We start from the raw sequence: 72,089 nt of genomic DNA, 5'->3' as shown, positions 1-72,089 counted from the left end.
ACTACTCTCTCTCTACTACTCTCTACTACTCACTCTCTACTACTCACTCTACTACTCACTTCCTACTACTCTCTACTACTCACTCTCTACTACTCTCTCTCTACTACTCTCTACTACTCACTATACTACTCACTCTCTACTATTCTCTCTCTCTGCTATTCACTCTCTACTACTCTCTACTACTCACTCTCTACTACTCACTCTCTACTACTCTCTACTACTCACTCTTTACTACTCTCTACTACTCACTCTTGCCTGCTCTCTACTATTCACTCTACTACTTACTCTCTACTACTCTCTACCACTCACTCTCTACTACTCACTCTCTAGTACTCACTCTACTATTCACTCTACTACTCTCTACTACTCACTCTCTGCTACTCTCTCTACTGCTCTCTACTACTCTCTACTACTCACTCTCTACTCTCTATTACTCACTCTCTACTCTCTACCTCTCTACCTCTCTCTACTTCTCTCTCTACTAGTCTCTACCTCTCTACCTCTATCTCTCTACCTCCACCTCTCTACCTCCACACCTCTACCTCTCTACCTCTCTCTACACGCACACATATACACATATGTATATGCATATATATGTATACGCATATATTTATATATATGTATGTATGTATATATATATATATATATATATATATATATATAAATACAGATATAAACATATATAATCTGCATATCTATATAAATACAAATATAAATGCATGCATACATATACATATATGCATACATATGCATGTTATTTACATGAAAGTTTTAAAAACACTAATAAAAGCAAAGCTAAAAAGCCACCTCATTACAAACAGAATGGCTTTAACTTAAACGAGGGCGAGATCTATTGCATTTTCAATGCTTGTTTACTTTGGTTCCATCAAGAAGGCATTCAGATGTGTCACACATTTGCCATAAATTCTGAATGTTAGCACTCTAGTTTATCATTAGATCACTGTAGTAAAGCTACTGCTCACCAGGGAAGTCTGCTGCTGGTATTCAAAGTGCATGTTTCAGTCTGCATGTCAGAATTTTTTTAATGAAATAGAAGAGGATTTGAGAAGTCACTCAAAATGTGCCCTAATTTTTCGTTTTGAAGCACTAATCATACTTTCTATGGCAAAATGAACCCCTTCATTTTGTTCCTTTTTAAATTAAATATTTTCAGACTTACCACTTCATTCCAATCAAGATGGCTTCTGGTGTGCCATACTTTTGTCATAAATAAGACTGTTAGCGCTCTAGTTGTTCTTTAGAACACTCTGGGACATTCTGTCATTGGGCTATACTTGGGCTACATCTGGGTGATATTTGGGCTACATTTGGACTCTTTTGTCTCTGGTGGCCATCTTGGGAGACTGCATGTCAGAATCTTTTATGAAATTGAAGACGATTTGAGAAGTCACTCAAAATGTGCCCTAATTTTTCTTTCTGCAGCACTAATCATACTTTCTATGGCAAAATATACCCCCTCATTTTGTTCTTTTTTAAATTAAATGTTTTAAGAGTTACCACTTTATTCCAATCAAGATGGCTTCAGGTGTGCCATACCTTTGTAATAAGTAGGACTGTTAGCACTCTAGTTGTTCCGAACACTCTGGGACATTCTGTCATTGGGCTATACTTGGGCTACATCTGGGTGATATTTGTGCTACATTTGGGCTCTTTTGTCTCTGGTGGCCATCTTGGGAGACTGCATGTCAGAATGTTTTAATGAAATAGAAGAGGATTTGAGAAGTCACTCAAAATGTGCCCTATTTTTTCTTTCTGCAGCACTAATCATACTTTCTATGGCAAAATATACCCCCTCATTTTGTTCCTTTTTAAATTAAATGTTTTAAGAGTTACCACTTTATTCCAATCAAGATGGATTCAGGTGTGCCTTACCTTTGTAATAAGTTGGACTGTTAGCACTCTAGTTGTTCTTAAGAACACTCTAGGAGGCTGCAGTAGAACACAAAGGAATCAACTGACAGTCTCTGTCCTTGTTGGATGTACATGTTTTACTGAGAATGTCAGACTTCATTCTCACATGACTGAGAAAGATAATGTGAATTTACAGAAAATATGCTTTCAGTTAGCTTATAGATCCCCTTCCAAACCACTGTGGGAAAAGCATGAGATAATAGTTTTCTTTCAAACATGATTCATGATATCACAGCAGAAGGCTTTTTCACATGGTAAAATCACCTTAGAAAACACCACAATTCCTAAAATGAGTATGGTACCATCAACAAATGATTGATAATGTAACTAAAGTCCTAAAACCCTCTATTAACTACAATGTTTTTTAATGAGGTGCTATCATGTATATTGGTCCCAAGATGGCTGCCAACACTTCTTGGAAGAAGTGCTGACAGCCAATCAGATTTCACGATGAGATGTGTGGTTAGGCTCCGCCCAGATATATATGTGTTTTTGAAGTTCATTTTCATAAAAACCACTTGAGCAATTTTCACCAAATATAGCAAAGGCACTTCTGCGTACCAGTCCCTACAATTTGGCCAAGTTTGGTGTAATTCCGTTCAGCGGTTCGGGCTGTAGACTTGTCATAACGTCCTATGGAAATTAACATGGGGAAAACCCCCCTTTTTTCTCAGCCCCCACTTCACGAATCCCCCCGAAACTTTTGGGGAAGGAGCGCAGCGGAGCTGGCCCAAATTTTGGAGAATTACACGCAAATTCCTCAACCTGCGCCAAAGTTATTCCCAATAGAATGTTGCGGATTTCCTATGGTAGCCAATCCTAACTATATATACCTACTGTCTATCGCCAGTAGGTAATATATATATATATATATACATATATATATATATATATATATTACCTACTGGCGGTCGCCAGTAGGTATATATAGTTAGGATTTTTTCCCTATGGGATTTTTGAAAATTCTATGTCTAATAACTTTGGCGTTTGTGGACGGAATTGGCTGAAATTTTCACGAAAATGGCACATTTTGTTTCTGAGCAGCCCCTGAAAATTGGGCGGGGGTTCGTCCAGGGGGGGTCGAGAAAAAAGGGGGGTCCCAAAACGTGTTTTTAACATTGAGTGTTCCATAGGGCGGTTGGCCTCACTTTTAGCCCGAACGGCTGAATGGATTTGCACGAAACTTGGCAAAATTGTAGGGACTGGTAGCCCGATGTGCCTTTTGTAGGTCTCAATATATGTGCTCCAGTGGATTTTGAGAAATTAACGTTTAAAAAAAGATATATATCTGTAACAGCGGACCGGGCAGCGCCCCGGTTCGCGGACCTTACGCGTACCAGAACTTCGCGTAGCGAAGCTGATTGGCTCTCCGGTGTCTGTCAACATTCTAAACAGTCCGGAGCGGCCGCCATCTTGTCTCTCGGTAGGATTGAGAGACAAGAGGAGGCCAAAACAAAGGGGGAAATAACCATAAGGGGGCATAGTAGATCCTCCCTGACCCCCTAGGTTTAAAGTGGAGGCTTTAAAAGGGCCCCGCGGGGCAAAAAAAAAATATATTTTTTTTTGTTTTTTTGCGTGGATAGCGCCCGGTCCGCGAACCGGGAAGCGTTCTGGGCAGCGTACTGCAATGAAAAATGAATGATAGACTTTTCAAATACTGTATGTTAATTGATTGTTGGTTTTGTTGATTATTTTTTTATTTTAATTTTTTCTGTAAACTACTTTCCCACCTTTTTTGATGGTGCGCTTCCCAGGGAGCGACCCGGTACGCGAACTGTTGAGCGCCCCGGTTCGCGAACCTTAAGCGTTACGGGAGTCCACCATTTTGTGTTTCGGTCGAATTAAGATACAAAATGGAGGGCAAATAATGTTCAGAATGGGTAGAAGGGGGCACGGTAGACTTATCTTGACCCCCTAGGTTTTGTGAGGGTGGCTGAGGAAGCTTATATGGGCGAAAAAAAAACATTTTTAAAAAAACTTTCGCGAGGTTAGCTCCCGGTTCGCGTACCGGGTAGCGCCCCGGTGAGCGTATTTTGTTGAAAATTAGTGAAAAAAGTTAGAGTAAAATAATAATTGTGAGTGATCAGATGTAGGGTAGCTCTGAGAGGAGCTTTTGGGTTTATGGTACATTTAGGTACTTATAAGTAGGTACCAATGCACAGTCTTAAATTCAGAGTGAAAATTCTGTTGCCCTCATCTGAGAAGTGAACTCCATCTCCTCTGTAGATATCTTGCATGTAGTAACGCAAGTTATTGTTGTACATGGAGCCCATTCCATGGTCTCTCATGTAAGCTGAAACAGATTTGTTTACATGCTTCCTCGACTTCTCAATTTGTGGACAAAATTGGTTTGACCACCTCCATTTCTGTCTTTGGCATATATTTGAATATACCAAGGCAGTCTGAGGAAAAAGTGCCATCAATTGCTCAAAGGTGTCCTTTAAAAGCCTTTCCAGACCTACCCCAGTCAAAGTGCCCAAATCATTACCTCCACAGTGCACAATTAACAGGTCAGGTTTGGGCAAATGCATAAAGGTTTTCACCAATGGTATCAATTGGTGACATTTTAATCCTCTGTGGCCAAACCATTTAATTTCCACATCTTGTAAATTGAGGTTAGGTAAATTTCTGTTCTCAGCATACCTGTGAGCCCAGTGGATATAACTATGTCCAACAATCCAGACAGAAAACATGGTGAGAGAAGGTTCTGCTGCAGTCAGATGAAGTGTGGCAATGAAATGGCAGTTGAAAAAATGAGAGTTTAAAATGAAAAAAACTGTGGAGTTTCTGTGTTAATGAAGCAGTAACAGTGATTGGTGGATTTTGATTGCTGAAAACAGAAAGTTAGGGTGCATGGATGAGTTATTTGAAAGATGTATTTTGAATGGTCAATAAATAATCATTAAATGAAAGATTGCAGTGGATACGCAGGTGCACTGAGAGTTCAGAGTTCAATTGCAACATTGTTGTGTGAACTGGCAAACACCAGAGGTCTTGCAAGAGGTGGTTGCTATGCAGAAAAGGCATGAAATGGCAGAGGGGGGAAGGGTTTTCATTTGAAAAAAAGTGAGGGAAGAGTTTTGATTGGGTGACATGAGAGATATGTGTGAAGAATTACAGCATTTCTGTGCTTTTGATAGCTGCAGACTCTGGAGTGCATACCTTTTGCTCTGCTGAAGACAAATTGGTGTGTTTCTGAGACTGTTTTCAAACTCAAAGTATTTTCTAAGGTGAGAAAATATTTCTTTAATTTAGATAGAGAATAGTGTGCTTTAAGGAGAAAATTATGAAGAAAGTTGTGTTTTTCAAATGTTGCTTTGTCTCAAGTGTTTTACAAATAGATTTTGTTTCTTTGAGAAAATGTAATTGGAGAAAATGTGAAGTATTAGTACTGACAGGGTGTTTTTCTGCATAGGAGCTGTGGAGTCTTTTCAAATTATGACTTGAGAATCGTTTTTGAGGAAGATGAATGGTTATAATATTTCTGACAAGGACATAATGGTGTATGCTTCTTTATAATGCAATTGAATGTCTCTGATGTTATTTTTCCCATTTTAATGTAAGACCTTTCTCTGTGGCGCAAATTGCTTGTAAATATGCTCCCACCTGTGCATGGTAAATTTAGATTTTGAATGTTTGTGTTACATAGCCATGTTAAAAGTGATACAAACATGCTGCAAAGGCAATCAAAAAACGCTTTTATGTGTCTTAAGGACATTTTAAGTAATTTTCCCATGTGCAGTGTTTTGAAATTATGATTTGAAAATCGTTTTTGGGGAAAAGGAATTGTTTTTAAATTTATGACAAGGACATAATGGTGTATGCTTTTTTATAAGGCAATTGACTGTCTCTGATGTTATTTTTCCCATTTTAATGTAAGACCTTTCTCTGTGGCGCAAATTGCTTGTAAATATGCTCCCACCTGTGCATGGCAAATTTAGATTTTGAATGTTTGTGTTAAATAGCCATGTTAAAAGTGACCCAACCATGCTGGAAAGGCAATCAAAAAACACTTTAATGTGTCTTAAGGACATTTTAAGTCATTTCCTCATGTGCAGTGTTTTCAAATTATGATTTGAAAATCGTTTTTGGGGAAAAGGAATGGTTTGTAAATTTATGACAAGGATATAATGGTGTATGCTTCTTTATAAGGCATTTCTGTGTGTCTGATGTCATTTTTCCCATATTATATTAAAAGACCTTTCTCCATGGGGCACATTCATTGTAAATATGGTCACACTTGTGCATGTTAATTTTGGTTTTTACTGTTTGAGTTACATAACCATGTTAAAAGTGACCCAAAAAAATTGCAAAGGCTTTCAAAAAACACTTTCATGTGTCTTAAGAACATTTTAAGTAATTTCCCTGTGGGCAGTGTTTTCAAATTATGAATTGAAAATCGTTTTTGAGGTAATGGAATGTTGTTAAAATTTATGTGCGCCATATGCCCCCAAATTTCTTTTTCAGGGGTGCAGCAGGGTGTTCTTGAGACACACATGCACCCTTGGAAAAATTCCTAATTTGCGATGAGCTAATTGCTAATCGCAAATTGCACCTTCATTCCTATGAGCCTCCTAGCCCATGGAAATGATTGGGTAATTTGCAATTAGCAATTTGCTCATTGCAAATTAGGAATGGTAAAGAATTGCTATTTATTCCTTAAAATTTGCTATTTTGGAAATGCAAAATAGTTATATGATACATATGCCGGTTGATGTCTAACAAGATAAGAAGCTTAGGGATACATTTATGATGACTGGCGCAATGAAGTGGACATTACTTACTTCATTGGTAGAGCTTTACATGTACTATGTCCTCTGTATTCTTCATCAAGCGTAACTTTAATCTGCAATCCTGAGTAGGCCTCACCTTAAACAAACCTCTGGATAGGCCACACCTTATCATCATCATGAATTAATCATTTAAAATGCTAGGGACAGATTTATGATAGGTGTATGCCTCTTTTGCGCCACTTACAAAACACTGTCCACGGGGAAATGACTTAAAATGTGCTTAAGACACATGAATGTGTTTTTTTAAAGCGTTTGCAATTTTTTTGGGTCACTTTTAACATGGCTATGTGACTCAAACAGTCAAAATCTAAATTCACCATGCACAGGTGGGAGCATATTTACAAGGAATGTGCTCCATGGGGAAAGGTCTTATAATGTAATATGGGAAAAATGACATCAGAGACAGTGAAATGCCTTATAGAGAAGCATACACCATTATGTCCTTGTCATAAATTTGCAAACCATTCCTTTTCCCCAAAAACGATTTTCAAATCATAATTTGAAAACACTGCACATGTGGAAATGACTTAAAATGTCCTTAATTCAAAATTTGCTATTCCTTATTTTGCGATTGCACTGAAGGATTTGCAAATTTTGCGATTTCTTAAATGCAATGTATCAAACAAAAAATATGTAAAAAATGACATTAAGGATTTGGAAACTACCACCAACTTCTAGTTTGTGGTAATTTGCGAATTCTTTTCAAAAAATTTTTTTTTCCAAAAAACAAAAGGTGCCATATGACGCCAATACATGTCCTTAGGGCATGTATGTGCGCCATATGCCCCCAAATTTCTTTTTCAGGGGTGCAGCAGTGTGTTCTTGAGATACCCCTGCACCCTTGAAAAAATTCCTAATTTGTGATGAGCTAATTGCTAATCACAAATTGCACCTTCATTCCTATGAGCCTCCTAGCCCATGGAAATGAATGGGTAATTTGCAATTAGCAATTTGCTCATTGCAAATTAGGAATGGTAAAGAATTGCTATTTATTCCTTAAAATTCGCTATTTAGGAAATGCAAAATAGTTTGATGGTACATATGGCGGTTCATCTGTAACAAGATAAGAAGGTTAGGGATACATTTATGATGACTGGCGCAATAAAGTGGACATTACTTACTTCATTGGTAGGCCTTTACATGTATTATCTCCTCTGTATTCTTTATCAAGCGTAACTTTAATCTGCAATCCTGAGTAGGCCTCACCATAAACAAACCTCTGGATAGGCCACACCTTATCGTCATCCTGGATTAATCATTTAAAATGGTAGAGACAGATTTACGATAGGTGTATGTCTCTTTTGCGCCACTGTGCGTCACTTTTATGATGCAGTGGCGGTGCAAAAGATTTGCTATGAGGCGAGAAAATTACAAATTGATGCATTTAGGCAGATGTGTCATGGTGTAAAAAAAACGTGCCACATGAAACCGATGCAGCAGTGATGCAAAAGATGCACCATGTTGCAAGACAGGCCTCACTTGGGGTCATAGGTATCAAGCTAATTACCATTCGCAAAGATCAAAATTCTGCAAATTTCAGCCTTTGCGAATGCTAATTAGACAAATGGTATGTATCAAACAAGTTTGATGCAAAATAAGGAATAGCAAAATTTGCTATTCCTTATTTTGCGATTGCACTGAAGGATTTGCAAATTTTGCGATTCCTTAAATGCAATGTATCAAACTAAAAATATGTAAAAAATGACATTAAGGATTTGGAAACTACCACCAACTTCTAGTTGGTGGTAATTTGCGAATTCTTTTAAAAAAGAATTTAAAAAAAAAAACCAAAAGGTGCCACATGACGCCATATGTGCGCCATATGCCCCCAAATTTCTTTTTCAGGGGTGCAGCAGGGTGTTCTTGAGACACCCATGCACCCTTGGAAAAATTCCTAATTTGTGATGAGCTAATTGCTAATCGCAAATTGCACCTTCATTCCTATGAGCCTCCTAGCCCATGGAAATGAATGGGTAATTTGCAATTAGCAATTTGCTCATTGCAAATTAGGAATGGTAAAGAATTGCTATTTATTCCTTAAAATTTGCTATTTTGGAAATGCAAAATAGTTATATGATACATATGCCGGTTGATGTCTAACAAGATAAGAAGCTTAGGGATACATTTATGATGACTGTTGCAATGAAGTGGACATTACTTACTTCATTGGTAGAGCTTTACATGTATTATGTCCTCTGTATTCTTCATCAAGCGTAACTTTAATCTGCAATCCTGAGTAGGCCTCACCTTAAACAAACCTCTGGATAGGCCACACCTTATCGTCATCATGAATTAATCATTTAAAATGCTAGGGACAGATTTATGATAGGTGTATGCCTCTTTTGCGCCACTTACAAAACACTGTCCACGGGGAAATGACTTAAAATGTGCTTAAGACACATGAATGTGTTTTTTTAAAGCGTTTGCAATTTTTTTGGGTCACTTTTAACATGGCTATGTGACTCAAACAGTCAAAATCTAAATTCACCATGCACAGGTGGGAGCATATTTACAAGGAATGTGCTCCATGGGGAAAGGTCTTATAATGTAATATGGGAAAAATGACATCAGAGACAGTGAAATGCCTTATAGAGAAGCATACACCATTATGTCCTTGTCATAAATTTGCAAACCATTCCTTTTCCCCAAAAACAATTTTCAAATCATAATTTGAAAACACTGCACATGTGGAAATGACTTAAAATGTCCTTAATTCAAAATTTGCTATTCCTTATTTTGCGATTGCACTGAAGGATTTGCAAATTTTGCGATTTCTTAAATGCAATGTATCAAACAAAAAATATGTAAAAAATGACATTAAGGATTTGGAAACTACCACCAACTTCTAGTTTGTGGTAATTTGCGAATTCTTTTCAAAAAACATTTTTTTCCAAAAAACAAAAGGTGCCATATGACGCCAATACATGTCCTTAGGGCATGTATGTGCGCCATATGCCTCCAAATTTCTTTTTCAAGGGTGCAGCAGTGTGTTCTTGAGATACCCCTGCACCCTTGAAAAAATTCCTAATTTGTGATGAGCTAATTGCTAATCGCAAATTGCACCTTCATTCCTATGAGCCTCCTAGCCCATGGAAATGAATGGGTAATTTGCAATTAGCAATTTGCTCATTGCAAATTAGGAATGGTAAAGAATTGCTATTTATTCCTTAAAATTCGCTATTTAGGAAATGCAAAATAGTTTGATGGTACATATGGCGGTTCATCTGTAACAAGATAAGAAGGTTAGGGATACATTTATGATGACTGGCGCAATAAAGTGGACATTACTTACTTCATTGGTAGGCCTTTACATGTATTATCTCCTCTGTATTCTTTATCAAGCGTAACTTTAATCTGCAATCCTGAGTAGGCCTGACCATAAACAAACCTCTGGATAGGCCACACCTTATCGTCATCCTGGATTAATCATTTAAAATGGTAGAGACAGATTTATGATAGGTGTATGTCTCTTTTGCGCCACTGTGCGTCACTTTTATGATGCAGTGGCGGTGCAAAAGATTTGCTATGAGGCGAGAAAATTACAAATTGATGCATTTAGGCAGATGTGTCATGGTGTAAAAAAAACGTGCCACATGAAACCGATGCAGCAGTGATGCAGAAGATGCACCATGTTGCAAGACAGGCCTCACTTGGGGTCATATGTATCAAGCTAATTACCATTCGCAAAGATCAAAATTCTGCAAATTTCAGCCTTTGCGAATGCTAATTAGACAAATGGTATGTATCAAACAAGTTTGATGCAAAATAAGGAATAGCAAAATTTGCTATTCCTTATTTTGCGATTGCACTGAAGGATTTGCAAATTTTGCGATTCCTTAAATGCAATGTATCAAACTAAAAATATGTAAAAAATTACATTAAGGATTTGGAAACTACCACCAACTTCTAGTTGGTGGTAATTTGCGAATTCTTTTCAAAAAGAATTTTAAAAAAAAAAACAAAAGGTGCCACATGACGCCAATACATGCCCTTAGGGCATGTATGTGCGCCATATGCCCCCAAATTTCTTTTTAAGGGGTGCAGCAGGGTGTTCTTGAGACACCCATGCACCCTTGGAAAAATTCCTAATTTGTGATGAGCTAATTGCTAATCGCAAATTGCACCTTCATTCCTATGAGCCTCCTAGCCCATGGAAATGAATGGGTAATTTGCAATTAGCAATTTGCTCATTGCAAATTAGGAATGGTAAAGAATTGCTATTTATTCCTTAAAATTCGCTATTTAGGAAATGCAAAATAGTTTGATGGTACATATGGCGGTTCATCTGTAACAAGATAAGAAGGTTAGGGATACATTTATGATGACTGGCGCATCACCAGGGATGTGCCAGTCATCTTGCGCCGCTGTTCCGCCACCCATGGTGTGCTGCATTTACAATGCGGCGCAGCATGGGGCAAAAATGGCACAGATGCGTGACGTATCTGTGCTGTAAAGGTGGCGCATTGCTGGAATTGTATCGCAAGTGCGATGCAGCTCAAGCAAGGCTCAGGGGTGCCCCATCTCCACAATGTTGCGTCAAGACCTATGCCTGCTTAAAGCAGGCGCAGGGTTTTGACGCAGCTTTCTCCTATCTGATTGTAAATACGGCACACCATGGGTGGCAGAGCAGCGGTGCACGTTAACTGGTGCATGCCTGGGGATGTACCATTTAACATAAATCTGCCCCTTTACATTTAAGTATGTGCAGGGGACACAGAGTTGGTGAGGCTTATCCAAGGTTAAGAAGAGATGAGTCCTGTTCACTGAAAAATTAGACATAGGCTTCACCTGCTCAGCATCGCTGGACATGGCTAAATAATAGCTGCAAAATGTTACTCTTGTTAAACAATTTTACTATTATAATCTCTGAGATTTGTCTCTTACTCTGCAACATCTCATTGTTGTTATCTTTCTTTAAAGATAAAGACAACATCAACATGAGCGACAATCTGCAATCAGTTGATTTTGACCTCATCATTGAACTTGTAATTGAAACATCAGTGGATGTTGATCCCTTGGATGATTTAAATCCTGAGGATGAAGAAGAGCGTGATGAGGATGCAGATTTGTCCGAATTATATGACATAGGGTGGGAAGCTGACCTGCTTGAGCCTATGGAACTATAAACATTTATTTTTAAAATTTATAATAAATAAAAAGTAAAAGTGTAAACCGTTTAATTTAAAAATAAAGACACCTTCAAAAACAGGTTATGTGTAGTGTCTTCAATAAAATATTAAAATATGCTCATAAAATTAGATCAGATTCACATATAAAATAGCACAGGTAACATGAATATAAATTCCATTTCTTTTCTGCTATTTCTGTATTGTAAATTTGCCAAGGACTAAAAAATCTTCTATTTAAAATGTCAAGTAGTGTGTTAAGTTTTTGATCACTGTTATTGATTTACTGTTTGGTAATAGTGGTTGATAACATTTTTTAATATATTTTACCACAGATTCAACTGCAGATCATTTCAACATTTCACCATGCCAACGAAAGAAAGAGAGAGAAAGGCTGCAAAATGTCAAAGACAGCAGGCCAATCAAAAGAAGCAGCAGTCCTCTAACAAAAAGATTTGTCAAGTCACGAAGAAAGCACCGGGTAAGAGTACAAAAACATTCATAAGAAATATGTGTAGTAAAAAAAATATTACTACAGAAAATGTTTCAGTCCATAAAAAGAGAAGCAATTCAAATGGAAAGGAAAGGCCAATCAAAAATGTTACTGCTAGAGCAAGAGATAACTCTGTGCATGATAGTAGAAGGAAACAACAGTTTAGGGACATTCGTAAACGAATGTTCCGCAACAGGATAATTGGCAATTTGTTAAAAAATATTAAGAAAGGTCAACAGAAAGTGGTTTTTTATAAGAGAAAAAAAAAGTTGAGAAAGTTATTGATCAGGCATTTGAAATTAAACGTAAGTTATTCATTTTGATAATCAATAGAATTAGGAAGCTAAGCAAGGCAATTTATGATTTCAAAAGAAATAGTAGATGGAAGAGAATAGTTAATCGTAGTAATTTTTGTGAAGTTTTTTCTGGAGAATGGATGCATAGTTCAAGCTCTGAGGCATTTTTTAATGAGGAGAGTTATTTCCAGGATAATGATTTGGTGCATGCAGTTGACACCAGTGGTCGTGCTTATGAAGTGAAAGATGGTTGTCCAGTTGAAAAAGAAAAACTTGTGACAACAGAGGCAGAAGAGGTGTTAGGTAATGAGGTTTTAGGAAGACGTGCTAAGGGTCCTGTGTACACCTGGAAGTGTAGTAGTATTTGTAGTGTGCGACAGGATTCCATCAATTTGCTTTGTGATTTTGTACGGTCATTTAATAAGAAAAGTTTGAAGCAGAAAATAAGGTTGTTGCAAGAATTAGATCCTTGCAGAGTGAGAGAAGTGACAGGTTTGCATGGTCATTCACTGGCTTGTCTTTCCAGGAGAGTATGCCAGAGTGTTTTTCATCATTTCAGGATGCTAGCAGTGCATCATAATAAAGTGAGGAAATTAGTTAGAATGTTGTATTATGCTAAGAGTCCAGCAATTATGCTTAAACAATTATGCGCTGCTCTTTTGCATGGTTCTGAAATAGATGTGAAGAATATATGTGAAGAAATTGAGTTTTGTTACTTTGGAAGTAAAGAGGAGAATATTGAAATTGACCAAGAAGAAGCGGGTAATGTGGAAGATAGTGTACAGGTTTCCAGTACAGATAATTTCCAGAGGGAAATTGCGACGTTTCAGGTCAAATCAAGTGAGAGGCCAAATTTCACTTGTGTGTGTTGTCGACGCACTTATTATAAGAATCAGACTAAGTTAGTGGATTTATATGCAAAAAGTGAAAGGGAAAATAATAGTGAATGGAAGGATTTCACAACATACTTGATGGTAGAAAATTGTTTTGATTTGGGATTGGATCAACGTGTGTGTACTTATTGTTGTAACAAATTAAATCAAAACCAGATGCCTGCTAGAGCAGTTCATAATAATCTGGAATTGATTGAGATTCCTTCTGAATTGAAGGATTTAAATACTTATGAATCTATTTTGATTCAAAGTATCCATCCCTTTCAGGCTATTGTAAGAATGGAGCCAAAGACAGGGAAATTGCCTCCATCAGATTTACAGAGAGGATTAAAGGGAAGAGTTGTTTATTTGCCTCTAGATTTGAAGAAAAACATTAACACAATTGGAGTAGAAAAAGTGGAAGAGGAACCTCTGGTTATCTTAGTTAATGGGGTTCCGACAAAGAATAAGAAAATATGGCAAGATTTAGTAGATGTTAGGAAAGTTAAAAAGGCAACATTGTGGGGGGGCGTGGCTTGGCGCCGTGGAAGATGGCGGCGACTCCGTGAGGCTCCGACGAGGCACCGGGAGACCTTCTCCTTCCAGCACGTAGTTCCTGTGCTGCATCCCTGTATTGCCGTCGGACTACCTTCGGTATGCGGCGGTGCTCCTGAGACTTCATTTCCGGCGTCGGAGAAGCAAGTAATCACCGTTTCTCCCGCAAGGGCGCTCCGGCGTTCACTGACGCCATTTCGCGAGCCCCGTCACGGAGCAGTCCCTGACGGAGACGTGAGTGGTTCGCCTGCCCAGCATCAGAGCGTCTGCTTAATATTCGTGGAATGCCTCTCCAGCCCCTATGTGGTACAAGCTTGCTGTTTTGCTTCACTGACACTTCATACCGGCAGTTTTCTATACTTCTCCACACAGCGCGACCGCCATTTTGTGCGCTCTGGATCTTTTCTCCTTACACAGCGGTATGTTTTCTCTGCTTCAACTCCGCCTCCAGGCTTAATTTCTACATGGCACATTCATGCCTGGTTGCCTGCTACAACGATTTTTTTGCCTTAATTAAAGCTCTTTGCAAGCAGGGGTGGTAGATTACTTACTATCCCCGCTAGCTAATGTCTTTGCTCAAGACTTATTTCAACAGTGCAATTTCTCTACCTCAGACTTAAATCTATGCTGCAGCTATTCCTTACATGCCTGCTTCTACTCTTAGCACTGCCATGATGATACACTTCTAAATGTATATTTTATGAGTTGGACATTTTCTTCCTTCCTGATGTTCTTCATGTACAATTTAATGCTTCATGTTTCTCAGTGAAGGTTTTACTTTTTCACCGCGATGCAATTACCTATGTGTTTTCATCCTCCAATGGTGCATGATCCCTGTCTGCAGTATTTTCTTCAATGATTCACCTCATTACTGCTTGCATCGCATGTATCTATCAATTTTCCCTCTTTAATTTCCTCAGGCTTCATTCCTCATAATTGGGGTGGTTGTCTAGTGCTTTTACAAAGTTGTGTCTAGTGTTTTTGAGCGCTACCACCAAGTGTTTGCCATTCTTCGTTTGGGCTCCTCTACATGGGCAAACAACAACAAATGTCTCGCTTCTCACCGAAGGCACCTGCAAAAGTGGCTTTTGTTAAGAACTCTAAAGTTTTTTCAGCTTTGTCCCAACTGGAAGACTCCCTTCCACCCTCAGACTCGGAGACACTCATGGAAGCGCCTTCTCCTACTTCTTCAGGAAAAGTCACTGCCAAACGGCTAAAAAAGCATCCTCCGTCTCCACCTAAATCATCGTCACCTGTATCCATGGAACTCTTATTGGAAGAAATCCGCTCTTTTCGTCCCTTCCTTGAGGAAATTGGGACCTTACGCCCCTTCATGGAGGAAACTAACACCAAACTCCAAGTTCTGACAGATAATTGGTCTCAAATTGAAACGAGAGTCTCTACGGTAGAGCACTCTGTCGCATCTTTTCAAGAATCTCAAACTAAAGTTGCGCACTTGTCCTCGCAAGTAGGAGCCCTTCAGAAGCAGGTGGAGGAGTTGGAAAATAGAGGCAGACGTAATAATCTTCGCATTTACGGCCTGGCGGAAAATCTTGAAGGGTCTGACCCGCTTGCCTTTTTCAAGTCTTTCCTTCCCAAACTGCTACATATGCCACAGGATACCTCTCTCAACATTCAACGGGCGCATCGTCTAGGCCGTCTGCCTACATCCCTCTCCATGTCACAAAAGCCAAGAGGGGTCATTCTTTATTTCCTGGAATACACGGACCTCCTGAAAGTTCTAGCAGCTGCCAAGGCTATTCCCAAACTGTCTTGGCTTGACTCTCCATTGTTCTTCGCCCAGGACTATGCTAAAGCAACTGCTAATCGTAGAAAAGCCTTCCTCAGCATGAGAGAGTCCCTCCGTGTCATGGGTGCCCGATATGGCCTGTATCATCCATGTCTGTTTAAGGTCACCTACAATAATATGACCACCACTTATGAGGATCCTGTGAGATTGCAGAGCTTCATTAATGCACACCGTACCTCTACCATGGATACCTCTGGCCCTTCGTCTTCCTCTCCTGGTTGACTTTTCGCATCACACGCTTGTTTTCACATTACAGCTCTCCTAATGTTATGTTGTTATTTGCCTCATGTTTTTGGCTGATTACTTGGTTATGCTGGCACAGTTCTTGTTCTCCTCCTATGTTCAGTTAATGTGTCTTTCCCCTTTTTGGAATTTTCTGATTGCTTGTTTATCCTATTCCTTTTTAATATAGTAATGCTTTTATTTAGTTTCATTCCCCTCTCTTCATTTTTTGCTATTGCTCTTTGTATTATTGTCTCAGTTTTACCCCGTCTTTGTTTCCGCAGGAACTCCCCATCGTACGATGTCGTCTCCCTGGTTCCTTGCCCGGAAGCCCTCAGTTGTGTTGCCTCTCCCACCTGGCTCCTCCCCCCCCAACCTCTTCTCATACCTCCCCTTCGTAGGTATGTCAATTTCATGTTTTCTGTACCTTCCTTGTTTTTTATTCCTCCTTACTTCCCCCTTCTTTAACAATGACTTCATGTTTTGCTTTACAATGATGATGTTTTTCTCCTCAGGTTATATTACATCTTTCCTTCCTTTTTTACCTATTCACTTCTTACCCTTATCTCCATTTTTCTGTCCTCCTCTTCTGCTTCTTACTCATTACTCGTCACTCTTTGATCTCTCTCCTCTTTCTCATCTTTATTTACACGTATATTTTTCCCATCTTCCACAGTTTCCTGTCTTCTTTTTTCGTCTCTTTTTCCTCGTTCTTTCATTTTCTTCTACCTTCTTTCCTTCTATTTCTCATTACTTCTTTGAATCGTTGATCAAAAAATGTATGGCTTTCATATATATACTATGTCTCTGAATTTGGTTTCATGGAATGTTAAGGGTATTAACTCCCCAATTAAGCGTCAGCGCATTTTATCTCATTTAGCTAAATTGAATGTTGACATTGCGTTTCTTCAAGAAACTCACCTATCGGACCTAGAATCTGACAAACTTAAGAGAGGTTGGGTGGGTGACGTCTTTTTCTCACAGGGTGATGGGAAACGTAATGGTGTTGCCATTTTATGCCGTAGGTCACTTCCTCTAACGGTTATCTCCCAAGAATCAGATACCAATGGCAGATGGATTCATGTCAGACTATCACTTAGAGGTGTTCCAATCTCTCTCCTTAATGTTTATGGTCCCACGGCCGGTGAACCCCTTTTTTGGGCGGATCTTTCTCCCCGCATCACCCAATTCATGGACGATAACTTCATCCTTGCGGGTGATTGCAATCACCCCTATGATCCTTTTCTGGACAGGAAGTCTGATGCCAATTATATTCCGACGAAATCGCACAAATTGTTCACCCAAGCTATCTCACAACATAAGCTTGTGGACTCCTGGCGTTTATGCAACCCAACTTTACAAGAATTCACTTTTTATTCCCCTCACCATCGGTCCCAATCACGGCTTGATTACATTTTTGTTTCCCACGCACTCACTCAAACCCTCCAGGCAGCAGAAATTGGCCCGATTTTACTTTCTGACCATGCCCCTGTATTGGTCAGTCTCGAAGTTTTACCCAAAACTGATGGTCCTAAACGATGGCGTTTCAACAATGCCCTTCTTTTGGATCCCAACTTCTCTGCTTCTTTTTCTGCCTTTTTTGATGAGTTTTTCCTCTTCAATGATACCCCACCCATTTCGAAACATACCCTCTGGGATACCTTTAAAGCAGCTGCTCGTGATTTTATTATTACTTATGTTGCCAAAAAACGTAAATCTGCACGCCAATTTACCAACACCCTTCTTCATGACATTAAAAGATTGGAACACGCCTACTTCACTTCTCATTCCTCAGATAGTCTGACATCTCTGGTTGCTGCCAAAATTAAATTTAATGAACGGTCCACTGAAGATGCTTCTCTGTACTTGCTTAAATCCAGTGCCAAATTTTATGGTGGTAGGAACAAGGCTGGGAAGATTCTTGCTAATTACTTAAAGATCAAACAAAATAAGGTCAATATTGAATCAATTTATGATGATAATGCCCATTTACAACATAAAGATGCTGACATTCTTGCTACTTTCTCACATTTTTATGAGTCTTTATACACTTCAGATACACCCTCTTCTCCTCAGTCTCTTACTCACTTTTTTTCCACTATTCAAGCCCCCCCTTCCTTCCCTCTTGACCTCTCCTCCTTAGAATCTGATGCCTCACAAACGGAATTATTTGCTGCTCTTCATCGTTTGAAACTGAACAAAGCCCCTGGCCCTTACGGGTTCACTGTTGAGTTTTATCTCCACTTTTCGAAGCTTCTTATTCCAAAACTTCACTCCCTTATATCCTCCTTTACTGACATGGGCACTTCTTCTGGTACTTTTTCAGACGCCCATATTTGTCTAATTCCCAAACCCGGAAAAGACGTCCAATATTGTAAAAATTACAGACCTATTTCACTAGTTAATATAGATTACAAAATCTTCGCTAAATTATTGGCAATGAGATTAGATCATTTGCTCCCTGACCTGCTTGGAGATGAACAATCGGGCTTTGTTAAAGGCCGTTACATTACAGATAATACACGGCTCCTATTCAACATCTTAACGAAATCTTCTCGTCTCCAATCTCCCCTTGCAGCCATAGCATTGGATGCTGAAAAGGCATTCGACAGGGTCGAATGGCCGTACCTTTTTCACACCCTTACTTGGTTTGGATTCGGTCCTAAATTTATCTCCCTAGTCTCATTGTTATACTCTCATCCCCGGGCTGCAGTTTTCGCTAATGGCCAAATCTCTCCTTATTTTAATCTTGGTAGAGGTGTCCGTCAAGGATGTCCCCTTTCTCCCTTCCTTTTTAACCTGGCCCTCGAACCTTTTTTATCCAAACTTCGTCAAACCCCTAATATTACTGGTTTCAGTACTACAGAGCTCTCCATAAAAATGGCTGCTTACGCGGACGACATTTTGTTATTTATTTCAAATCCTACTGTTTCCATCCCTGCTTTTTTAACAGAAGTACAACATTATTCCTCAGTCTCTGGTTATAAACTTAATAATGACAAATGCGAAATTTTACCTTTAACAAAGTTTACTTTTAAACATGATTTCACTGCCTCAAACTTCACCTGGAGTCCTTCCAATATTAAATACCTAGGTTTACATATTACCCCCTCCATTCGTGACACTGTCTCCCTTTGTTTAACCAAGTGCATCCAGAAAATATCTGATCTCACAGCTAGATGGCATCCCCTTTACTTGTCCTGGTGGGGTCGCCTTGATACCATCAAGATGATGATTACCCCTATTATTCTTTATACCTTATCCAATATTCCCGTTCCCATTCCAGCCAAACTCATCAAAAAAATACATTCAGTTTTATCTTCCTTTCTTTGGCATAAAAACAAACCCAGAATGTCTTTAGCTAGACTTAGTCGTCCCACCTCCGAAGGTGGGGTCAACTTTCCAAATTTCTCTGCTTATCATAAGGCCTTTTTGCTACGTCAATCTTCCTTCTGGTTGCAAGACCCTGATTCTCCATGCCCTTTATGGACAAAGGTGGAGCGCCTCTTTCTTTCCCCTTTCTCTTTTGCTGAATGCATCTCCTTTTCCCGCAAGCCTGCCTCGCTCCTTACCCCTATTCATAAGTTCACCCTCAAACTCCTCCTTTCTTCTCACCCTCCGGCTCCTACTTGTATTGCTGCCTTCCTCTCCTCAACTATCTGGAATAATAAATGCCTTCTGATCCGAGGTAAACCCATCCTATGGAAGTCTTGGAGATCCAAAGGACTGCTTTGGGTTTCTCAATTGTTTTCACACTCCACTTTTATACCCTTTTCCACTCTCCGTCTCACCTTTCACCTACCCCTCTCCTGTCTTTCCCAGTATCTTCTCCTTAAGGCATCAGTTATGGACGTGTATGTTACACTTCCTGCCTCTCCTCCTCCTACACCTACTCCAGACCCTATCGCACACCTTCATTCCACTTTACTCACCCTTCCAAAGGCTTCTGTTCTTTATAAACAGCTTCATGTCCACATTATTCCCAGACTTAAAAGCAAAGTTGAGGAGCAGTGGGAGACTGATTTTTCCCTCTCCTGGCCGACTCACCTTTGGGATAGGATCTGGTTAAAGATTCGTAAATCCTCCAGGGCTGCTTCCTTGGTGCAATCCCTATTCTTCATTTATAACCGTTTATTACACACTCCTTCCACCCTTCACAAACGTTTCCCTAACACGCCCGATACTTGTTGGTCATGTGCCTCCCCACACGCTACCCTGTTTCACATGTTGTTCCTTTGCAAGAATGTTCATGCCTTCTGGTTGCAAGTTTGGGCTCAAATTAATGTCATTTTTTCCACTAATATTCCCTTTTCGAATGCTCATGTTTTTCTAGGTAGCCTATCCCCTTGTTGGGATCGTAATGACCTTAATGTTCGAATTGTTGATTTATTATTAGCGGTTGCTTTTCAACAGATCACGATCAATTGGAAGTCTACATCCAGTATTACATTTAAAGCTTGGTGGTATAATGTCTGTCATAACCACAGACTCGATACTGCTTTTGTCTTTCCTCCACAGCTGGCAAATAAGCGTGCTGACTTATGGCTTCCTATTACATTGATTTTAGATAAATGTGCATTATGTTCTTTTCGCCCTCGACCTGCGCAGCAGGAGGTCCCTAAACCTCCTTGATGCCCTTCACATTCCTTTCTATTTAACCATTCTATGTTACTGCATTGCCGTATTTGCATTCTATTACATTATTTATTTACTATACCCTTCATTTTTGTGCATTCCTAATTACGATTCACTTCTATATTTTGTTATTGTAATGATTATATTGAATTGACTTGCTCTCCTTTTTTATTACTTCATCATTGTACGTTTTTATTTCCCCTCCCCCCTACTCCCTCCTTATTATTTCTCCATCATTGCTCCCTTATTAGTATTGTTCTAGATTTGTATTATTACCATGTTCTTCTTTAATAAACTTGATTTTGAACTTAAAAAAGGCAACATTGTATTTGAAAAAAAATAATAAATACTATAAGAATGTATATGTTGCAGAAGAGGAAGTAAGTGAGGAAGAGGATAGCGATTTGTGTGCTGGTCAAATTGAGAAAGTAGAACCCTCTACTAGTGAAGAAATATATGAACATTATAGTGTTCATCCTTTGTATTCCAAGGAAGTCATGGGGAATGCTATTGAGTTGTTTCAAATGAAACAAGCCAAAGGGAGTCCCATTAGTGTTTGGGAGGAAAGTTTGGAAGCTCGGTGTTTCCCACAGCTTTTTCCAACAGGTCAGGGAGGAAGATATGATGAGCGACCTCATCAAATTCCTGCTTCTGAATACCGGACTTTGCGATTGTATGCAGTAGATGCTAGGTTTCGACAATGCATTCCTTATTTGTTTCATCTCCTGTTTGAAAGCGATCTGTCTGGACTGTCATATGCAGTGAACCACATCTTGAAAAGTGGTATACACATGCAAAACATCTCGGCAAGTGACTTTATGGATAAAGTCAATGTCCAAGACAGTATTTTGGATTCTCACCTGATTAATCTCATGGCGTGTCAGCGTGGTACTAATGAGTACTGGTACCGTCGTCATGGTGATTTAAAATGTATGCTGAGGAACTTAGGTACTCCCACATGGTTCCTCACTCTGAGCTGTGCCGAGTATGGCTGGGAAGACTTACTTGAATTTCTACGAGAGGCAAATGCTAACGTAGATAACATCGAATTCAAGACACCCGGAGAACTGTGCTCTTTGGATCCAGTCAATGTATGTAGGTACTTCAATCATAGATTTGAAGCTATGATGTCTTTCATCATGAATAAGAAGAATCCACCTCTTGGAGAGGTGTTGGATTTCTTCTGGAGAAAGGAGTACCAAGCAAGAGGTGCTCCTCATATACATATGTTGCTGTGGATCAAGGATGCACCTAAATTTGGAACGGATCCAGAAGACTCAGTGATGAGTTTCATCCAACAGTATTCTACGTGTGCTGTTCCAAACGCAAAGGAGAAGAAAAGCCTAAGAGAAAAAGTTCTGCGTTTCTAAAGCCATCGATGTGGAAAGTACTGAAGTCGTAATTTCCGAAACAAGGACAAGTTCTACACCAAATGTCGTTTCGGCTTTCCACGACCGGTGATTTCTAAAGGAAGAGTAAACAGTTTGATGTCTTCGCTGCGACATAATGTGATGAAGAAATCACCTAAAAACACATACAATTTGAAGAGGAACGAAGAGTCCAAGTACATCAACAACTACAACCCGGTGATTTTGTCCATGTGGAATGCTAACATGGATATACAGTTTGTGGCTGATAACTGTATGGCTGTGGCTCGGTATGTGACATCTTACATCACCAAAAAAGAGAAGACAGAATTGAAGGATATGTGGGAGGACATTTCCCATGAAAAGAGCCTCAGCAAGAAGTTGTACAGTTTCAGTCTGAAGATGTTGTCGCATCGAGAAATTGGAGCTTACGAATGCTCTGACTTGTCTTCAGCAAGTCTCTATGCCAAGTCCAGGAGTATCGTTTGGGCGAGTCTTGGTCTTGCTGCAACGCGTAATCGAGTTCTGAAACCTGTGCGGGAAATTGAGTATTTGGCGGAAAAGGAGCCAAACAGTACCGACATTTTGAAGACCAACATGTTGGATACATCTTATCCAAATAGAAGCAGTCACCTCGACAATGTTTGTCTGTATGAGGTTCTTCAAAATTACATATTCAAGAGGAACATCAAAGAAGATACTGAGAAAGGAGTGTATGCTGTAATAGGAAGTGAGGGATGTCTGGTCAAGCAAAGAAAATGCCACTTGGTAAACCATCGAAAATTGAGTGGCGAATCTCCTGAAAAAAAGGAGTTTTTCTATTTAGCACTTTTGCAACTTTTCAAACCTTGGCGTGCAGAAGAGGAACTGCTTGGAGATTTCCTCTGTTACGAAGACTCTTTCAATGCTGCAAAGGAGACCATAGAATGTCCTGCTTTTCCCAAATATGTAGAAATGTTGAATGCGGAAATTGAGCAGGAAGCAACGATTGCAGCCGAGATTGCCAGAGACAGTTCTCAGGACAGTCAGAGTTCTGCTTCATTGAGTCAGGATCCACTAGGAGGACCTGTTATCGAAAATGAAGCTGCCACTGCTATGAATGAAGTGGAAAGAGCCATGGCACATGCTCAGGAGGATGCGGTTAACTTAGAAGAGCTGGAAAGACAACTCAACGTTGAGCAGAGGAAAATATATGACGAAGTTACCATGCAAATTGATCATGGATTAAGTCATGACAAGAAAGAGTGCTCATGTACGTCGTTGAAGCCTGTCCGACTGTACGTGAGTGGAGAAGTGGGAACTGGAAAAAGTTTCCTCATTAAAGCAATTTCATGCTATTTGCAGGAAAGGACAGAGTCATCGCTGTCTTGTGTTGTCACCGCTCCAACTGGACTGGCAGCACATAACATTAAAGGGATTACTTTACATCGTTTACTGATGCTACCAGTGGAGCATGACAACAAATTACAATATCACAAGCTATCTGGAGATGCTTGTTTTGAAGTTTCAAGAATCTTGAGGAAAATGAAACTTCTTATCATTGACGAAGTAAGCATGGTTTCCAATGTCATGCTTGCCTTTGTGCATTTGAGAATGCAAGAAGTTCTCAAAACAGAGTATGATGTGTTATTTGGTGGCAAACACATCATTGTTTTCGGAGATCTTTTGCAGCTGACACCAGTGAAAGGGCAACCTGTGTTCAAAATGCTCACGCATGAAGATACCAGGAAGTGCCTAGGCAGCATTGGCAACGTCAATATATGGTTAAACTTCAATTATGCTGAACTGCATGAAAATATGCGTCAGGCGAAGGATGAAGTTTACAAGACTATTCTACAAGATGTTAGAATTGGAAAAGTGACCGAGCATGGGAAAGAAGGTTTACATGCACGATTACTGTCAAATTTATATCCAGAACAAGATGTTGTGCCTGAGAATATTTTTCAGAAAATTACTGATAAGAAATCTGGAATATGTTTGATGCCAACTCTTGCAGAATGTGCCAAATTCAACAACAAAATGTTGCATTTAGAAAAGCAAGAGATTGTGAAACTGGAAGCTATTGACAGAGTAGAGCATATGGGATCAACAATTATTTTGTCTGAGAATCTGAAAACAAAATTGGATTCATTAGAGAAGAGTATATCTAAAACTGCAGGTTTTGAAAAGACTCTGAATGTGTGCTTGAACTGCCGTATAATTTTAAGAAGGAATTTACATGTTGAAAGAGGTCTGGTAAATGGATCAATGGGTAATGTTGTTGATTTTGTAAAATACAGAAATAGAGATGGAATTGAATTTTTAAAAATTAAATTTGATGGCATTGAGGAAGTACAGCTAATTGGTCGTTGCTCTGCTAGATTTTTGCTTGTAAAAGACTTACATGTTCGCCGTAAGCAGTTTCCTGTTTGCTTGGCATATGCGGTGACAATCCATAAATCGCAAGGTTTAAGTGTAGACTGTGCATTGGTGAATATTGGCAGTTCTGTGTTCAAGGAGGGTATGGCATATGTGGCATTGTCACGAGTTAGAACTTTATCGGGATTGTACTTGATTGAGTGTGATGTCACAAACATTTGTGCGGATCTAGATTGTGTTAAGGAATACAATAGGTTAAGAAGAGAGTATGCGCCACATTTGCCTCAGTATCCTTTGTTTGAGAAACGTGTGGTAGGCCGGAAACGAAGAAATGTGACCAATACTGGGGAGGTTGTAGCAAAAAGACGAAAAGTCGATGAACCTAAAATTACAAGCAGAAACAAAAAGGATTCTGTTGAAGATGTTGTTGGTTTTCAATTTGAAAACAGTTCTGGTGTCAACTGCTATGCTAATGTAGTGGTTAATGTTTTGTTTTCTCTAGAAAATGTAAAAGAAGAGATTGTGGTCAATTCTGATCAAAGATTTTGCAGTTTGTTAAATTCTGTGTTAGAGAAATGTAGCACTGATAGAACAAACATAGAAAGTGTGTCTGAAATTCGAAATTTGTTAGACAGATGTTCAGGCCAAACACAATTCTCTCAAAATATTCAGCAAGATTGTCAGGAGTTTTTAATGTATATGCTTGATGTATTGCATGCTGAAGGTGTAGATGTAGATCAGCTGTTTGGGCTTTCTTATCAATGGCAGCATGACTGCGAGAACTGTATGGTATCAAGTACTACTAGTGTAGACTCAGAAAGATTTATATATTTAACTTTGCCAGACAGTAAATCAGTCTCCTTTAATAAGCTAGTAAAAGGAGCTGATCACAACATGGAGTGTAGCCAATGTAAATCTGAAATGATTTCCACATTATTTATACGAACATATGGCCAGTATGTCATTTTAATGTTCCAACGATGTAGGCCTGATGGAACAAAATTGACAACTTTAATTAAAAATTTTGTAGCTTCGCAGTTGTCAATATCAGGAAGGACTTTTGTAACTGCAGCAATTATATATCATGACGGCCCTTCAATAACATCAGGACATTACACAGCTTATTTAAAGTCTAGAAATGGCTGGTCATTCTGCAATGATTCTGTTTTAATTTTCAAAAAAAAATTGCCGTATGACCTTAAAAACTCTTACCTGGTGTTTTTAAAACCAAAATTGTAGGGAAATAATCTCGGGATGTGCTCTGTGGAATTTCAAGAAGTTCTAATGGCTCCTACACAATTTGGCCTTGAGGATAAGTGTAGTTCAGAGACATAACTTCTAACCATAAGACTGGACGTCATGGAGAAATAAGTGCACTTTGAATGAGTTCAGAAAAACTATTTCTTTTTATAAGCTAATTGAAGCAGCCAATCAAAACATAGAGTAGAGGGAATGTAAGTCTGCAATGCTGTCTACTGTTTTACATTGCTTTGTGATTAAAAGTGATGTAGAGAATTAAATAATTGTAGTACTCATAGAGGTGGTGTAAGTCTGCTTCATAGTAAGCAGTATCAGTGTCATAGGAAATGTAGAACATGACTGAGCAAGAAGGGGAAGATATTACTATTCCAGGATTGTGAAAATGATCTTCAACATTTTAATTCTGAAAGTTGCAGAAATGCCAAATGACGGGATTGGCTTACAAGAAATCCAAGAGTTATAAATGGCTCTGACAAGATTTGGCCTTTTGGAAACTTGTGGTAGAGAGCAAGAAGTCATTTATTGCATGTAACATGTTTTTAAAAACCATGGAGATTTTCTTTCAGAAAGTGGCGGGCTGAAAGTAATAACAGCACAACAGAGTATAAGCTGTTCATAGGACATCCTTTGACGTCATGGAAAGTAAGTTAACTTTAAGGAGTTCTGAATTCTGATTTGTTATGTTGTATGGGTTTTTTAAACACAATCATTTTGATTGTGTTTTTTTTTCCCCGCTGTTATATGATGAATACCTTCAAGTCACTGTTTTTAGTGAAATTTGATACATTCTGAGAACAGCAAAAATAAACCATTTAACATGTATAATTAATTCTGTACTGTTTGCATTTATGATGTATATGTAGAACTGTGTAGGAGGCATGGAGAAGGTGAGGCTTCTGTAAGTGTCAAAGTTGTTGCATGCAGTGCTGCACTTCTGCGTATTCTTTCATATGCTGGACTACATCTGCACAATGAGATACCTAAGCAAAGGAAACACAAGTGATGTGATTTTGAAATGAGCAAAATAAATTGGACGTATTTCATTTACATCACCTGTGTTTCCTATCATTACGAATCACATTGTGCAGATCAAGTTTAGGTCTGTCCAGAGAAACATAGGAGGTTTGGACTTTGTTCAAGAGTGCAGTGGACATGACTCACTTCATTGGTAGACCTTCACATGTATTATGTCCTCTATTCTCTTCAACAACTCGAAATTTCATCTGCAACCCTGAGTAGGCCTCACCTCAAACAAACCTCTGGATAGGACACATCTTATTGGCATCCTGAAGCAATTATTTAAATTTTTAGTGTCTTGCGACACTTTTCTGAGACAACAGCAATGCAAAAGATGCACCATGTTTTAAGATAGGCCTCACTTCATCTGCATCAAGATACTGTTAGTTTAAAATGTATATCTTTAGGACTGTGTAGGGGGCCTGGAGAAGCAGAAGCTTCTGTAAGTGTCAAAGTTGTTGAAAAACTGTTTGTCCTTCAATTTTTTCTCTTGTCTTTTGTAATTTTTAAATACATGTTTTAATATTTTTCAAATGTTTGTTCTCTCTTTCACAGATTGAAAGTATAAAAACAAAAAGTGAGTAATTTAACGACAATTATAAAGTAAATGTTTTGTACTCTTTTCGTTACATTTCTATCACATTTAACTTCTATTAGTTCCACTGCTTCATTTCTTTAACCCTCAGTTTCCTGCCTTTGCTACTTCCCTCATTCCTTTCTCTATTACCTACTTACTCAACTCCTTCCACTCTTTTTCTCAGTCCCTCTCTTCTCATAGTTCCTCACTCTTGTTCACTCACTCCGTCTCTATTACTCTTAGTGTCTTTGACTGATCACTGTATCACTATTTGTTCATAATGCTTTCTCTGTGTAGTTGAAGCACACTAAGGGGCATATTATGAACACAGCCAATAAAATTATTGCTCTTTTTATTGGCAGAAAACTGGTGCAAAAGTGGTTTTAGCGGCAGTTTTCTGCCGCAAAAGCAGCTTTAGCGACACATTTCTGCCAATAAAAGCTGCAAAACTTTTATTGCCTATGTTGATGATATGGCTCTATGTTACTTACATTTCTTTGCTGTTTCAATTAATCTTTTTCTGTTATTTTTTGTTTTCTGTTTTCTATTTTTTCTCTCTGTTATTCCTCATGCTTTAATCTTATTTTGAACATTCACTCACATTCTCCAAGAAACTCTTCTTTGTTAATGTTATACTCTCTTTTTTTTTCTTTCACTTCGTTATCTATTTTGTTTTTCACAATTATACCCTCTTCCATCTTTTCTTCGGTAAATAGATCTATTAAACAGTATCTCTTCTTTAATCCCTATAGCTGTCTTTCTTTTAACATCACTGTCTGTTTACTTTCCTTATACTTACTCTTTTTTCTTTTTTTTTTTTTTTTGGTTAGCTCCCGGTCCGCGTACCGGGAAGCTAACCGGGAAGCGAACCAAAAGAAATAGAGCTTGCCAGAGTGCTAAACATTCTAGCAATTTTTTTTAAAAGGGAAGGTAGTTCTGAAAAGAACTTTTTTTTTTTATATTTTTGTTGTTTTATATATTTATTTTTTTTGAACATTTTTTGTTTTTTTTGTATTTTTTGAACGATTTTATATATTTTTGGGTTTTTTTGGGGGGGGGAAACAACAAAAAACAGGCATTGAAAAGGGCTCAACAGGAGCAAAAAAAAAATTACTGGGGGCGGTTAGGGCAATTATGATGTTCATAAGCCAGGTTGATAGCATTTATACTCATATTGCCACATGCTATCAACGCACCACAGTGCATACAAGTGTGTTTCATGTGGCCAAAATTCTCTTGTATGTTTGGCACAGTTTCCCGTGCCTCTGCTGGTGTCAATGAAATTGTTGATCTTGATCTGGCCACAGGAGTTGATGTTGGATTTTCCTGCAAATCCCGTATTTCCGCCCGGCTGTAATTAAGTGGATGCTTCCTGGTCATATGCCTATGCATAGTATAGTTCCCATAACTATATTTCTTATCCGTCCCTCTGGATAATTTTTCTTTACAGATGAGGCAGGTGACATACCTCGCATTCACTTTTTTTTGGCCAGGAGGGATTGAATAAAACTGCCAGATGAAACTGGCTTTCTTATGGGAAACCCGGGGCACCTCTTCCAAGAACTGTGGTTCTTCTCCCTCCTCTTCCTCCATTTCTTCCTCTTCCTCCTCTGTGTTGGTTATGACCTGGGGAGGTGGTCCTCTCTTCCCATGAGGAGGTGGAGGTGGTGGTGGGGGTGCACCAGCTGAAGCAACTACTGAAGCCATTTCTGAAGTAGTAGTAATAAAGGTCTTCCTCTCACAATGATGAAAGTCAAAGTGAGGAAAGAAGGAGGGGTTTTCATCATTTGGGAAAAACAATAGTTCTCAACCAATGAAAAGTGTTATTTTTAGGTCACCTGACCTAGCCTTACATCATTATGAAACCAAAAGTGAAATGAACCAATGAAAAGTTTTATTAACAAGTCACATGACCTCTCACGCTCATGTTACACGCAGCGGAACGCGACCCGGTTAGCTTCCGGGTCGCTGCGCTTCGCGCCTCGGTCCGCGCCCCGGGGCACTTCCGGGTGCGCTAACGCGGTACGTCACAAGACGCATTACGCGGCAACGCGATACGTCGCGCTTTCGCGACGCGTCGCGGATCGCTTCCGGGGAGCTTCGTTTCGCGCCTCGGTCCGCGCCCCGGAGCACTTCCGGGTGCGCTAACGCGGTACGTCATAAGACGCATTACGCGGCAACGCGATACCGTCACGATGTTGATTTCTTACCGGGTCGCGGCATCAATTTGAGCTAACGGAAAGCTTTCCGGTTCGCGGACCGGGAGCGAAACAAAAAAATATTTTAAAAAAATTATTAATAAAATATATTTTTGGATTTAAAGAAGAATACATTTTACAGCTATAGATATTAGCTTTTAAAAAACCAATGAAATTCACTGAAAAAACCATAGGTTATAGACCATATATAGTTAGGAATTAGCATTTACAAAACCTTGAAAATTCACTGAAAAAACCATAGGTTATACACCATATATAGTTAGGAATTAGCATTTAAAAAACCTTATTTTACTCAAACAAAACCAATGAAATTCCATATATAGTTAGTTGTACTAACTATATATCGCGCACCCGCAATCTACTGCTGATCATGTCACATATTACATCATTCATGACATGGTCAGTGACATCACTGATGACATCACTGATGACATCTCAAATGACATCACTGATGACATCACTGATGACATCTCAAATGACATCACTGAGGACATCACTGATGACATCTCATTTGACATTACTGATCACATCACTGATGACATCATTCATGTGATAATACGATGAACCTCTTCAGACTCTAATATAACCTTAGATACACTCAGTGTAAACAGACACTCACAGACTGTCACCATCCATGGAGTTACTTACACACTTAGTCAGTCATGCAAAGAATCAATCACACCTCCATTTTCACAACTATACAGTTATACACACCTTACTTATTCAAACATATACTAAAACATATTTACTCACTTATACAATCCTGGATACAAGTTCACAATGATCCATACAGCCACTCACACATTCACTGGCTCTTATGCACAGTTATTTATATATGTCAACTCTCACATGTACTGTATTTTACATATGTACTTACTTTGACATGTAGCACTGAGATATCTATTCACTCACCAATACAGTCATGCACACAGTCAACCGCCCATACAGCTGTTTCCACATGCACTTTTGAACCCATACATCTATGCACAGAGTCATACACCTCCCAGCCACCCACACACACACTCAGTGTCCCATACAAATGCTTGGGCAACCAATCAATAACCCATATAGTTACTCATATAGCTACTGATCAACACATGCAGCAGTTTACAGAAGAACAGACATAATGGTGCACAAATTAAGACCGTTTAGTCACTAACCCATGCACTCAGTGAGACACATTTAACCACTCACTCATACAGTCAGTCATGCACCTACTAAATTCTTCATCCAGACACTTATACATCCACTCATTCTTAAATATGTAAGACATATTTTAACTTTACAGAAAAATACAGTCACTGGATGTTGTCATCAGTGATGTCATCAGTGATGTCATTTGGAATGTCATCAGTGATGTCATCAGTGATGTCATTTGAGATGTCATCAGTGATGTCATCAGTGATGTCACTGACCATGTCATGAATGATGTAATATGTGACATGATCAGCAGTGGATTGCGGGTGCGCGATATATAGTTAGTACAACTAACTATATATGGAATTTCATTGGTTTTGTGTGAGTAAAATAAGGTTTTTTAAATGCTAATTCCTAACTATATATGGTGTATAACCTATGGTTTTTTCAGTGAATATATATATATATATATATATATATATATATATATATATATATTCACTGAAAAAACCATAGGTTTTACACACGTTATAGTTAGGAAGTAGCATTTACAAAACCTATGAAATTCACTGAAAAAACCATAGGTTTGACACCAGTTGTAGTTAGCTGGAAATTTTACTGATATAAAACCAATGAAATTCCACGTTATAGTTAGTTGGACTCACTATAACTTGCGCGTGTAATGCACTGCTGATGACGTCACATATTACATCACTCATGACATCACTGATGACACCATCCTTGTGACACACTGACAGACCTCCTTTCACTGTAATCTAACCCTTGAAACACATATTCAAAAATAGAAACTAACATTTTCAAAAAAATTGAGATACCCATACCAGTTACAACAACCAATTCAATAATTCCACCATCTATATACACATGCACTAATTCACCAACAGTTCTATATAGTCACTAATACATATATTCACTAATCATATGTAGTGATACACCTACACATCCTGTTACACACTGACAATCATCCAAAAGTTATTCACACACATACTCTCACATGCAAATAAACTATTGAACATCCATTTATTTGCATAAACAGCTATACACACACTACCACTTTACTTCTAAGGAAACTTACACATACTTACTCTCATAAAAAATCACTTATAGAAACACATACTAATTTAAACAGGAACTCTTACAATCCCTCACTCTCACATATAGTCACTTATATACATCAATATTCACATATACTACATTAAAACATATGTAGTTACTGATAAAGACACTAATAAGACAGTCATTCACTCACTAACACAGACATATACACACTAATCCACCCATACAGTCCTTCACATATGCTGTCTTGAAAACACATACAAACAGAGACTCAGTCATTCTTGCATCTATGTACTAAGTAATACCTCCACCAAACCATGCAAACACTCATACTGATACTAAGAAAACATCTAATAACCTATATACATACACATGTACCTACTCATCAACCCATGCAGCCACTTATACACAAAGTGAAACACTAATACATATATTTAAATATTTAAGCATTACTCAGTAATATATGTATTCACTAAGATATTCAATAATATATACATATGTAACACATATTTATTTTTCAGAAAGACACACATTCACTGGATGGTGTCATCAGTGATGTCATGAGTGATGTAATATGTGACGTCATCAGCAGTGCATTACACGCGCAAGTTATAGTGAGTCCAACTAACTATAACGTGGAATTTCATTGGTTTTATATCAGTAAAATTTCCAGCTAACTACAACTGGTGTCAAACCTATGGTTTTTTCAGTGAATTTCATAGGTTTTGTAAATGCTACTTCCTAACTATAACGTGTGTAAAACCTATGGTTTTTTCAGTGAATTTCATTGGTTTTTAAAATGCTAATTCAGAAATATCTCGTGTATACAACCTATACTTTTGTCAATAAAGTTCTGGCAATATTTTTTTCGGAAACAAGCCGTTTTCTTCACTGTTCAAGTTGCATAGAGACTCCTTGTAAAGCGATACAGAATTAGAAAGTCTGTACCTTGCCTCTTTTTCAACGCATTAAAATTTGCCTGTAAATAAAAATTGCCTTTCTAAACTTTCGTGCACGACCCGGTGTGCGCACTCTCGGCAACAGTTCTCAATAAAATGGATAGCGCATTTCCAGGCTTTCGTGCGCGACCTACTGCGCGCACCCGCCTATATATTTCGTGAAAACTTTGCAATCTGAACTTATTGAATTTCTTCATAGACCCATCAAAGAACTTATACTACGTCAAAGACACTAAACCTAGGCTTCTTTTTTATTATTATGAGAATATACATTAAATGGAGCCGAATGTCTTTTTAAACTTTCGTGCGTGACCGAATGTACACACCTTGGTATTTTTAAAAAAAATATAAAAGGTTTTATACTTTAACAATTGTATGCTTGAATCGAGCTCAGAAGATATATTAAATCCGGATGTGTTTGGATTTACTCCTTTACACGTTTTGAAACTTAGCTGAATTAGACCGCTACTTCCAAATGGCGTACGTGACCAGATACTGTCACCGCCTACACGTCCCGAGATGCGCATGTGAAGTCATGTGACTCGAAAACAACACTTCCAATTGGTTCTTAGTAGTTTCTATTCTGCAATTTACACGGAGGACTCCACCCACTTCCCTCACTATCTTTTGTACTCTCAAAAGAGAACAACATTCAACATCTTTCGGAAGACTTTGCTGAAATGGCTGCCGCCCCGCATTCATCTTCCGAATCTGAAGGAAATGACCGACTACCTTTAAAAAGAAAAAAGGAATCTTTTATTTGGCAATTTTTCACTTATCCTGAAGAACAAAAGAAAGTGAATGCGCCAAAAGTTACCTGCACGATATGCAATTCGGTTCTCTCAAGAGGAAATCCAAGAAAAAAATATTCCTTTTCCATACATACCATGGTGCGGCATGTCAAACAGGTGCACCCTGTGGAATTTGCAAAGGCATCGACAAGAGCCCTGGCCACGCTATTACCATCAGAGGTGGCCAGCACATCTTCTGGTGGACGACCTGTATCTCCATCGAGTGCTGTGATGGACTTGAGACCATATCTTGCAAAGGTGCACATGAAATGCAACGAATGTGGAGAAATTCTTCTGTACGGAGAGCAGAGCCTCATTCTTACTAAACTAAAAATTGAGAGTCATAAATGCCCCAAGAAAAGATAAATTTCTTCATTTCATTTTGATCCTGTCTTACACATGAAAATGTTGCAAGTTTAAAAAATCAAAAACAACATAACACTTGTTTAAAAAAAAAAAAAAAAAAAAAAGTTCTTTTCAGAACTAACTCATTCTACCAAAAAGAGCTCCAGGAGCATATTATAAAGGGGGTTTATCTCCGCTTTTTTGCCTTTCGTTCGTGCGCGACCGTGTGCGCGCACCCGCATATATATATATTTCGTGAAAACTTTGCAACTTATTAAATTTCTTCATAGACCCATCAAAGAACTTATACTACGTCAAAGACACTAAACCTAGGCTTCTTTTTTATTATTATGAAAATTTACATTAAATGGAGCCGAATGTCTTTTTAAACTTTCGTGCGTGACCGAATGTACACACCTTGCTATTTTTAAAAAAAATATAAAAGGTTTTATACTTTAACAATTGTATGCTTGAATCGACCTCAGAAGATATATTAAATCCGGATGTGTTTGGATTTACTCCTTTTCACGTTTTGAAACTTCGCTGAATTAGACCGCTACTTCCAAATGGCGTACGTGACCAGATACTGTCACCGCGTACACGTCCTGAGACGCGCATGTGAAGTCATGTGACTCGAAAACAACACTTCCAATTGGTTCTTAGTAGTTTCTATTCTGCAATTTACACGGAGCACTCCACCCACTTATCTCACTATCTTTTCTACTCTCAAAAGAGAACAACATTCAACATCTTTCGAAAGACTTTCTTTTCACGCGATAATGTGAAATACTGAGATTGTTACAGGATTTTCTATCAGTATTTTGTTCCCAATGCTGTAGAAGCACTAACACCGTGGAAAATTCCACCGATAGCAGTGATATTTTTAACGCCGAGCACCGGCGATTTTTATCACTTAGAAGCCTTCCTATTATGAAGGTTTATCTCCTAAGTCTCTGATTCTCAAACTGTGCAACGCGGCTCCCCTGTGTGCCGTAATGAAGTGCTAGGGGCGCCGCCCACACTCTAGTGTGACTAACCATCTATAAATTCCACAGACATCTCTACCCTGTTATCTGCAATTGTGAGCATCAAAAGGAGCTGCGCTACGCCCCTGTGAGAGGCCTCACTCCCACTGCTGCAACGGCTTGGCAGTCCTCCAGATGCACAGGAACAGCCTCTCCGATCCATTGAAGTTCTGTGTCGGTCTCAATACCACTTACGAAATGAAAATAAGCACTGAAGAATATTCAAGTATGTAGTACTCCTCCTGCTACAGCATACAAAATGCATTCTATTACCTATAAAAAAGTCAAACACCCACGCTACAATCATATAGAATACTTCCTCTAAAGAAGCCTGTGAATAACTTTAAAACATCAGGTTAACCTTTTTTTACTCTCATCATTGTCAAAAATTTTAAATGAAACGGTTTACATTTTTACTTTTTATTTCCAGTAAATTTTAAAAATAAATGTTTATAGTTCCATAGGCTCAAGCAGGTCAGCTTCCCACCCTATGTCATACAATTCTGACAAATCGGCATCCTCATCATGTTCTTCATCATCCTCAGGATTTAAATCATCTAAGGGATCTACTTCCACTGACGTTTCAATGACAAGTTCAACGATAAGATCGAGATCAACGGATTGATCATTATCACTCATGGTTGATGTTGTCGTTATCTTTAAAGAAAGAGAAGAACAATAAGATGTTGCAGAGTAAGAGACAAATCTCAGAGACTATAATAGTAAAATTGTTTAACAAGAGTAACATTTTGCAGCTATTATTTAGCCATGTCCAGCGATGCTGAGGAGGTGAGGCCTATGTCCAAGTTTTCAGTGAACAGGACTCATCTCTTCTTAACCTTGGATAAGCCTCACCGACTCTGTGTCCCCTGCTCATACTTAAATGTAAAGGGGCAGATTTATGTTAACTGGCGCATCCCCAGAGATGCACCAGTTAATGTGCACCACTGCTCTGCCACCCATGGTGTGCCGCATTTACAATGTGGAGCACCATTGAGCAAAAACAGCACAGATGCGTCACGCATCTGTGCCGCAAAAGCGGCGCATTGCAGGAATCACGTCGCAAGTGCGACATGTCTACTGCAATGTACAGGAGCAAGCCACACATTGCATGGTGCATCACTCCTTATGCCTGTTTCAAACAGGCGTAAGGATTTGATTCAGCAATGCTATAAAGCTGACTCAGTGAAATCTTCTAAATTTCACTGTGTTAGTTTTACAGGGCTTTCATACATGCACCTCTCGCCATTTTGTCGGTTTTGGCGCCTTTTTTTTCCCTTACACAATAGCATAACAGAAACGTGATAGTGCTTCGCATGCAGAGAGCTGATTGATAAAGACATAATGTCTAACCACTAGCATTTTCATATATCGTTCCTAAACTGAAAGGCCAGAGACCTTCTTCCATTTATTAAAATATAATATACTTCCTCATAAGAGTGTATAATTAATTTTGCAAAACCATATTCATTTTTCATCAACTATACCGTTTGTATTCTATGTACTACTGACTATACCGATTACTTTGTTTTTTGCAATGTCTCTACTCGTATTAGATTGGAAACTTGCCTTAAAAACAGTGCATTTCTGAATAAACATTTCAAATATACACGTTCTCTCTTTTAATCCATAATCTCAACTAAAATGATTGTATACTGAAACAGTATTCATGTGTTCCACTTAACTTCAGCTGTACTAACTTAATATTTTCTTTTGTCGACCTGATTTACTCATACTAGAACCCACAGGCCTATAACAGCCCGTGAACCCTTTCTTAGTAGGTCGCGCACCATGCAGACAGTTGTACCTCTGTAAAAAAATAATTTATTACTCTTCTCAAGCACCGTCGCAGTTCTGCTTCACTCAGTGTTAATCACTGCTCCCACGCTTCTACAGACCAGACGCTATGTCGTATTTCACTCCTTATCACGCTTTAATCTCCACAATAACAAACACTTCTCCGCCAGCCACCAGAGAACAGAGTGCAGATGCAGAGGCACTAAGTAGTGAAATACAGCATGCCCTCTGCTCTATGGAAGCAACCGAGCGGTAATTCTGAAAGAAAACATTCACTAGCGCTTCAAAAAAGCATTTCAAATATATAAATAGTTTTTTGAAAACGTTCCAATTACTTTGATGCGACTATCTGTGTGTGCCTCCACAGCAAAGTTCCTCAGCCCGGACTGAAGGCAGACACAGACAGACACACACACAATAAGATAACACAGGGCAACGGAGACGGAAAACAGAAGAGAGATGAAGATGCAGTCAAACAGCAGGAGTGAGAGAGATATTTTTATACTCCGTTTGGTACCTCAATTTACGAACACATTTACTGCACAAATCTGTGTACAACCTCATGGTCAGAACTTTTCATTTTATTTTACTCGACCACCTCCCCCTCTCACCCCACCAGTACAAGCCGCGGCCACAAACTACAATGTAATTTTGTCGTCTGTCAGAAAGTTTAAGAATTCATTAAGCATTACCACTTTTTGAAGACGGTATCACATGTAATATACCAACTTTTCATTTTATTTCACTCAACCACCTACCCCTCTCACCCTACACCCACCAATGCAGGCCGCGTCCAGAAACCGCACTCTAATTTTGTCGTGTGACAGAAAGTTTACGAATTCATTAACCATTAACATTTTTTCACGACGGTATCACATGTAATTTACCATTTCTCTCTCTATCTGCATTATCTGTCTCTCTGCTAATATCATTTTTTCACTTCATAAACAACTTCTCTCATTATATATAAAGGCTTCAAAATCACACAAATAATTACTCTTTATATTAAACATATTTTATACTTCATATATCACATTTAAATTAAAAATAGTTTTAGAAATACAACACATTATGACAGCCAAAAATGACTTTAGTTTCAAACTATGAGGAAAATCAATCATTGTTTGTGAGTAAACCATATTTTACGGTACATGACAAAACAAACAGTTACAGACTTACCTTTACCAATGCTTTGTACGATGTACAACAGTGACAGTCACAAAATAGATATTCGTTTGACGGAATCTCATTTATGCTGCTATCACTGCAACCAAAATTCAATGGCACAGATATACAGTCAATACAGACTCATATATGTCTCTTCAGCCAATCATATTTCCTCCCGCAAAATTTTGTATTCAAATTTACATTTCAGTTGGTTGTCCCTCACAATATTTTCAATGTCACATAAAAGTCACCCATCACCCACTGCCATCTCTGGCTGTTTCCATGGTAACACCTCATTCTGCACCTGGCTGAAGGCGCAGGTCAAAAGTTCATATCTCAACGTTCTACAGCAAACTAACAACACTGTTTTCCCTCCAGAAACACCTGCCTATCCACAGCTCTGTTACATGTCATTTTTTTCACACCCAATACTACTTTTTCTTTTACATAACATTAACATGCAACGTAGTCTTCAATCTTCATGTATTAGAATCAACCAATCATTTTTCGTTTTTCAACCACACCAAGCTTCATCCATTTTTTTATCCTGACTTTCAGCTTCTAACTCCCATTCCACTTCCAGAACCCATCGGAGTACGAGTGCATCTGCCTTGAAAATGAAGGTTTGGCTTTTAGGACACAGCTATATTCACTGGAGTGGAAATATGCAGCAAGCAGACGAATTTCCAACCTTGATTTACCAAATGTGCAGATAACGTGGATTGGGCAAAGAGGATTAAGATGTCACCAATTAATACCATTGGTGAAAACTTTTATGCATCTCCCAGAACCAGACCTTATAATTGTGCACTGTGGTGGGAACGATCTTGGCACATTGACTGGGGTAGGTCTGGAAATGCTTCTAAAAGACACCTTTCGACAATTGATGACACTTTTTCCTCGAACTGCCTTGGTATATTCCAATATATGCCAAAGACAGAAATGGAATTGGTCCAATCAACATTGTGCACAAATTGAGAAAGCAAGGAGACATGTTAATAAATCTGTTTCTGCTTTCCTCAGAGATTATAGCATGGGTTCTATTTACCACAACAACTTGCGTTACCACATGCAAAACATCTATAGGACAGATGGTGTTCATTTCACGGATGAGGGAAACAGAATCTTCCTCTGCAACATCAGACTCTGCATCGGTACTTACTTATAAATGCAGAAAAAACTCAATTAACACAAGGGCTCTTTTCAGAGCCACCTTATATCAAAGCACTCAAACTTCTGATTTATCTCCATTTTCACACTCTTATAAATAGGTGTGCGCGCCCGGGTGCGTGCACCCCGCAACTTTTTAAAAAAAAGAAATATATATATTTTCGCGTTTAAGGGCCTTACTGCACACCCCGAGAGAACCTACGCAGCAAAACAATCTCTACCTTCTCCCCTTTCCATGTTCCAACGCTTTGAAATGACAATATATTTACTCGCAGTGACAAAATGGCGGTCAACACTTCCTGATTTCCTTCGAATCGAACGTTAACAGACGTCACGCAGCAACAAAATAAATTCCGCTTGCGCGCAGCCGCTTGAGTGCGCGCACCCGTGCGCGCTTATAGATATATAATTGACTTTAAGTTTAATTTTCTCAGCAACTACTGAACAGATTTACACCATTCCAAAAAAAGAGTAATCTGCGAGCCGGACTCTACAGTTTTGCCAAATTTCTTATAAATCCATTCAGCCGTTCGACCTGTAGCCGTGTCTAAACGTCCTATGGAAAATAACATGGAGAAAACACGTTTTGGGACCCCCCTTTTATCTCAGCCCCCACTTCACCAATCCCCCCCAAACTTTCAGGGAAGGAGCGCAGCGGACCGAGCCATCTTCTTTGAGAAATTCGCAAAGATTCATCCACCACGGCCAAAGTTAATCCAAATAGAATGTTGAGGATTTCCTATGGAAACTAGGTCCTAACTATAACTACCTACTGGCGACCGCCAGTAGGTAATATATATATATATATATATATATATATATATATATATATATATATATATATATATATATATATATATATATATATCCATCCATTGCAGAACCCAAATTGGAAGAACCATACGGAGACCTTCGTGGCGCTTTAAGTATTTATTCACAGCATGCCAGCAGAGTGTTGTTCAAGAAGGCAGTGTCAAATTAGGCCAGACGCGTTTCAGGAGGTGAACTCCTTTCTTCAGTGGCTTTTGACAGACAGGGGGAAGCATAAACAGCGCAGACCGTTCCTTAAACATCATACCTGCCCCCAATGGGCGTGGCCACACGGCATTCTGGTCGATGCAGTTCGCGCTGATGTCAGCCTCAGTGGGTGCCACTCCCCAGTCCAAATGTCACAGATTAAATGCACATACACTTGAAGTCTCTGCCTCGCTTCTCACTGCTGTAAATGAAAGCTCAAGCAAGTTCCCAACTGCAAAGGAGCAGGCTTGTCTCCGTCCCGAAATCGGCAGCAAAGGTTTGTCACCCGGGACCTTCTTAGTTGGAAGCGGCAGGTTCTTACCTCGACCTGGGTCAGGCCGATACATATCCATCCATTGCAGAACCCAAATTGGAAGAACCATACGGAGACCTTCGTGGCGCTTTAAGTATTTATTCACAGCATGCCAGCAGAGTGTTGTTCAAGAAGGCAGTGTCAAATTAGGCCAGACGCGTTTCAGGAGGTGAACTCCTTTCTTCAGTGGCTTTTGACAGACAGGGGGAAGCATAAACAGCGCAGACCGTTCCTTAAACATCATACCTGCCCCCAATGGGCGTGGCCACACGGCATTCTGGTCGATGCAGTCCGCGCTGATGTCAGCCTCAGTGGGTGCCACTCCCCAGTCCAAATGTCACAGATTAAATGCACATACACTTGAAGTCTCTGCCTCGCTTCTCACTGCTGTAAATGAAAGCTCAAGCAAGTTCCCAACTGCAAAGGAGCAGGCTTGTCTCCGTCCCGAAATCGGCAGCAACGGTTTGTCACCCGGGACCTTCTTAGTTGGAAGCGGCAGGTTCTTACCTCGACCTGGGTCAGGCCGATACATATCCATCCATTGCAGAACCCAAATTGGAAGAACCATACGGAGACCTTTGTGGCGCTTTAAGTATTTATTCACAGCATGCCAGCAGAGTGTTGTTCAAGAAGGCAGTGTCAAATTAGGCCAGACGCGTTTCAGGAGGTGAACTCCTTTCTTCAGTGGCTTTTGACAGACAGGGGGAAGCATAAACAGCGCAGACCGTTCCTTAAACATCATACCTGCCCCCAATGGGCGTGGCCACACGGCATTCTGGTCGATGCAGTCCGCGCTGATGTCAGCCTCAGTGGGTGCCACTCCCCAGTCCAAATGTCACAGATTAAATGCACATACACTTGAAGTCTCTGCCTCGCTTCTCACTGCTGTAAATGAAAGCTCAAGCAAGTTCCCAACTGCAAAGGAGCAGGCTTGTCTTCGTCCCGAAATCGGCAGCAAAGGTTTGTCACCCGGGACCTTCTTAGTTGGAAGCGGCAGGTTCTTACCTCGACCTGGGTCAGGCCGATACATATCCATCCATTGCAGAACCCAAATTGGAAGAACCATACGGAGACCTTCGTGGCGCTTTAAGTATTTATTCACAGCATGCCAGCAGAGTGTTGTTCAAGAAGGCAGTGTCAAATTAGGCCAGACGCGTTTCAGGAGGTGAACTCCTTTCTTCAGTGGCTTTTGACAGACAGGGGGAAGCATAAACAGCGCAGACCGTTCCTTAAACATCATACCTGCCCTCCAATTTGGGTTCTGCAATGGATGGATATGTATCGGCCTGACCCAGGTCGAGGTAAGAACCTGCCGCTTCCAACTAAGAAGGTCCCGGGTGAAAAACCTTTGCTGCCGATTTCGGGACGGAGACAAGCCTGCTCCTTTGCAGTTGGGAACTTGCTTGAGCTTTCATTTACAGCAGTGAGAAGCGAGGCAGAGACTTCAAGTGTATGTGCATTTAATCTGTGACATTTGGACTGGGGAGTGGCACCCACTGAGGCTGACATCAGCGCGGACTGCATCGACCAGAATGCCGTGTGGCCACGCCCATTGGGGGCAGGTATGATGTTTAAGGAACGGTCTGCGCTGTTTATGCTTCCCCCTGTCTGTCAAAAGCCACTGAAGAAAGGAGTTCACCTCCTGAAACGCGTCTGGCCTAATTTGACACTGCCTTCTTGAACAACACTCTGCTGGCATGCTGTGAATAAATACTTAAAGCGCCACGAAGGTCTCCGTATGGTTCTTCCAATTTGGGTTCTGCAATGGATGGATATGTATCGGCCTGACCCAGGTCGAGGTAAGAACCTGCGCTTCCAACTAAGAAGGTCCCGGGTGACAAACCTTTGCTGCCGATTTTGGGACGGAGACAAGCCTGCTCCTTTGCAGTTGGGAACTTGCTTGAGCTTTCATTTACAGCAGTGAGAAGCGAGGCAGAGACTTCAAGTGTATGTGCATTTAATCTGTGACATTTGGACTGGGGAGTGGCACCCACTGAGGCTGACATCAGCGCGGACTGCATCGACCAGAATGCCGTGTGGCCACGCCCATTGGGGGCAGGTATGATGTTTAAGGAACGGTCTGCGCTGTTTATGCTTCCCCCTGTCTGTCAAAAGCCACTGAAGAAAGGAGTTCACCTCCTGAAACGCGTCTGGCCTAATTTGACACTGCCTTCTTGAACAACACTCTGCTGGCATGCTGTGAATAAATACTTAAAGCGCCACGAAGGTCTCCGTATGGTTCTTCCAATTTGGGTTCTGCAATGGATGGATATGTATCGGCCTGACCCAGGTCGAGGTAAGAACCTGCCGCTTCCAACTAAGAAGGTCCCGGGTGACAAACCTTTGCTGCCGATTTCGGGACGGAGACAAGCCTGCTCCTTTGCAGTTGGGAACTTGCTTGAGCTTTCATTTACAGCAGTGAGAAGCGAGGCAGAGACTTCAAGTGTATGTGCATTTAATCTGTGACATTTGGACTGGGGAGTGGCACCCACTGAGGCTGACATCAGCGCGGACTGCATCGACCAGAATGCCGTGTGGCCACGCCCATTGGGGGCAGGTATGATGTTTAAGGAACGGTCTGCGCTGTTTATGCTTCCCCCTGTCTGTCAAAAGCCACTGAAGAAAGGAGTTCACCTCCTGAAACGCGTCTGGCCTAATTTGACACTGCCTTCTTGAACAACACTCTGCTGGCATGCTGTGAATAAATACTTAAAGCGCCACGAAGGTCTCCGTATGGTTCTTCCAATTTGGGTTCTGCAATGGATGGATATGTATCGGCCTGACCCAGGTCGAGGTAAGAACCTGCCGCTTCCAACTAAGAAGGTCCCGGGTGACAAACCTTTGCTGCCGATTTCGGGACGGAGACAAGCCTGCTGCTTTGCAGTTGGGAACTTGCTTGAGCTTTCATTTACAGCAGTGAGAAGCGAGGCAGAGACTTCAAGTGTATGTGCATTTAATCTGTGACATTTGGACTGGGGAGTGGCACCCACTGAGGCTGACATCAGCGTGGACTGCATCGACCAGAATGCCGTGTGGCCACGCCCATTGGGGGCAGGTATGATGTTTAAGGAACGGTCTGCGCTGTTTATGCTTCCCCCTGTCTGTCAAAAGCCACTGAAGAAAGGAGTTCACCTCCTGAAACGCGTCTGGCCTAATTTGACACTGCCTTCTTGAACAACACTCTGCTGGCATGCTGTGAATAAATACTTAAAGCGCCACGAAGGTCTCCGTATGGTTCTTCCAATTTGGGTTCTGCAATGGATGGATATGTATCGGCCTGACCCAGGTCGAGGTAAGAACCTGCCGCTTCCAACTAAGAAGGTCCCGGGTGACAAACCTTTGCTGCCGATTTCGGGACGGAGACAAGCCTGCTCCTTTGCAGTTGGGAACTTGCTTGAGCTTTCATTTACAGCAGTGAGAAGCGAGGCAGAGACTTCAAGTGTATGTGCATTTAATCTGTGACATTTGGACTGGGGAGTGGCACCCACTGAGGCTGACATCAGCGCGGACTGCATCAACCAGAATGCCGTGTGGCCACGCCCATTGGGGGCAGGTATGATGTTTAAGGAACGGTCTGCGCTGTTTATGCTTCCCCCTGTCTGTCAAAAGCCACTGAAGAAAGGAGTTCACCTCCTGAAACGCGTCTGGCCTAATTTGACACTGCCTTCTTGAACAACACTCTGCTGGCATGCTGTGAATAAATACTTAAAGCGCCACGAAGGTCTCCGTATGGTTCTTCCAATTTGGGTTCTGCAATGGATGGATATGTATCGGCCTGACCCAGGTCGAGGTAAGAACCTGCCGCTTCCAACTAAGAAGGTCCCGGGTGACAAACCTTTGCTGCCGATTTCAGGACGGAGACAAGCCTGCTCCTTTGCAGTTGGGAACTTGCTTGAGCTTTCATTTACAGCAGTGAGAAGCGAGGCAGAGACTTCAAGTGTATGTGCATTTAATCTGTGACATTTGGACTGGGGAGTGGCACCCACTGAGGCTGACATCAGCGCGGACTGCATCGACCAGAATGCCGTGTGGCCACGCCCATTGGGGGCAGGTATGATGTTTAAGGAACGGTCTGCGCTGTTTATGCTTCCCCCTGTCTGTCAAAAGCCACTGAAGAAAGGAGTTCACCTCCTGAAACGCGTCTGGCCTAATTTGACACTGCCTTCTTGAACAACACTCTGCTGGCATGCTGTGAATAAATACTTAAAGCGCCACGAAGGTCTCCGTATGGTTCTTCCAATTTGGGTTCTGCAATGGATGGATATGTATCGGCCTGACCCAGGTCGAGGTAAGAACCTGCCGCTTCCAACTAAGAAGGTCCCGGGTGACAAACCTTTGCTGCCGATTTCGGGACGGAGACAAGCCTGCTCCTTTGCAGTTGGGAACTTGCTTGAGCTTTCATTTACAGCAGTGAGAAGCGAGGCAGAGACTTCAAGTGTATGTGCATTTAATCTGTGACATTTGGACTGGGGAGTGGCACCCACTGAGGCTGACATCAGCGCGGACTGCATCGACCAGAATGCCGTGTGGCCACGCCCATTGGGGGCAGGTATGATGTTTAAGGAACGGTCTGCGCTGTTTATGCTTCCCCCTGTTTATGCTTCCCCCTGTCTGTCAAAAGCCACTGAAGAAAGAAGTTCACCTCCTGAAACGCGTCTGGCCTAATTTGACACTGCCTTCTTGAACAACACTTTGCTGGCATGCTGTGAATAAATACTTAAAGCGCCACGAAGGTCTCCGTATGGTTCTTCCAATTTGGGTTCTGCAATGGATGGATATGTATCGGCCTGACCCAGGTCGAGGTAAGAACCTGCCGCTTCCAACTAAGAAGGTCCCGGGTGACAAACCTTTGCTGCCGATTTCGGGACAGAGACAAGCCTGCTCCTTTGCAGTTGGGAACTTGCTTGAGCTTTCATTTACAGCAGTGAGAAGCGAGGCAGAGACTTCAAGTGTATGTGCATTTAATCTGTGACATTTGGACTGGGGAGTGGCACCCACTGAGGCTGACATCAGCGCGGACTGCATCGACCAGAATGCCGTGTGGCCACGCCCATTGGGGGCAGGTATGATGTTTAAGGAACGGTCTGCGCTGTTTATGCTTCCCCCTGTCTGTCAAAAGCCACTGAAGAAAGGAGTTCACCTCCTGAAACGCGTCTGGCCTAATTTGACACTGCCTTCTTGAACAACACTCTGCTGGCATGCTGTGAATAAATACTTACAGCGCCACGAAGGTCTCCGTATGGTTCTTCCAATTTGGGTTCTGCAATGGATGGATATGTATCGGCCTGACCCAGGTCGAGGTAAGAACCTGCCGCTTCCAACTAAGAAGGTCCCGGGTGACAAACCTTTGCTGCCGATTTCCGGACGGAGACAAGCCTGCTCCTTTGCAGTTGGGAACTTGCTTGAGCTTTCATTTACAGCAGTGAGAAGCGAGGCAGAGACTTCAAGTGTATGTGCATTTAATCTGTGACATTTGGACTGGGGAGTGGCACCCACTGAGGCTGACATCAGCGCGGACTGCATCGACCAGAATGCCGTGTGGCCACGCCCATTGGGGGCAGGTATGATGTTTAAGGAACAGTCTGCGCTGTTTATGCTTCCCCCTGTCTGTCAAAAGCCACTGAAGAAAGGAGTTCACCTCCTGAAACGCGTCTGGCCTAATTTGACACTGCCTTCTTGAACAACACTCTGCTGGCATGCTGTGAATAAATACTTAAAGCGCCACGAAGGTCTCCGTATGGTTCTCCCAATTTGGGTTCTGCAATGGATGGATATGTATCGGCCTGACCCAGGTCGAGGTAAGAACCTGCCGCTTCCAACTAAGAAGGTCCCTGGTGACAAACCTTTGCTGCCGATTTCGGGACGGAGACAAGCCTGCTCCTTTGCAGTTGGGAACTTGCTTGAGCTTTCATTTACAGCAGTGAGAAGCCAGGCAGAGACTTCAAGTGTATGTGCATTTAATCTGTGACATTTGGACTGGGGAGTGGCACCCACTGAGGCTGACATCAGCGCGGACTGCATCGACCAGAATGCCGTGTGGCCACGCCCATTGGGGGCAGGTATGATGTTTAAGGAACGGTCTGCGCTGTTTATGCTTCCCCCTGTCTGTCAAAAGCCACTGAAGAAAGGAGTTCACCTCCTGAAACGCGTCTGGCCTAATTTGACACTGCCTTCTTGAACAACACTCTGCTGGCATGCTGTGAATAAATACTTAAAGCGCCACGAAGGTCTCCGTATGGTTCTTCCAATTTGGGTTCTGCAATGGATGGATATGTATCGGCCTGACCCAGGTCGAGGTAAGAACCTGCCGCTTCCAACTAAGAAGGTCCCGGGTGACAAACCTTTGCTGCCGATTTCGGGACGGACACAAGCCTGCTCCTTTGCAGTTGGGAACTTGCTTGAGCTTTCATTTACAGCAGTGAGAAGCGAGGCAGAGACTTCAAGTGTATGTGCATTTAATCTGTGACATTTGGACTGGGGAGTGGCACCCACTGAGGCTGACATCAGCGCGGACTGCATCGACCAGAATGCCGTGTGGCCACGCCCATTGGGGGCAGGTATGATGTTTAAGGAACGGTCTGCGCTGTTTATGCTTCCCCCTGTCTGTCAAAAGCCACTGAAGAAAGGAGTTCACCTCCTGAAACGCGTCTGGCCTAATTTGACACTGCCTTCTTGAACAACACTCTGCTGGCATGCTGTGAATAAATACTTAAAGCGCCACGAAGGTCTCCGTATGGTTCTTCCAATTTGGGTTCTGCAATGGATGGATATGTATCGGCCTGACCCAGGTCGAGGTAAGAACCTGCCGCTTCCAACTAAGAAGGTCCCGGGTGACAAACCTTTGCTGCCGATTTCGGGACGGAGACAAGCCTGCTCCTTTGCAGTTGGGAACTTGCTTGAGCTTTCATTTACAGCAGTGAGAAGCGAGGCAGAGACTTCAAGTGTATGTGCATTTAATCTGTGACATTTGGACTGGGGAGTGGCACCCACTGAGGCTGACATCAGCGCGGACTGCATCGACCAGAATGCCGTGTGGCCACGCCCATTGGGGGCAGGTATGATGTTTAAGGAACGGTCTGCGCTGTTTATGCTTCCCCCTGTTTATGCTTCCCCCTGTCTGTCAAAAGCCACTGAAGAAAGGAGTTCACCTCCTGAAACGTGTCTGGCCTAATTTGACACTGCCTTCTTGAACAACACTCTGCTGGCATGCTGTGAATAAATATTTAAAGCGCCACGAAGGTCTCCGTATGGTTCTTCCAATTTGGGTTCTGCAATGGATGGATATGTATCGGCCTGACCCAGGTCGAGGTAAGAACCTGCCGCTTCCAACTAAGAAGGTCCCGGGTGACAAACCTTTGCTGCCGATTTCGGGACAGAGACAAGCCTGCTCCTTTGCAGTTGGGAACTTGCTTGAGCTTTCATTTACAGCAGTGAGAAGCGAGGCAGAGACTTCAAGTGTATGTGCATTTAATCTGTGACATTTGGACTGGGGAGTGGCACCCACTGAGGCTGACATCAGCGCGGACTGCATCGACCAGAATGCCGTGTGGCCACGCCCATTGGGGGCAGGTATGATGTTTAAGGAACGGTCTGTGCTGTTTTTGCTTCCCCCTGTCTGTCAAAAGCCACTGAAGAAAGGAGTTCACCTCCTGAAACGCGTCTGGCCTAATTTGACACTGCCTTCTTGAACAACACTCTGCTGGCATGCTGTGAATAAATACTTGAAGCGCCACGAAGGTCTCCGTATGGTTCTTCCAATTTGGGTTCTGCAATGGATGGATATGTATCGGCCTGACCCAGGTCGAGGTAAGAACCTGCCGCTTCCAACTAAGAAGGTCCCGGGTGACAAACCTTTGCTGCCGATTTCGGGACGGAGACAAGCCTGCTCCTTTGCAGTTGGGAACTTGCTTGAGCTTTCATTTACAGCAGTGAGAAGCGAGGCAGAGACTTCAAGTGTATGTGCATTTAATCTGTGACATTTGGACTGGGGAGTGGCACCCACTGAGGCTGACATCAGCGCGGACTGCATCGACCAGAATGCCGTGTGGCCACGCCCATTGGGGGCAGGTATGATGTTTAAGGAACGGTCTGCGCTGTTTATGCTTCCCCCTGTCTGTCAAAAGCCACTGAAGAAAGGAGTTCACCTCCTGAAACGCGTCTGGCCTAATTTGACACTGCCTTCTTGAACAACACTCTGCTGGCATGCTGTGAATAAATACTTACAGCGCCACGAAGGTCTCCGTATGGTTCTTCCAATTTGGGTTCTGCAATGGATGGATATGTATCGGCCTGACCCAGGTCGAGGTAAGAACCTGCCGCTTCCAACTAAGAAGGTCCCGGGTGACAAACCTTTGCTGCCGATTTCGGGACGGAGACAAGCCTGCTCCTTTGCAGTTGGGAACTTGCTTTAGCTTTCATTTACAGCAGTGAGAAGCGAGGCAGAGACTTCAAGTGTATGTGCATTTAATCTGTGACATTTGGACTGGGGAGTGGCACCCACTGAGGCTGACATCAGCGCGGACTGCATCGACCAGAATGCCGTGTGGCCACGCCCATTGGGGGCAGGTATGATGTTTAAGGAACGGTCTGCGCTGTTTATGCTTCCCCCTGTCTGTCAAAAGCCACTGAAGAAAGGAGTTCACCTCCTGAAACGCGTCTGGCCTAATTTGACACTGCCTTCTTGAACAACACTCTGCTGGCATGCTGTGAATAAATACTTACAGCGCCACGAAGGTCTCCGTATGGTTCTTCCAATTTGGGTTCTGCAATGGATGGATATGTATCGGCCTGACCCAGGTCGAGGTAAGAACCTGCCGCTTCCAACTAAGAAGGTCCCGGGTGACAAACCTTTGCTGCCGATTTCAGGACGGAGACAAGCCTGCTCCTTTGCAGTTGGGAACTTGCTTGAGCTTTCATTTACAGCAGTGAGAAGCGAGGCAGAGACTTCAAGTGTATGTGCATTTAATCTGTGACATTTGGACTGGGGAGTGGCACCCACTGAGGCTGACATCAGCGCGGACTGCATCGACCAGAATGCCGTGTGGCCACGCCCATTGGGGGCAGGTATGATGTTTAAGGAACGGTCTGCGCTGTTTATGCTTCCCCCTGTTTATGCTTCCCCCTGTCTGTCAAAAGCCACTGAAGAAAGAAGTTCACCTCCTGAAACGCGTCTGGCCTAATTTGACACTGCCTTCTTGAACAACACTTTGCTGGCATGCTGTGAATAAATACTTAAAGCGCCACGAAGGTCTCCGTATGGTTCTTCCAATTTGGGTTCTGCAATGGATGGATATGTATCGGCCTGACCCAGGTCGAGGTAAGAACCTGCCGCTTCCAACTAAGAAGGTCCCGGGTGACAAACCTTTGCTGCCGATTTCGGGACAGAGACAAGCCTGCTCCTTTGCAGTTGGGAACTTGCTTGAGCTTTCATTTACAGCAGTGAGAAGCGAGGCAGAGACTTCAAGTGTATGTGCATTTAATCTGTGACATTTGGACTGGGGAGTGGCACCCACTGAGGCTGACATCAGCGCGGACTGCATCGACCAGAATGCCGTGTGGCCACGCCCATTGGGGGCAGGTATGATGTTTAAGGAACGGTCTGCGCTGTTTATGCTTCCCCCTGTCTGTCAAAAGCCACTGAAGAAAGGAGTTCACCTCCTGAAACGCGTCTGGCCTAATTTGACACTGCCTTCTTGAACAACACTCTGCTGGCATGCTGTGAATAAATACTTACAGCGCCACGAAGGTCTCCGTATGGTTCTTCCAATTTGGGTTCTGCAATGGATGGATATGTATCGGCCTGACCCAGGTCGAGGTAAGAACCTGCCGCTTCCAACTAAGAAGGTCCCGGGTGACAAACCTTTGCTGCCGATTTCCGGACGGAGACAAGCCTGCTCCTTTGCAGTTGGGAACTTGCTTGAGCTTTCATTTACAGCAGTGAGAAGCGAGGCAGAGACTTCAAGTGTATGTGCATTTAATCTGTGACATTTGGACTGGGGAGTGGCACCCACTGAGGCTGACATCAGCGCGGACTGCATCGACCAGAATGCCGTGTGGCCACGCCCATTGGGGGCAGGTATGATGTTTAAGGAACGGTCTGCGCTGTTTATGCTTCCCCCTGTCTGTCAAAAGCCACTGAAGAAAGGAGTTCACCTCCTGAAACGCGTCTGGCCTAATTTGACACTGCCTTCTTGAACAACACTCTGCTGGCATGCTGTGAATAAATACTTAAAGCGCCACGAAGGTCTCCGTATGGTTCTCCCAATTTGGGTTCTGCAATGGATGGATATGTATCGGCCTGACCCAGGTCGAGGTAAGAACCTGCCGCTTCCAACTAAGAAGGTCCCTGGTGACAAACCTTTGCTGCCGATTTCGGGACGGAGACAAGCCTGCTCCTTTGCAGTTGGGAACTTGCTTGAGCTTTCATTTACAGCAGTGAGAAGCCAGGCAGAGACTTCAAGTGTATGTGCATTTAATCTGTGACATTTGGACTGGGGAGTGGCACCCACTGAGGCTGACATCAGCGCGGACTGCATCGACCAGAATGCCGTGTGGCCACGCCCATTGGGGGCAGGTATGATGTTTAAGGAACGGTCTGCGCTGTTTATGCTTCCCCCTGTCTGTCAAAAGCCACTGAAGAAAGGAGTTCACCTCCTGAAACGCGTCTGGCCTAATTTGACACTGCCTTCTTGAACAACACTCTGCTGGCATGCTGTGAATAAATACTTAAAGCGCCACGAAGGTCTCCGTATGGTTCTTCCAATTTGGGTTCTGCAATGGATGGATATGTATCGGCCTGACCCAGGTCGAGGTAAGAACCTGCCGCTTCCAACTAAGAAGGTCCCGGGTGACAAACCTTTGCTGCCGATTTCGGGACGGACACAAGCCTGCTCCTTTGCAGTTGGGAACTTGCTTGAGCTTTCATTTACAGCAGTGAGAAGCGAGGCAGAGACTTCGAGTGTATGTGCATTTAATCTGTGACATTTGGACTGGGGAGTGGCACCCACTGAGGCTGACATCAGCGCGGACTGCATCGACCAGAATGCCGTGTGGCCACGCCCATTGGGGGCAGGTATGATGTTTAAGGAACGGTCTGCGCTGTTTATGCTTCCCCCTGTCTGTCAAAAGCCACTGAAGAAAGGAGTTCACCTCCTGAAACGCGTCTGGCCTAATTTGACACTGCCTTCTTGAACAACACTCTGCTGGCATGCTGTGAATAAATACTTAAAGCGCCACGAAGGTCTCCGTATGGTTCTTCCAATTTGGGTTCTGCAATGGATGGATATGTATCGGCCTGACCCAGGTCGAGGTAAGAACCTGCCGCTTCCAACTAAGAAGGTCCCGGGTGACAAACCTTTGCTGCCGATTTCGGGACGGAGACAAGCCTGCTCCTTTGCAGTTGGGAACTTGCTTGAGCTTTCATTTACAGCAGTGAGAAGCGAGGCAGAGACTTCAAGTGTATGTGCATTTAATCTGTGACATTTGGACTGGGGAGTGGCACCCACTGAGGCTGACATCAGCGCGGACTGCATCGACCAGAATGCCGTGTGGCCACGCCCATTGGGGGCAGGTATGATGTTTAAGGAACGGTCTGCGCTGTTTATGCTTCCCCCTGTTTATGCTTCCCCCTGTCTGTCAAAAGCCACTGAAGAAAGGAGTTCACCTCCTGAAACGCGTCTGGCCTAATTTGACACTGCCTTCTTGAACAACACTCTGCTGGCATGCTGTGAATAAATATTTAAAGCGCCACGAAGGTCTCCGTATGGTTCTTCCAATTTGGGTTCTGCAATGGATGGATATGTATCGGCCTGACCCAGGTCGAGGTAAGAACCTGCCGCTTCCAACTAAGAAGGTCCCGGGTGACAAACCTTTGCTGCCGATTTCGGGACAGAGACAAGCCTGCTCCTTTGCAGTTGGGAACTTGCTTGAGCTTTCATTTACAGCAGTGAGAAGCGAGGCAGAGACTTCAAGTGTATGTGCATTTAATCTGTGACATTTGGACTGGGGAGTGGCACCCACTGAGGCTGACATCAGCGCGGACTGCATCGACCAGAATGCCGTGTGGCCACGCCCATTGGGGGCAGGTATGATGTTTAAGGAACGGTCTGTGCTGTTTATGCTTCCCCCTGTCTGTCAAAAGCCACTGAAGAAAGGAGTTCACCTCCTGAAACGCGTCTGGCCTAATTTGACACTGCCTTCTTGAACAACACTCTGCTGGCATGCTGTGAATAAATACTTGAAGCGCCACGAAGGTCTCCGTATGGTTCTTCCAATTTGGGTTCTGCAATGGATGGATATGTATCGGCCTGACCCAGGTCGAGGTAAGAACCTGCCGCTTCCAACTAAGAAGGTCCCGGGTGACAAACCTTTGCTGCCGATTTCGGGACGGAGACAAGCCTGCTCCTTTGCAGTTGGGAACTTGCTTGAGCTTTCATTTACAGCAGTGAGAAGCGAGGCAGAGACTTCAAGTGTATGTGCATTTAATCTGTGACATTTGGACTGGGGAGTGGCACCCACTGAGGCTGACATCAGCGCGGACTGCATCGACCAGAATGCCGTGTGGCCACGCCCATTGGGGGCAGGTATGATGTTTAAGGAACGGTCTGCGCTGTTTATGCTTCCCCCTGTCTGTCAAAAGCCACTGAAGAAAGGAGTTCACCTCCTGAAACGCGTCTGGCCTAATTTGACACTGCCTTCTTGAACAACACTCTGCTGGCATGCTGTGAATAAATACTTACAGCGCCACGAAGGTCTCCGTATGGTTCTTCCAATTTGGGTTCTGCAATGGATGGATATGTATCGGCCTGACCCAGGTCGAGGTAAGAACCTGCCGCTTCCAACTAAGAAGGTCCCGGGTGACAAACCTTTGCTGCCGATTTCGGGACGGAGACAAGCCTGCTCCTTTGCAGTTGGGAACTTGCTTTAGCTTTCATTTACAGCAGTGAGAAGCGAGGCAGAGACTTCAAGTGTATGTGCATTTAATCTGTGACATTTGGACTGGGGAGTGGCACCCACTGAGGCTGACATCAGCGCGGACTGCATCGACCAGAATGCCGTGTGGCCACGCCCATTGGGGGCAGGTATGATGTTTAAGGAACGGTCTGCGCTGTTTATGCTTCCCCCTGTCTGTCAAAAGCCACTGAAGAAAGGAGTTCACCTCCTGAAACGCGTCTGGCCTAATTTGACACTGCCTTCTTGAACAACACTCTGCTGGCATGCTGTGAATAAATACTTACAGCGCCACGAAGGTCTCCGTATGGTTCTTCCAATTTGGGTTCTGCAATGGATGGATATGTATCGGCCTGACCCAGGTCGAGGTAAGAACCTGCCGCTTCCAACTAAGAAGGTCCCGGGTGACAAACCTTTGCTGCCGATTTCAGGACGGAGACAAGCCTGCTCCTTTGCAGTTGGGAACTTGCTTGAGCTTTCATTTACAGCAGTGAGAAGCGAGGCAGAGACTTCAAGTGTATGTGCATTTAATCTGTGACATTTGGACTGGGGAGTGGCACCCACTGAGGCTGACATCAGCGCGGACTGCATCGACCAGAATGCCGTGTGGCCACGCCCATTGGGGGCAGGTATGATGTTTAAGGAACGGTCTGCGCTGTTTATGCTTCCCCCTGTCTGTCAAAAGCCACTGAAGAAAGGAGTTCACCTCCTGAAACGCGTCTGGCCTAATTTGACACTGCCTTCTTGAACAACACTCTGCTGGCATGCTGTGAATAAATACTTCAAGCGCCACGAAGGTCTCCGTATGGTTCTTCCAATTTGGGTTCTGCAATGGATGGATATATATATATATATATATATATATATATATATATATATATATATATATATATATATATATTTTGTTCCACAAAGTGCCCACGAGCTTAGAGGAGCACTCACGGTTTACCTCCCATCCGGGACTGTGACTTAGCCTGCTTCGCTTTTTCGTTTGTTGAGCCTGACGCGTATCGGGGTGAGAACCCCTTTCTCAAAGGCTGCCTGATGTGCCGAAAGAAAGCGCGAGGAATGCTCGGTTTGTTGCAATGTTTTTATTGGCTACTGGCCCTTTTGTCGGCCCGCTAATTGTAATGATGCCAAGTTGCATTCTGGGACAGTTAGTTCCTTGAGCATATCGTTATTCCCCTAAGTGGGTCCCAAGCGCCTGTTTTCAATATTGCACACATTGTTTACCATCCTTAAGTAGGAGTGAAGCCGGTCAAATCTTTGGTTCGCCGTGCTGATCGATTGTGGGAATGGTTCCGACATCTCAGCCTCTCCTCGGTTGCAAGATGGTGCTCCTCTCCCGGCAGGGCGGCCGGGTGTAATTTTGTTCCACAAAGTGCCCACGAGCTTAGAGGAGCACTCACGGTTTACCTCCCATCCGGGACTGTGACTTAGCCTGCTTCGCTTTTTCGTTTGTTGAGCCTGACGCGTTTCGGGGTGAGAACCCCTTTCTCAAAGGCTGCCTGATGTGCCGAAAGAAAGTGCGAGGAATGCTTGGTTTGTTGCAATGTTTTTATTGGCTACTGGCCCTTTTGTCGGCCCGCTAATTGTAATGATGCCAAGTTGCATTCTGGGACAGTTAGTTCCTTGAGCATATCGTTATTCCCCTAAGTGGGTCCCAAGCGCCTGTTTTCAATATTGCACACATTGTTTACCATCCTTAAGTAGGAGTGAAGCCGGTCAAATCTTTGGTTCGCCGTGCTGATCGATTGTGGGAATGGTTCCGACATCTCAGCCTCTCCTCGGTTGCAAGATGGTGCTCCTCTCCCGGCAGGGCGGCCGGGTGTAATTTTGTTCCACAAAGTGCCCACGAGCTTAGAGGAGCACTCACGGTTTACCTCCCATCCGGGACTGTGACTTAGCCTGCTTCGCTTTTTCGTTTGTTGAGCCTGACGCGTTTCGGGGTGAGAACCCCTTTCTCAAAGGCTGCCTGATGTGCCGAAAGAAAGCGCGAGGAATGCTCGGTTTGTTGCAATGTTTTTATTGGCTACTGGCACTTTTGTCGGCCCGCTAATTGTAATGATGCCAAGTTGCATTCTGGGACAGTTAGTTCCTTGAGCATATCGTTATTCCCCTAAGTGGGTCCCAAGCGCCTGTTTTCAATATTGCACACATTGTTTACCATCCTTAAGTAGGAGTGAAGCCGGTCAAATCTTTGGTTCGCCGTGCTGATCGATTGTGGGAATGGTTCCGACATCTCAGCCTCTCCTCGGGTGCAAGATGGTGCTCCTCTCCCGGCAGGGCGGCCGGGTGTAATTTTGTTCCACAAAGTGCCCACGAGCTTAGAGAAGCACTCACGGTTTACCTCCCATCCGGGACTGTGACTTAGCCTGCTTCGCTTTTTCGTTTGTTGAGCCTGACGCGTTTCGGGGTGAGAACCCCTTTCTCAAAGGCTGCCTGATGTGCCGAAAGAAAGCGCGAGGAATGCTCGGTTTGTTGCAATGTTTTTATTGGCTACTGGCCCTTTTGTCGGCCCGCTAATTGTAATGATGCCAAGTTGCATTCTGGGACAGTTAGTTCCTTGAGCATATCGTTATTCCCCTAAGTGGGTCCCAAGCGCCTGTTTTCAATATTGCACACATTGTTTACCATCCTTAAGTAGGAGTGAAGCCGGTCAAATCGTTGGTTCGCCGTGCTGATCGATTGTGGGAATGGTTCCGACATCTCAGCCTCTCCTCGGTTGCAAGATGGTGCTCCTCTCCCGGCAGGGCGGCCGGGTGTAATTTTGTTCCACAAAGTGCCCACGAGCTTTGAGGAGCACTCACGGTTTACCTCCCATCCGGGACTGTGACTTAGCCTGCTTCGCTTTTTCGTTTGTTGAGCCTGACGCGTTTCGGGGTGAGAACCCCTTTCTCAAAGGCTGCCTGATGTGCCGAAAGAAAGCGCGAGGAATGCTCGGTTTGTTGCAATGTTTTTATTGGCTACTGGCCCTTTTGTCGGCCCGCTAATTGTAATGATGCCAAGTTGCATTCTGGGACAGTTAGTTCCTTGAGCATATCGTTATTCCCCTAAGTGGGTCCCAAGCGCCTGTTTTCAATATAGCACACATTGTTTACCATCCTTAAGTAGGAGTGAAGCCGGTCAAATCTTTGGTTCGCCGTGCTGATCGATTGTGGGAATGGTTCCGACATCTCAGCCTCTCCTCGGTTGCAAGATGGTGCTCCTCTCCCGGCAGGGCGGCCGGGTGTAATTTTGTTCCACAAAGTGCCCACGAGCTTAGAGGAGCACTCACGGTTTACCTCCCATAACGATATGCTCAAGGAACTAACTGTCCCAGAATGCAACTTGGCATCATTACAATTAGCGGGCCGACAAAAGGGCCAGTAGCCATTAAAAACATTGCAACAAACCGAGCATTCCTCGCGCTTTCTTTCGGCACATCAGGCAGCCTTTGAGAAAGGGGTTCTCACCCCGAAACGCGTCAGGCTCAACAAACGAAAAAGCGAAGCAGGCTAAGTCACAGTCCCGGATGGGAGGTAAACCGTGAGTGCTCCTCTAAGCTCGTGGGCACTTTGTGGAACAAAATTACACCCGGCCGCCCTGCCGGGAGAGGAGCACCATCTTGCAACCGAGGAGAGGCTGAGATGTCGGAACCATTCCCACAATCGATCAGCACGGCGAACCAAAGATTTGACCGGCTTCACTCCTACTTAAGGATGGTAAACAATGTGTGCAATATTGAAAACAGGCGCTTGGGACCCACTTAGGGGAATAACGATATGCTCAAGGAACTAACTGTCCCAGAATGCAACTTGGCATCATTACAATTAGCGGGCCGACAAAAGGGCCAGTAGCCAATAAAAACATTGCAACAAACCGAGCATTCCTCGCGCTTTCTTTCGGCACATCAGGCAGCCTTTGAGAAAGGGGTTCTCACCCCGAAACGCGTCAGGCTCAACAAACGAAAAAGCGAAGCAGGCTAAGTCACAGTCCCGGATGGGAGGTAAACCGTGAGTGCTCCTCCAAGCTCGTGGGCACTTTGTGGAACAAAATTACACCCGGCCGCCCTGCCGGGAGAGGAGCACCATCTTGCAACCGAGGAGAGGCTGAGATGTCGGAACCATTCCCACAATCGATCAGCACGGCGAACCAAAGATTTGACCGGCTTCACTCCTACTTAAGGATGGTAAACAATGTGTGCAATATTGAAAACAGGCGCTTGGGACCCACTTAGGGGAATAACGATATGCTCAAGGAACTAACTGTCCCAGAATGCAACTTGGCATCATTACAATTAGCGGGCCGACAAAAGGGCCAGTAGCCAATAAAAACATTGCAACAAACCGAGCATTCCTCGCTCTTTCTTTCGGCACATCAGGCAGCCTTTGAGAAAGGGGTTCGCACCCCGAAACGCGTCAGGCTCAACAAACGAAAAAGCAAAGCAGGCTAAGTCACAGTCCCGGATGGGAGGTAAACCGTGAGTGCTCCTCTAAGCTCGTGGGCACTTTGTGGAACAAAATTACACCCGGCCGCCCTGCCGGGAGAGGAGCACCATCTTGCAACCGAGGAGAGGCTGAGATGTCGGAACCATTCCCACAATCGATCAGCACGGCGAACCAAAGATTTGACCAGCTTCACTCCTACTTAAGGATGGTAAACAATGTGTGCAATATTGAAAACAGGCGCTTGGGACCCACTTAGGGGAATAACGATATGCTCAAGGAACTAACTGTCCCAGAATGCAACTTGGCATCATTACAATTAGCGGGCCGACAAAAGGGCCAGTAGCCAATAAAAACATTGCAACAAACCGAGCATTCCTCGCGCTTTCTTTCGGCACATCAGGCAGCCTTTGAGAAAGGGGTTCTCACCCCGAAACGCGTCAGGCTCAACAAACGAAAAAGCGAAGCAGGCTAAGTCACAGTCCCGGATGGGAGGTAAACCGTGAGTGCTCCTCTAAGCTCGTGGGCACTTTGTGGAACAAAATTACACCCGGCCGCCCTGCCGGGAGAGGAGCACCATCTTGCAACCGAGGAGAGGCTGAGATGTCGGAACCATTCCCACAATCGATCAGCACGGCGAACCAAAGATTTGACCGGCTTCACTCCTACTTAAGGATGGTAAACAATGTGTGCAATATTGAAAACAGGCGCTTGGGACCCACTTAGGGGAATAACAATATGCTCAAGGAACTAACTGTCCCAGAATGTAACTTGGCATCATTACAATTAGCGGGCCGACAAAAGGGCCAGTAGCCAATAAAAACATTGCAATAAACCGAGCATTCCTCGCGCTTTCTTTCGGCACATCAGGCAGCCTTTGAGAAAGGGGTTCTCACCCCGAAACGCGTCAGGCTCAACAAACGAAAAAGCGAAGCAGGCTAAGTCACAGTCCCGGATGGGAGGTAAACCGTGAGTGCTCCTCTAAGCTTGTGGGCACTTTGTGGAACAAAATTACACCCGGCCGCCCTGCCGGGAGAGGAGCACCATCTTGCAACCGAGGAGAGGCTGAGATGTCGGAACCATTCCCACAATCGATCAGCACGGCGAACCAAAGATTTGACCGGCTTCACTCCTACTTAAGGATGGTAAACAATGTGTGCAATATTGAAAACAGGCGCTTGGGACCCACTTAGGGGAATAACGATATGCTCAAGGAACTAACTGTCCCAGAATGCAACTTGGCATCATTACAATTAGCGGGCCGACAAAAGGGCCAGTAGCCAATAAAAACATTGCAACAAACCGAGCATTCCTCGCGCTTTCTTTCGGCACATCAGGCAGCCTTTGAGAAAGGGGTTCTCACCCCGAAAAGCATCAGGCTCAACAAACGAAAAAGCGAAGCAGGCTAAGTCACAGTCCCGGATGGGAGGTAAACCGTGAGTGCTCCTCTAAGCTCGTGGGCACTTTGTGGAACAAAATTACACCCGGCCGCCCTGCCGGGAGAGGAGCACCATCTTGCAACCGAGGAGAGGCTGAGATGTCGGAACCATTCCCACAATCGATCAGCACGGCGAACCAAAGATTTGACCGGCTTCACTCCTACTTAAGGATGGTAAACAATGTGTGCAATATTGAAAACAGGCGCTTGGGACCCACTTAGGGGAATAACGATATGCTCAAGGAACTAACTGTCCCAGAATGCAACTTGGCATCATTACAATTAGCGGGCCGACAAAAGGGCCAGTAGCCAATAAAAACATTGCAACAAACCGAGCATTCCTCGCGCTTTCTTTCGGCACATCAGGCAGCCTTTGAGAAAGGGGTTCTCACCCCGAAACGCGTCAGGCTCAACAAACGAAAAAGCGAAGCAGGCTAAGTCACAGTCCCGGATGGGAGGTAAACCGTGAGTGCTCCTCTAAGCTCGTGGGCACTTTGTGGAACAAAATTACACCCGGCCGCCCTGCCGGGAGAGGAGCACCATCTTGCAACCGAGGAGAGGCTGAGATGTCGGAACCATTCCCACAATCGATCAGCACGGCGAACCAAAGATTTGACCGGCTTCACTCCTACTTAAGGATGGTAAACAATGTGTGCAATATTGAAAACAGGCGCTTGGGACCCACTTAGGGGAATAACGATATGCTCAAGGAACTAACTGTCCCAGAATCCAACTTGGCATCATTACAATTAGCGGGCCGACAAAAGGGCCAGTAGCCAATAAAAACATTGCAACAAACCGAGCATTCCTCGCGCTTTCTTTCGGCACATCAGGCAGCCTTTGAGAAAGGGGTTCTCACCCCGAAACGCGTCAGGCTCAACAAACGAAAAAGCGAAGCAGGCTAAGTCACAGTCCCGGATGGGAGGTAAACCGTGAGTGCTCCTCTAAGCTCGTGGGCACTTTGTGGAACAAAATTACACCCGGCCGCCCTGCCGGGAGAGGAGCACCATCTTGCAACCGAGGAGAGGCTGAGATGTCGGAACCATTCCCACAATCGATCAGCACGGCGAACCAAAGATTTGACCGGCTTCACTCCTACTTAAGGATGGTAAACAATGTGTGCAATATTGAAAACAGGCGCTTGGGACCCACTTAGGGGAATAACGATATGCTCAAGGAACTAACTGTCCCAGAATGCAACTTGGCATCATTACAATTAGCGGGCCGACAAAAGGGCCAGTAGCCAATAAAAACATTGCAACAAACCGAGCATTCCTCGCGCTTTCTTTCGGCACATCAGGCAGCCTTTGAGAAAGGGGTTCTCACCCCGAAACGCGTCAGGCTCAACAAACGAAAAAGCGAAGCAGGCTAAGTCACAGTCCCGGATGGGAGGTAAACCGTGAGTGCTCCTCTAAGCTCGTGGGCACTTTGTGGAACAAAATATATATATATATATATATATATATATATATATATATATATATTTATTACCTACTGGCTTTCGCCAGTAGGTAGTTATAGCTAGGACCTAGTAGTTTCCATAGGAAATTCGCAACATTCTATGTCTATAGTGTCTAAATGGATGTTTTTTTTTTTGTAAAATTGATTGTATAACTGACTTATGAAATGTATCTTAGTGAATACATGTATTAGCGAGTAATGTTTAAATATTTAAATATCTGAATTTATAAGTGCTTGAGTTTTAGTACAGTGAATGGATTAGAACAAACGGCTGAATGGGTCACGACAACAGTGCAACAGCAGTGACAGACTGCTTGGTGGAAGTGTAAGGATACAGACTAGGGAACTGAAAGTATAAAAGAAAATTGTGCAGGTAGATAGAAGACTACAAGCATAGTGCATAGCAGTTTGAAACAGTTCATGCCCTAAGGCCTACTTCGCTGCATGAGTACTTGGGTACTGACTGAATGATTACAGTTCTGCAAGGACAGTGCCTGACTGAATTTATAAGTGCTTCAGTTTTAGTGCAGTAAATGGATTAGAACAAACTGCTGAATGGTTCACTACATCAGTGCAACAGCAGTGACAGACTGCTTGTGGAAGTGTAAGGATACAGACTAGGGAATTGAAGGTATAAAAGACAAGTGTGCAGGTAGATAGAAGACAACAGGCATAGTGCATAGTGGTTTGAAGCAGTTCATGCCATAAGGCCTACTTCGCTGCATGAGTACTTGGGTACTGACTGAATGATTACAGTTCTGCAAGGACAGTGCCTGACTGAATTTATAAGTGCTTGAGTTTTAGTGCAGTGAATGGATTAGAGCAAACTGCGGAAATGGGTCACTACAACAGTGCAACAGCAGTGACAGACTGCTTGGTGGAAGTGTAAGGATACAGACTAGGGAATTGAAGGTACAAAAAACAAGTGTGCAGGTAGATGGAAGACTACAAGCATAGTGCATAGCGCTTTGAAGCAGTTCTTGCCCTAAGGCCTACTTCGCTGCAAGAGTACTTGGGTACTGACTGAATGATTACAGTTCTGCAAGGACAGTGCCTGACTGACTTTATAAGTGCTTGAGTTTTAGCGCAGTAAATGGATTAGCACATCCTGCTGAATGGGTCACTACAACAGTGCAACAGCAGTGACGGAGTGTTTGCTAGAAGTGTAAGGATGGAGACTGGGGAATGGAAGATATGAAAGACAAGTTTGCACGTGGAAAGAACACTGCATACATAGTGTATAGGGGTTTGAAGCAGTCCATACCCTAAGGCGTACTTTGTCAAAAATATAAACACTTCACTTTAACAGTTTTCTTAGTACATAATACAAAAGTAGGTTTAGCAACTATTTTGGCCCAAAAAAATTCACAAGTGATATCTGCAGTACTGATGTCCTCTGAATCAGTCTCGCTGCCTGTTACAGATTGATTCTGTAGTGCAATTAAACTGTTGCTCATTTCCAATGTGTCTTCTGAAATATTCTCTTCTTTATCCATAACAAATCTGTTATGTTCTAGGTACTAGCACAAAAATATAAACACTTCACTTTAACAGTTTTCTTAGTACATAATACAAAAGTAGGTTTATCAACAATTTTGTCCCCACAAAATATTATGTAAATACAGTTGTCTAATAACATTCCATAGTGGAGTTTTAGTGGTTCATAATGTTATATAAATAGAATTGCTTATAAAGATATCCTATTTTTAAGTTTTCGTAGAATTCAAAACCATTCACTCCTTATCACTATGGATAATTACTCAGGCTCTTATACTAAAATGCAGTACTAAAAAATGTCGAATATGTCTATTCACCTTACCCCATCCAAAGTAGTAAATGGGTTTTAGTTAAATGCAAGGGACACTGCTGCTTCTCTAGAATAACACTGTGAATCTGTGTGTATTTAGGTACCATTCTGACACTAGTTTTTAAATATTTCATGTGTTTTCACACACATCAATCCTTAAAGACCTATCCAGTACTCAACGTTTAACATAATTAGAAACTAGTCATTCCACATATATGTCCAAAATACTCACAGCAACAGATATAGAACTCCCCATGAACACAAAGTATTTTGTATGATGAGGACATATTTACATAGAGAAGAAAAGCTACACACAGTAACTTATCTTGTCCTTGTAAATATGAAAGAATATTTGAAAGCACCCTCTGTAACAAATTTTATGTTGAGCAATTTGGTCTCTTTTAATCCTGAAAGTCCCTGGTCTCTACTACCCAAGCATGTCTTTCTATTCAATACCATACAGGTGCATTGCAGAGAGCTGTTCTGAAGCCATGTTCCATTTTATATATCTCTGTAATAAAACTCTCTGGCACTTTTTGAATATATCTTCTAAGATAGTGGGTCCCCAGGGACACTAAGTATGCATATTAACTTTATCATATATCTTTAAAAGATACAAACCATCTTTGGACAGATATGTACTCCGTCCATCCGTTGTTCCTTTAGCTCTGTAGAAGCACATCCTACTGACATTTTTTATAGTTACTTATACTTACCTTAAAAGTAATAAATAATTAAAAAACTACATATTATAAAATTAGCATCTGTGGAAGAAAAGAAAAAATACAGTTACAATATATATTTTACAACACAGAAAAAATTGTAAAACATTTCATTTGCCTTTTTTGCTGTTCTCAGAATATATTGAATTTTACTAGAAGCAGTGATTTCAATTGTACTTATCACATAACAGCGGACAAAAAAAAGACAATCAATAAGTTTATCTTAAAAAAACATTCAACATTCTTAATAACAATCTAAAAAATAGAAATAAAACATATCTTAAATGTTTTTTTCTAAGAGCAATTTCTTACCAAAATATGAAACAACTCAAACAATGATAAAATAACAAAACATTATTATTAATTCTCATACACTGTAAATAATGTTGTTTAGAAATATATGCTGACAAAATATACAACAAAAAGTTAAATATTTCAGATACTTGTTCTCAAAGCCAAATAGTATTCGTGAAATCCTTTGTTTTGAAGTTGTTCAATAGTAATCCTGAAAGGCCACATTTTGTTCCTAAAACCTTGGCTTTAAGAATATTAGGTACGAATTTGGTAATACGTTAGGCAAACGTTGTTTAAAAACCAATTGAGCATCATTGCAATGTGTCCAACCTTTATCACATTTTAGATAAGCAGTATAATGTCCAGATGTTGTAGAAGGACCATCATGAAAAATAATTGCTACAGCTACAAAAGTTCTTCCTGATATTGATACTTGAGTAGCTATAGCGTTTTTAATTAAAGTTTCCAATTTTCTTCCATCAGCTGTACAACATTGCAACATTAAATTACATACTGTCCATATCTTTGTATAAAGAATGTTGATGACATTTCTGATTTACATTGGCTACACTCCATATTTTGAGTTGCTCCTCTAACTAGGTTGTTAAAAGACTATGATTCACAGTCTGGTAAAGTCAAATACATAAATCTTTCACTGTCCATGTTAGTGCTATATGTAAACAAACAGTTTTCACAGTCATGTTGCCATTTGTAAGAAAGGCCAAAATTTTGTCAATATCTATACCTTCATGTTCCAATACAACAGGCATATACATAAGAAATTCCTGACAATCTTGCTGAATATTCTGTGTAAATTGAGTACAACCAGAACATATGTCCAATACATTTTGAATATCAGAAACACTTTGTATTTTACTTTTATCACTACTACATTTCTCATAAACAGAATACAACAATGAACAATTTTTTTTCCCCGATTCTCAACAATTTGCTGTTGCAAACTTTCAAGAAAAAAAAACCAACATTGACAACTACATTAGCATAGGAGTTGACATTAGAACTATTTTCAAACTGATAACCAACAATATCTTCAACAGTGTCCTTTTTCTTTTTGCTTGTAGTCACAACTTTATCTTGTTTTTTTTTCTTTCTCTATACCTTCACTACAGATATTCTCATATCTTATTTTTTGACCTACCACACGCTTTTCAAATACTGGATATTGACCTAAATTTGGAGCATATTCTCTTCTTAACCTATTATACTCTTTCACAGAATTTGCATCTGCACTAATCTTTCTCTCATCAAAATCAATCAAGTACAATCCAGATAAAGTTCTAGCCCGAGACAAAGCAACATATGCCATACCCTCTTTAAACACGGTACTTCCAATATTCACCAAAGCACTATCTACACTTAAATCTTGAGATTTAAGAATGGTCAACGCATACGCCAAAGAAACAGGAAACTGTTTTCTGTGAACATACAAATCTTTTACAAGCAAAAACCGAGCTGAACAATGACTAAATTGTTTGCACTTCTTCAATTTGATCAAATTTAATTTTCAAAAATTCAATACCATCTCTATTTAGATAAATAACTAAATCAACAACTTTACCCATTGCTCCATTTACTAAACCTTTTTCCACATTCAAATTATGTCTTAAAATTACCCAACAGTTTATACATGCATATAAATTCTTTTCTAAACCAGCAGTTTTAGATATCGATTTCTATAAAGAATCCAATTTTCTCTTCAACTTTTCTGTCAAAATAATAGTGATTTCTTCATGCTCTATTTTATCAATAGCTTCCAATTATATAATTTCTTCATTTTCCAACTTTAAAATTTCTTCATTGAATATAGAACATTCACGCTGTGTTGGCATTAAGCAGATTACAGATTTGTTTTCTGCAATTCTCATATATATTTTCTCAGGAACGATATTTTCATTTGGAAACAAATTGGAAAGTAATTGTATCTGTAAAGCTTGTTTGCCATGTTCAGTCATTTTTCCAATTCTTATATCTTGAAGAATAGTTCCATAATCAGCATCATTTGCCTGTTGCATATTTATAATAAGTTCCTTATATTCAAAATATGACCAAAGGTTAACATTTCCAATGCTACCCAAAGACTTTCTCGTATCTTCATGTGCAAGTGTTTTAAATACTGGTTGTCCTTTTAAAGGAGTAAGTTGTAATAGATCGCCAAAAACTATTACGTGTTTTCCTCCAGATAACACGTCGTACTCTGTTTTAAGAATTTGCTGCATTCTTAAATGCACAAAGGCAAGCATTAAGTTTGATACCATGCTTACCTCATCAATAATGAGAAGTTTCATTTTCTTCAAGTCTCTTGAAACTTCACAACAAGCTTCTCCAGATAGCTTGTGGTATTCCAATTTGTTTTCATGCTCTACCGGTAGCATTAGTAAACTATGTAAATTAATTCCTTTAATATTGTGTGCTGCCAACCCAGTTGGAGCAGTTACAACACAAGACAAATGCAACTCAGTTGTTTTCAGTAGATAAATTGTAATTACTTTAATTAAAAAACTTTTCCTGTTCCAGCTTGTCCACTCACATACATTCGGATAGGTTGAAATGACGTGCATGAGCACTCTTTCTTTTCATGAAGTAATCCATGGTCAATCTGTTGTCTCACTTGCTCATATATTTGTTTCTGTTCAACATTTAGTTGTTCTTCCAAGTTTCCTAAGTTTGTTTCATCTTCTTGAGCTTTATACATTGCTGTTTCCACCTCATCCATGGCAATTGGTGCTTCATTTTGAACAATGGGTTCTCCTAGTGGATCCTGAGTCAACGGAGCCGAAGTTTGACTGTCTTGAGAACTGTCTCTAGCAATCTCAGCTGCAATTGTAGCTTCTTGCTCAATTTCATCATTCAACATTTTTACATAATTAGCAAAAACAGGACATTCTATAATATCTTTAGTTGCGTTGAATGAATCTTCGTAGCTCTGAAAATCTCCATGTAATTCCAATTCTGAACGACATGGATTGAAGAGTTGCAAAAGAGCTAAATAGTAAAATTCCCTTTTGTCAGGAGTATCGCAACTTAGTTTTCGGTGATTAATTAAATGTCCTTTTCTTTGTTTCACCAAACATCCTTCAGAACCAATCACAGCATATATTCCATTATTGATGTTTTCTGTAATATTCCGTTAAAAAATATAGTTTTGCAGCACTTCATAGAGACAAATGTTCTCAAGATGATGACTTCTATTTGGATAATATGTACCCAACATATTTGTTTTCACAATATCTGTACTTTCTGGCTCTTATTCAGCTAAATATATAATTTCTTACACAGATTTAAGTACTCGATTTCTTGTTGCAGCAAGACCTAGACTCACCCAAATGATTCTTCTAGATTTGGAGTATAGCCTTGCAGATGATAAGCAATCTGAGCATTCATACGCTCCGATTTCTCGATGAGATAACGTCTTCAAACTGTAACTGTATAATTTCTTACTTATACTCTTCTCGTGGGAAATCTCTTCCAACATTTCATTCAATTCCGTCTTTTCTGATTTTGTTATGTAGGAGGTTACATATCGAGCAACAGCAATGGAATTGTCCACAACGTATTGAATATCCATGTTAGCATTCCACATGGACAGAATAACTGGATTATAATCATTTATATGTTTTGACTCTTCATTTCTTCTCAAATTATAGGTATTCTTTGGAGACTTTCTTGTCACGGTATGTCACACAGCTGACAGAAAACTGTTTACTCTTCCTTTGTATATTACCGGACGTGGAGAACCAAAGCGACATTTGGTATAAAACTTTTCCTTTGACTTATACTTTCGACTACAGTATTTCCCACAACGATGGCTTTGGAATCGTAAGACTTGTTGTCTTAAGATCTTTTCTTCTGTGCTTTTGGGTATGGCACATGTAGCCTATTCTTCAATAAAAGACAAGACAGTATCATCCGAATCTGTTCCGAATTTGGGGGAATCTTTGATCCATATTAGCATATGTATGTGAGGTGCACCTCTTGCTTGATACTCCTTTCTCCAAAACAAATCCACAACCTCTCCAAGAAGAGGATTTTTTTATTGGTGATAAAAGACATCAAAGCTTCAAATCTATGATTGAAATATCTGCATACATTAACTGGATCCAAAGAGCACAGTTCTCCAGGTGTCTTGTATTCAATATTTACTATATTTGGATTTGCCTCTCGAAGAAATTGAAGTAAATCATCCCAAGCATATTAAGCACAGCTTAGAGTACGGAACCATGTAGGAGTTCCTAAGTTCCTTGGCATACATTTAAGTTCCCCATGACGACGGTACCAGTCCTCATTAGTACCACGCTGACATGCCGTGAGATTAATCAACTGAGATTCCAAAACATTATCTTTCTGGTGTACTTTATCCATAAATTCCTTTGCCGAAAGATTTTGCAGATGTACACCTGTTTTCAACATATGGTTGACTGCATAAGAAATTCCAGATAAGTCACTCTCAAACAAAAGATGAAGCAAATACGGAATACATTGTTGAAATCTTGGATCTTCTGCATACAATCTTGATGTCCGGTATTCAGATGTAGGAATCTGCACAGGTCGTTCATCATATCATTCTCCTTTTCCTGTTGGAAACAACTGAGGGAAACAACAAGCTTCCAAGCTTTCTTCCCATACACTCATGGGACTACCCTTTGTTTTCTTCATTTGGAATAACTCAATAGTATTCCCCATCACTTCTTGGGAATGAAGTGGATGAACACTATCATGTTCATAGATTTCTTCAGTTCTGGACATATCCACTTTTTCAATTTGTCCAGTTGACGAGTCAGTATCTTCTTCTACAGTTATTTCCTCTTCTTCCACATACACATTTTTATAGTCCTATTTATTTTTTACCAGATACAACGTTGCCTTTTTCATTTTCCTAACATCCACTAATTCTTGCCATATTTTCTTACTCTTAGTAGGAACGCCATTAACTAGAATAACTAGAGCTCATCTTCTACATTTTCTACACCAATTGTTTCAATATTTTTCTTTAAATCTAGAGGTAAATATACAACTCTTTCCTTTAATCCTCTCTGTAAATCTGAAGGAGGCAATTTCCCTGTCTTAGGCTCCATACGAACAATAACCTGAAATGGATGCACACATTGAATAAGAATAGACTCGTAGGTATTTAACTCTATCAGTTCAGAAGGAATATTTACCAACTCAAGATTATTATGCACAGCTCTAGCAGGCATTTTGTTCTCGTCTAATGTGTTATAACAATATTTACAAATACGTTGATCAGAACCCAAATCAAAACAATTCTCTACCAACAAATAAGTTGCAAATTCCTTCCACTAATTAATTTTTGTCTTTTTCACTTTTTAAATACAGATCAACAGTTCTAGTCTGATTTTTATAATGAGTTAGTCGACAACAGATACAAGAATAATTTGGCCTTCCACCTGAAATCACCTTAAACTTCGTAATTTCTTGCTCAAATTTCTTTGTATTACAATGTTGTACATTCTCTTCCACATTTCCTTCTGTTAATTTCTGCACTGTCTTGCTGACCACTAAAGTACTAAACTCAATTTCATCACAAACGTTCATTACATCAGATACTGATCCACGCAAAAGAGCACTGTTCAACTTTTTTAACATTAGTGCTGGACTTTTTGCATAATACAATGTCAAGACTAATTTCCTCATTTGAGTATAATGTACTGCTAACATCCTGAAATGGTGAAAAACACCCTAGGTTGCGTGCATGGTCGGTGGGAGTTGGAGAGGTTCCCAGTGCGGTCGGCCACCAGGAGTCGTCCCAGGCCGAAGGGTTGGATCCGAGGATTAGGACCTCCGTCTTGTCCGATTTCAGCTTCAGTCGGCTGTTTCTCACCCATTCAGCAAAGGTCTTCATTCCTTCGTGAAGGTTGGTTTTGGCGGTGTGGGGGTCCTTGGTGAGGGAGAGTATCAGCTGGGTGTCATCGGCATAGGAGAGGATGTTGAGGTCGTGCCGACGTGCGACGTGGGCGAGCAGTGCCATGTAGATGTTAAACAGGGTTGGGCTGAGGAATGAGCCCTGGGGTACGGCGCAGATGATCTCGGTGGCTTCGGAGCGGAAGTGGGGAAGGCTGACGCTCTGTGTTCTGCCGGAGAGGAAGGAGGTGGTCCAGTCCACGGCCTTCTCTTGGATCCCAGCATTGTGGAGGCGTGTTCGTAGTATGTGGTGACAGACCGTGTCGAAGGCGGCTGACAGGTCCAGGAGGATGAGGGCCGCCGTTTCTCCATTGTCCAGCAGGGACTTGATGTCATCGGTGGCGGCAATGAGGGCAGTCTCGGTGCTGTGGTTGCTGCGGAACCCAGACTGGGAAGGGTCCAGGATGTTGTTCTCCTCGAGGTAGCGGGGCAGTTGTTCGTTAAAGGTCTTCTCGATGACCTTTGCCGGGAACGGGAGCAGGGAGATGGGTCAGAAGTTCTTGAGGTCCTTGGGGTCTGCCTTGGGTTTCTTGAGTAAGGCGTTGATCTCGGCGTGCTTCCAGCTCTCCAGGAAGGTTGCTGTCTCGAAGGAGGTGTTGATGACTTTCCGGAGATAGGGTGCGATGGATGTGCTGGCTTTGTTGAAGATGTGGTGTGGGCATGGATCTGACGGAGATCCGGAGTGGATGGTGTTCATGATCATTATGGTGTCATCGGCGTTGATGTTGGTCCAGTAGAGCAGGCGGTTGGTGCGGATGGTGGTCGTGGGGGCGGAGGTCTCAGTGGTTGTCGGGGCGGTCGTGGCGTTGAAACTGTCGTGGATGTCTGTGATCTTGCGGTGGAAGAAGGTGGCCAGCGAGCCGCACAGGTCTTGCGAGGGTGGAACGTCGTTGGTGTTGGAGCTGGGGTTGGAGAGTTCCTTCAAGATGTTGAAGAGCTCTTTGCCGTTGTGCACGTTGTTGTCTAGGCGGTCTTTGAAGGAGGCCCTTTTGGCGGATCTGATGAGGTGATGGTGTCTGCGGGGGGCATTCTTGTGGGCGGCGTGGCTGTCTGGTGTTCGTTCACGGAGCCAGATCTTCTCCAGCTTTCGGCAGGTTTGCTTGGCCCGGAGGTCTTCAGTGAACCAGCTGGCTTTCTTGTTGGTATGATTGTTGGAGGGCTATTTAATCGGGCGAGGGTGTTGGCGCAGTCGTTGATCCACTATTATGTTGTTTCCTCTTCACTTTTTGAAGGCATGATGAATTTCTTTTAGTGTTGATAAATAGAATCTGTTATAAAAAATATATATAACATTATAAAAATAAATCTATAAAATATACTATTCTATTACTATATAAATACAATGTACAATGACTAAGTAAGAAAAAACTTTGTAACTGATAACAGAAGTGCATACATACTGCATAAAAGTTTCAAGAACTACATCTGGAAGAAGAGTACTTTAATGAATTTACAAGTGGTTGGATTTTTGAGCAGTGAATGAATTAGTACATGGTGCTGAATGCATCACTAGAACAGTACAAGGGGAAACACAGAGTATTTGCTGCAACATCATGGATACTAACTGTGGAACTGAAGGTATAAAAGACAAGTGTGCACGTGGATAGAAGACTGCATGCATACAGCATACGGGTTTGAAGCAGTCCTTGTCCTAAGGCCTACTTCGCTACATGAGAACTTGGGTACTGACTGAATGATTACACTTCTGCAAGGACAGTACCTGACTGAATTTATAAGTGCTTGAGTTTTAGTGCAGTGACTAGATTAACAAAATCTGCTGAATGGGTCACTACAACAGTGTAACAGCAGGGACAGACTGCTTGGTGGAACTGTAACAATACAGACTAGGGAATTGAATGTATAAAAGACAAGTGTGCAGGTAGATAGAAGACTACAAGTATGGTGCATAGCGCTTTGAAGCAGTTCATGCCCTTAGGCCTACTTCGCTGCATGAGTACTTGGGTACTGACTGAATGATTACAGTTCTGCAAGGACAGTCCCTGACTGAATTTATAAGAGCTTGAGTTTTAGTGCAGTGAATGGATTAGAACAAACTGCTGAATGGGTCACTACAACAGTGCAACAGCAGTGACATACTGCTTGGTGGAAATGTAATGATACAGACTTGGGAATTGAAGGTATAAAAGACAAGTGTGCAGGTAGATAGAAGACTATAAGCATAGTGCATAGCGGTTTGAAGCAGTTCATGCCCTAAGGCCTACTTCGCTGCATGAGTACTTGGGTACTGACTGAATGATTGTAGTTCTGCAAGCACAGTCCCTGACTGAATTTATAAGTGCTTGAGTTTTAGTGCAGTGAATGGATAAGCCGCCGGACAGGAGACACTTCCGCCCGGAGGCGCATAAACGCCAGCACTTCCTCCGGTGGAGAGGGGGAGACAATACCTGCCTTAGGAGTCACAGCCTTGAAGCACACCGACGCACAAGAGGTCCACGATCTGCGCTGTCCGCCCCCGCCGCCGCAGCACACACGCGGCCGCTGAGAGGGGCTGAGGTGAGGACTACACTTCCCAGCGTCCCCTGCCTGACGGGGACGCCGCCGGACAGGAGACACTTCCGCCCGGAGGCGCATAAATGCCAGCACTTCCTCCCGCGTCGCGGGACGCGCGCGGGCAGAGGGCGGGCCATCTGTGGCCATCAGGGGCCAGAAGAGGCCGGGCGGGGCTACCCCCTTAAGGAGTACAAATGGGTAAGCGGAAACA

This window comes from Lissotriton helveticus, chromosome 2_1, assembly GCF_964261635.1.
Source record: "Lissotriton helveticus chromosome 2_1, aLisHel1.1, whole genome shotgun sequence".
Lineage (NCBI taxonomy): Eukaryota > Metazoa > Chordata > Amphibia > Caudata > Salamandridae > Lissotriton > Lissotriton helveticus.
Note: the sequence above shows the minus strand (reverse complement) of the source record.